Here is a 72,089-nt window from a genome sequence, read left to right as displayed (position 1 = left end):
CCCCCTCCGCCCTGCCCCTGACCCCCGACCCCCAGACTCCAGCCAACCACTGGGTACATGCTCACCACCACGGAAGATGTAGACATGTTCTAGCTAGACAGAAGCTAAATGTTCTCATCCCTTAAAACAGACAATAGATTGTGGTGAGCATATTGTAAAGCATATCATTGTCGAATCACCATGTTGAACTGCTGAAACTAACATCATATTACATGTCAACTATGCCTCAATTAAAGAATAAAACGAAATAGACAATAGATACTTCATTTAAAAAAATTTATTTATTTATTTGAAAGGGGTAGGGAGGGCATAGGGAGAGGAAGAGAGAGTCTCGAGCCCTGACTTGGGGCTCAATCCAACGACCCTGAGATCATGACCTGAGCAGAAGCCAAGAGTTGGACGTTTAACTGACTACGACACCCAGGTGCCCCTAGACACTTTAAATACTGGGAAATGCTAGGCCCACAAAGCATTTAACCAAATGCTCACCATTGCTGTTCTACCACTTTCTTTTTATCACTCATCTCTCTTTGGCTGCCCAGCGTTTCCATCCTCAAAAACAGCTACCGAAAGACTTAGGAATAAAAAAAGAATCATGAGCTGGATTAGCGCATCACTGGAAGGCTTCATTTTCCATAGAAACAGAATCAAAACAATAAGTGAGGCAAGGGGGTGTGGGGAGGTAAGGAAAGAGGATGATAATGTTAATTGTGATGAAAGAAATATTTGTTATATGCTAACTACCATGCTAAGAACTTTTCTTTAAAAAAAAAAATGGGATTTTTTTTTTTTTTTACTTTTGGTATTGTCTCATATAATGTCTCTATTTTTTCCTTTAATGGGAAACAATAACAGATTGCAGGAGGAAATATTCTAATTCTCTTAACACAATCAGCCTTGGTGCTACTCAGTCCAAAGCAGGATTTTCCCCTTGGTCAGGAGGTTCTCATGCATTAGTTCATTGCATCTTCATAATACCAAGTGAGCAAGCACAATGATCATCTCCACTTTAAAGATGAGAGCAGAGAGGATTTTACATGAGACAGAAACGCACTGCTCCTGTTTAAGCCACCCTTATTTTGGGGCTCTGTGTCTCATACCCAAATCTAATACTGTCTGAGACAATAATTGGCTGTCTTGTTTTTCCCATCTAGGCCTGTGTCCTCCTTTATCTCCATTATTCTCATGATGCCATTGTTACTCACTGTATACCCAGTGGGTATGCAGCAGTCATGGAAAGAGTACACTCAGTAGGAATTTCTTTTTAATATTTTATTTATCTATTTGACAGAGAAAGAGAGATCACAAGTAGGCAGAGAGGCAGGCAGAGAGAGAGGAAAGGAAGCAGGCTCCTCGCTGAGCAGAAAGCCCGATGTGGGGCTCGACCCCAGGACCCTGAGATCATGACCTGAGCCGAAGGCAAAGGTTTAACCCACTGAGCCACCCAGGTGCCCTGGAATTTTTTTAATCAGTAGATTTTATTTTTTGAAGCAGTTTTAGGCTCACAGCAAAATGGATTGGAAAGTGGAAAGGGTTCCCATATCCCCCCTGCCCTCACATACCTACAGACTCTCCCGTGATCAATGTCCTAACCCCAGAGTGGTACCTTACTTATAACTGATGCACCTACCTTGACACATCATTATCACCCAAGTCTATAGTTTCCATTAGGGTTCACTCTTGGTGTTGGATGTTCTATGGATTTGGACAAATGTACGATGACATTCCTATAAATTTTTAAAAAGGCTTCATATTCTATGGAAAAACCCTAAAGCCAGACATTGGATTTACCAATTTTAACAGCCACTTGTCATTTTTATAGAGTACTCAGTAACAGAATTGTATCTTTTTAAGATTTTATTTATTTATTCGAGCGCAAGAGAGGGAGAGCATGCAAGAGTGGAGTGGGAAGAGGAGCACAGGGAGAGGGACAAGCAGAGCACAAAGCCTGACGCAGGGCTGGATCTCACGACCCTGAGATCATGACCTGAGCCAAAATCAAGCATCAGACACCTAACTGACTGAGCCACCCAGGTCCCCTCAACAACAGAATTTTCTACCCTGTATTCCAGGGAAGCCTGTCTTAGGTGGTATTATTAGGTGCCTAGAATAAAAAAAATTTTTTTTTAAGTTTTTATACTTACATTTATATGATTTGTAAAAATATACATGGAAGTTTGGGAAACAATCCATACGCTCTCCTCACAGATGTTCTACTCACTTACTCACCTCACGCATGTTGGAGTATCAAGGATACTAAGAAATCATGCGAGAGCAACTGGCATAACTGGACTTAGCAATTCTTTTGGAGAAACCCGTATCGAGCAAATCTACTGCTGTGCAGCCCCAGTTTGTGAATCCTGCCCTCTACCAGGTTTGCTCGGTCCTTCTCAGGGAGTGTCGTGCCCTTACTTTATGGATGAGGAACGTGGATGCTCAAGTCCCACAGCTGCTGGCAGCACCTTTTACAATCATAATTCGGGTCGCCTGGAAACTTTTCCAGAAATCCTTGTGATAAAATTGGCAGAGCTCTGAGAGGTTAGCGCGTGTTCTGGTATTTCACAGCTGATGAAGAGCCAGCCAGCACCACACCTCATTCCTATGGTTGGCTCAGGTCACGAGGTAACTTTGTGGATCAGGGTGAAATGTTCAGTCTCTCCTGAGGACCAGTAACAAACCCAAACAGTCTCTTAACAGGAGAATGGTTATCTTCAGAGGATGACACAGCTCTGCCCTTGGATCCTAAGATCCTCTGCCGTGAATCACCTATGGGGGCCCATGGGGAGCAGTTCCAAACATCTCTCTGCAGCAGACACTTCAAACACCATCCCATGGGCTGCCTCAGCCTCTGCCTCAGGCTTCTGATGTTCTGGGCCCTGCATAAGACTGACACAGATCTGGGGGTTATACAGAAAGGGTGAGGCATGAAGCTTTGGAGTCTGCCATGGGGCTACACCAACATTCTTGCTAAAGGCAAAGGGAATATGGAATGGGTAGAGGCCGGCAGTTAGAAATATCAGCTATGACCATGTGATCATTTGCAAAAACCAAGACTGGGACAGGTATGAGCATTCTACCTTATTTTGATGTGACTATATTTGTTTATATACAAACCAATTTTCCCCTCTTCCATTGCCCTGTCATCTAACATAAGATACATTAATAGTAGTAAAACTTATATTTCAGTATTCAAGTTACAGAATATCAAAGATTCAGTGTGATTTAGAAAATAAATGATGTGATTTAGAAAATAAATGATCACTCAAAAAGTGGATAAAGGCGCTCTGGATACTTTATTGAGGAGAGATTTGGCATGTTTTTGGATCAATGAGGCAAACTGTACTATGTTTCAACCATAGCATTTCTCATTGGTTAAATTTCCAGCTATCAAAAATATAAATATGAGATGGGAATGAGACTCAGCTAGTGCTCATTTAACTTAGAAATAATGCTCATTTAACTTAGAAATAATAACTTAGAAATACTGTCTATGTGACATAATTCAGCATCCTTTGAAAACCAAGTGTACAACAAAGTTCAAGGAAATTGATACCTTTGCACTGGGGGATCCATAACCAAATGCCACTTGGGGGAACTCGCGCTCTCGGCCTTCTTAGAACTTAGAAGCAGAAGAGACTTTGCGTTGATACCAAGAGATGGGGTGGGGGTGGGGGACGTTCTGTGCAGAAATGGTTTTTGGTGCCAGGTGACTCATTTTTAAACAACTTCTACATTTGGCAGATGGTGATAATGCCAGCACTTAACGACAGAGCTGAGTAAATCAGGACGGCATGTTTCCACACTTCTCAGATGCTTATTTCTAAACATTATGTAAAAACCATGTCTTTGAGGCCCTCTCTCCAATGAGTCATGGAGCCCAAGTGAGGCTGCTGCCGCCAGAGTCGTCCATTCTGCCCTCCTGTAACGCAACACATTGCCTGGAGCCTGAGAAGACGATCCAGGTACTCACTTTCCGATGCTGAAAACATTAGGCCACAGAGTGTATTTACCACAGACATTTTCTGTCTTGATCATTTCTAACACAAATACCATCATATTGGTAAGACTTTTAAGTCTTCATCAAATTTCCATGCATCACAGAACAATGAAGTTATGAAACCATAGACCTACGGGATAGAATGAACTTATTATGGTCATCGAGGCTGGGGCAGAAATAGCTAACTTTTTACCAAACACTTTATGCTCCCTCTTCCACGGTGCAGGGTTGCACCTAAGAAGTGGCTACTCAGGGAGTCAATACGTTTCCCAAAGCCCTTTCATCTGTGAAAGACCATCTGACTAGTATTGGCCAATAGAACGTGAGCAGAAGTGATGTGCGTCACTTCCGGGCAAGGCAGTTAAGAAGAAGGTGTGCCATTTCTTCTCTTTCCCCTTCCTTCTGGATGCGGAGGTCTCCAAGTCTCTAAGAAATGTCAGAGCCCTGAGATGAGATAAACCTGGGTCCCTGAAGCACTACATGGAGGAAAGCCACCAGGAACACTTTTATCAGATTGTTAAATGAGTAACACAGACATTTTCACTGATTAAACCACTGAAATTGGGGGTTTGCTCATTATAGCAGCTAGCATTTCCCTAACAAATACAGAGGCCAATGTCCATCTCCCTGTCTAATGCTTTAATTTACTTTACAACTCATAGGGAGATGAGTAGGAATATCCAGAAGGGGTATGTATAATGTCAAGATGATGGACATTGGGATCAGGCAGACTAGGGCTTGAGTTCCATTTTTTTAAAGATTATTTATTTATTTATTTGACACACAGAGAGATCACAAGTAGACAGAGAGGCAGGCAGAGAGAGAGAGAGAGGGAAGCAGGCTCCCCGCTGAGCCGAGGGCCCGATGCGGAGCTCGATCCCAGGACCCCAAGATCATGACCTGAGCCAAAGGCAGAGGCTTAACCCACTGAGCCACCCAGGTGCCCCTTGAATTCCATTTTTAATGCTACATTATGTGCTCTTGGGATGTTCAATTAACTTTCTCAGGGCCCTGGTTACCTAATTTGTAAAATGGGCATAATAATAGTACTTAAGGCATAAAGTTGTTGAGAGAAGTAAAAGAGCTCATTCTTGTAAGACGCTAAGTATTCAAGAAATGAAGACTTCCATTCTTTTTTTATTAATTTTTTATTATTTATTAATGTATAATGTATTATTAGCTCCAGGGGTACAGGTCTGTGAATCACCAGGTTTACACACTTCACAGCACTCACCATAGCACATACCCTCCCCAAATGTCCATAACCCCACCACCCGCTCCCTACCCCCTCCCCCCGGCAAACCTCAGTTTGTTTTGTGACATTAAGAGTCTCTTAGAGTTTGTCTCCCTCCCGATCCCATCTTGTTTCATTTATTCTTTTCCTACCCCCAAACCCCCCACATTGCATCTCCCCTTCCTCATATCAGGGAGATCATATGGTAGTTGATGAAGACTTCTATTCTTATTGGCATCATCTTACAAGTGATCATCTTACCTATGCTGGTGGTAATATTAGAGAGATCAATTTGCAAGTTTTTGTTGTAATCAGTCACTTTCCCGAGGGCCAGTGGAACTTAGGGATACAGGTGGCTTCCCAAATTAGACTAGGACCTTAGAAAACAGGTTGTGGGTTTTGGAGTTGGAATCACTGATCCTAGCAGACTCAGGCACCAGGAACTCAGAGGCAATAAACATCAAGGTCTCTGGGCACTAGTACATCTTAGCAATGCCCAGGGTCCTTCGTGCAGAGGAAACGGGAGCTGCTGTTTCCAAGATGTATAGGTGAGGTCGTGTGGGATGTGAGGACATGGGGGTCTCTAAGCACAGGGCTGTTCTCCAGCAGAGCCTCAGGAAATGGGGCCCTTTCTATGGAAACCCCAGATATTCTCGGATGACATTGAGAAGAGAAAGTGCCAGCACCAATAGGCTTGGGAGGAATTCTGCCAAGTGCACAGGAGTAACATGGAGAAGAACAAAGGACAGGGCAAGTCATCAGAAGAATCAAGAATCAAGTTTCCTGTCTTCGATTTCTGTACCTGCTTCTTCCGCTCTGCTCTGAGCCCTGGGACCCTCTCCCTTCATCCTTCTAGCAGAAGTCTAGAGTGCACATGTCCCCTGTGGCCTCAGGGCCGTCCTCGTTTGGCATCAGGAGTCTGAAAGAAGACTCTCCCTTCCCTTCCTTTGACTAGATGCCAAGGGTTGGAAAAATCAAAAGCAGATATTTGGCCCAAAACTACTGCAAAGAAAGATGAGAACAGCCTGCCTCCTGTTGCCCCCAGGAGTGATGATGGGGAGAGTGATAATTTAGACCGTGTCTCTGTCCAGTTCCAAGATCCCTCGGGCCAGGCTACTGATGCAGACGACAGGAACCTGAACCTGGACCCACCAGCTGCTTCAGACCCAGTCCCTGAAGAAAAAGGAGGAAAGAAAGGAAAAAACAGGAACAGAAGCTCCTATTCAGCACCTCAGGCATCCAGAGCAAGTGACATGGCTGGCTTAGGCTAACTTCTCCATCTGGTTTTCTTTTTCTCCTGTTTTTGTATTGCTGTTGTAATTTATAAGTATTAGAATTTGGACAGATTAGCTCTGATGGGACTGGGGCATGGGGGAAGGGTCTCCATAATGTGAGTGAGAACCAAGAGAATTTCAGAACAATGTATTTTCCAGATTCCTGTCTTGACACCAAAATATTGACCCTCAAAGAAGGAAGGAAGGAAAGAAGGAAGGAAGGAAAAGAGAGAAGGAGGAAGGGAGGGAGGGAGAAAGAAACAGAGGGAAAGAGGAGGAACCCTTCAGAGTAAATAATAATTTATCTTGTGCTTGTCTTATATTCTGGTTTTAGTGCCTGCAAGACTGATGACCTTGAAGAAAATGAGGTCATGAATTAGCACATAAGTGACCCTTCGCCCCAAAAAATACACACCTGAGGCAGCTCATTTCAGCTCTGGACCACTCTGTTGAGCATTTTCCTTTACACTGAGACAAAAATCTATCCACCTCTCTTTTCTACCCCTGGTCCTCTTCCCTGTTTGGATCCACACAGAACAAGTCTAATTTGCTTTCACATGTAAAAATCCACAACGAAGGCCTGTCCATGCAGGGACAGAGGGAGAAGGTGGTCTTTGTGGAGGATTAGTTCTCCATGGGCAGTTTTCTTCTTTGGTGCAGTAACAGGCAACTTTATCCATGCTTTTATTTGGGGACTCTCAGCCCCAAGTCTTCCTTCTAAACTCACAGACTGACCTCTTTTATTGTCTTTGGTGTGTCTCTATGTGGAGCATAGTCTGGAGGGATTGGGACTCAAGATAGCCAGGTTTGGAGGTGAGGGCATGAGAAGTGATTCACTTTGTGTTGGAGTGCAGCAAGAAAGACCCCAAAATACTGGAGATGTATATGTTCAATCAGCATAGAGTGCAACTACTCCATCATCACCAAGGTCACCCAGCTGGGAAAGGACTAGGAAGCCAGGAACACCTCCCTCTACCCATTCTGTTCCAACATGTATCACTGAGCCCAGCTTTCCTTGATCCTCTCACCTCTGTCTATTGTCTTCTTTTTCTAGAATGTTCCTTCCAACAACTGTTGCAGATGTTAGTAGAGATAAAAGATTTGAGGGAGGAGAAAAGAATGGGTATGTATTTATTAAGGATCTTAAACCCCTTAAAGTTTGTTCATTGTTAATTCTCTTCAGATAGAACTTGCTCTTCTGACCACCTCAGCCTTATCCTCATATCTTCCCAAACTGACAAATATTATTTGCTGATCCATTTTTCTTTCTCATGGTAAAAACTTTCCAAGTTTCCTCTGATGAAGTATCTTTCTCAGTCCACATGGTTCATTCAGGACAGACCACACACAGCTCACTCCCCAGGGATGAACTGAAGCCTATGACCAGAGTCATGGTGATTGGCCTTGGTGCGGAAACATGACCGGAGAAGTGATGGTCATTGTCTCCCCCTCAGAGAGGAAACCCTGCTGAGCAGGAAGACAACATGAAGAGGGGAAGGAACAAGGGATGAAGAGAGACAAGTTTTGGCTTATGGGTATTCAAGTTGAGTATCTCTCTTGCATCCAAAAGAATTCTGAGAAATACCTGATCCCAGTTAAGTCTCAAATTTTGGGGTTTCAAGACCCTTTTGTACTTTTCAAAGTTTATTAATGACCCCAAATAACTTTTACTTATGTCAATTATTTATATTGATATTTATCGTGCTAGAAATTAAAATTGGGAAATTTGAAAAATTGCTACTTAGTAAAACTAATAACAAACCCATCATATGTTAATAGAAATAACATTTTTATGAAAAGTAACTATATTTTCCAAAACAATATCTTTTGTGAGAAACGTGGCCTGCTTTACATTTTTTCAGTTCTTGGGCAATGTCCGGCTTACTAGGAGATAGCTGAATTCTCAAACATGCTTCTATATTAATATATTGTCATATGTTGTTTTGGTTCAAGTGTGTAAAGAAAACACACCTCACAGAGCTATGTATCATTGGAAAAGAAAGGGATATTTTAATAAACTTTTCAGGGAGTTATGAATATTCTCTTTTGATATCACACCCAAACTTACCAAGGGTTACTTCCTTTTTTTTTTAAAAAAGTATTTTTAAATTTATTTTTAAAGATTTTATCTATTTATTTAGAGAAAGGGACAGAGAGCATGAGGGAGAGTGAGCACAAGCAGGGGGTGAACGGCAGAGGTAGAGAGAAGCAGGTTCCCCCTTGAGCAGGGAGCCTGATGTGTGCCTCAACCCCAGGACTCTGAGATCATGACCTGAGCTGAAGACACATGTTTAGCCAACTGAGCCACCCAGGTGCACCCTCTCCCAAAATTATTTATTTATTAGAGAGAAGGAGAGAGAGAGAAGGGGCAGAGGGAGAGAGAATATCCAAATATCTGAGAAGCCTTCCTCTGAGCTCAGAGCCTGACATGGACTCTATCTCACAGCCCATGAGATCAGGACCTGAGCCAAAACCAAGAGTCAAATGCTTAACCGACTGAGGCACTCAGGCACCCCAACAAGGGGTACTTCCTTTCTTTTCTTTTTTTTTTTTTTTAAGATTATTTATTTATTTATTTGACAGACAGAGATCACAAGTAGGCAGAGAGGCAGGCAGAGAGAGAGGAGGAAGCAGGCTTCCCGCTGAGCAGAGAGCCCGACACGGGGCTCGATCCCAGGACCCTGGGATCATGACCTGAGCTGAAGGCCAAGGCTTTAACCCACTGAGCCACCCAGGTGCCCCCAAGGGGTATTTTCTTAAAGATAAGTTGACAATGTGGAATCTGAAACTATAAAAATGAACTTTTCATATTCTGAATACTCATGAGAGAATGCGAGTGATAAAAGGCAAAATAATTACCTCAGAATTAGGAGGAAAACAGTTTTTGATTTTGTGAACTTTCTGAAAGGTCCAGGGGTCCCTGGACCATACTTTGAGAATCGCTGCTCCCTTCTAATCCTCACCAACTCTTGACTCTCTGTGTATTTTTCTAATATAAACTTCTAAAGAAGCGGGAACTGAGCTAGCTAATTCAGCCACCATTCAATAAGAAGAGCCTTTTAGTTATTCAGCAAATACTCCTGGGGGCTCCCTGGCACCATGCTCACAGAGGTGAGCAAAACAGAACTAGAGTGCACGCACACGTTACTAATAGCCTAGTGCAGCGCACAGACACCCATCCCGGGGTCTAGGTGTAAGAGCATTTGTTAAACCTGATTTACAGGACTAGCATCATGAAGGAAGCTACCCAGAGTATCAAGTTAGAGAGTGTTAAGGGATTGGTTCCTAAATGAAGGGACTTTTAGGAGATAAAAGGGATGCGTAGTCATCTGCTGGAAAAGCAGGGTAGAGGCATGGGGGCGGGGGGTGCTGGTGTAGGAATGTAGCCTGCTTCAGGGAGAGGAAATAGCACGGGAAATGTCTTAGGGAAGGAGAAGCTGCAGGAAGCCGGCGTGACTGGAAAGGGAAGGTGGAGAAGGTCCCATTGCAGGAAGAGTCTGGAGAGGGAGACAGATGCCATCTATTAGAGCGCTTGCAGAAGACTGTGTTGTCCACTGCTGGCCGACCTATGGAGGCTGCCTTTGAGTCAGGCCCCTGTCGCTGGTCCAGTCACCTGGAGCCACAGATGCAGGGCGGTAGCCCAAGCCTGAGGGACCCCTCAGAAGGGACTGTGCAAGTATGACGAGCACCCCAAGTAGAGTCACGGTCCCCTCCCAAAGTCATTTTCCACCTCTCATCGAGGCTCCGCTGCCCGATGCACATCCATCCTCCACTTTGGCAGCCTTGAAGACCTTCTACACAGGCTAGTTCATCCATGCTTGATTTTCGGTAGGGCCACTGTCACAGGAGGCACTCTCAGGGGGCAGATTTTGAGACAGAGATCAGCAGCAGGGTGTTTGTTAGATAGTGCTTGTGGAGACAACCTTTGTGAAAGGGAGGGACAGATGTAGGAGTGAACAGGAGCACTGACCTGCAAGGTGGTCTCAACAAAGGTCACGGGCAGCTCTTGAAGATGCACTGGTCCTTCTGAATTGTCCCGAGTTGCAGCCACTCCAGAAGGAAGCATGACCTAGGAAGGAAGCATGACAAGGCAAGGCTGTTTTCCTCAGTTAATGCAGTCCCCGATGTGGAGTGATGACAGAAGCCTATCTTCCAGCCTCATTCCCAACTCCTGGGGGAAGAACCCTTCTTTCCTGAAGGAAGCTCTGAGTGGTGCCTCACAGAGCCCACCACGCTTGTGGATCCACTCAGTAAGAATCGTGATGGGGTTATGATGACAACAGTGGCCAGGAAGTCAGAAGGACTGAGTTCTAGGGCTGGCTTTCCATAAATTAGTCACACAAAAACTCGTAGGTGCTGACCTGGATCCACTCTGCTTGTTTCCCCACTTTATGCTATATCCTTTCTATGTCATGAACCCACTTCAGTGCATGTCTCCGTTCTCTTCTCTCAGCCCTGCGAGCTCCGTGCTACTCTGGGGCCTGATGGGAATTCCTGATGGGAATTATCTTATTTGTGCACTACACTACACTAGGATATATGCTCCATGAGTGTAGGGACTTTGTGTCATTCATCTTTGTGTCCTCAGAGCCTGGAACACAATAGGCACACACACAAAAAAATCAATAACTGAGGGGGCGCCTCGGTGGCTCAGTTGGTTATGTGTCCAACTCTTGATTTCAGCTCAGGTCATTCTCAGGGTCAGGGGACCATGTGGGGATTCTTTCCCTACCCCGCTCTCTCTGCCCACCCCACCTAAATAAGTAAAATCTTAAAAAAAAAAAAATCAATAACTGAGGCCCAGGCAGAGTGGGAATATGGGTTTGCTGAGGCTCCTGCAAAGTATCACAGAGTACGGAACCACAGAAGTGTATTTTCTCACAGTTCTGCAGGCTAGGAGTCTGAAATCAAAGTATCAGGAGGGTTAGTTTCTTCTGAGGCCTACCTCCTGAGTTTGCAAATTGCTGTCTTCTTCTGTCTTCTGTCTTCACATGGTCTTTCCTCTATGTCTGTTTATGTGTGTCCAAAGTTCCTCATTTTAGAAGGACACCAAGGGCACCTGGGTGGCTCAGTCAGTTAAGTGTCTGCCTTCGGCTCGGGTCATGATCTCAGGGTCCTGGGAAGGAGCCCCGTATCGGGCTCCCTGCTCAGTGGGGAGCCTGCTTCTCCCTCTGCCTGCCGATCCTCCTGCTCATGCTTTCTCTCTTTCTCTCTCATTTAAATAAGTAAATATATAATAAATAAATAAAATCTTAAAAAAAAGAAGACAGCAGTCATACTGGATTCGGGCCCACCCTCGTGATCTTATTTTCCCTTAATTACCTCTTGAACAACTCCATCTCCAGATGTAGTCACGTGCTGAGGTACTGGGGATTACGACTTCAACACACACATTTGGGAGTAGGGGCGTATGACACAACCCCTAACAGCCGGGAACACAAAAAAGCCACGTCATGGATTTTCTTCTCTAAAAAGCCCCGCTATGTCCCACTGAAGAAGGGAGGAGTTCTGAGTCCTCATGACACCCCAGGTACTGTGCTGGTATTTCACAGGCACAATCTTATTTCCCCTCACAGCCATCGGCTGACGGGGGTAGTACTCTATCTGTTTTACTGGCAAGAAGACAGGGACTCAGAGATCTTGAGTACCTGCTCAAGGTCACACAGTGGGCAAATGGAGGAGCTGGAACTTGAACCTAGATTTCCTGACCCTGTGCCTACACAGTCAACCGTTTCTAGAGAATACCTGTTGTTTGTCCTCACGGCCTCCAAACCCCATGATTTAAATAATTGCTAGCATCTTGCATCCACAGAGCTATAATCAGCTTAATTACATAGTATTTTGTGATGTTCTCTCTAAGTCACCTGTAGCCTTCTCCAAGGAGAAGAGAATCATCTTGGGGGGGAAAAAAAACAAACAAAAAACCAGAAGCCTAGATGTTTCCTGCACTCAGGGGAGAGAAGCATGAACAAACATCTTTTTTGCTCCCAGCCTTGTCAAGGCTAATGCTTTGGTCCCCTCCCTGAAACTTAAGCCAAAATCAGAACTTACTTCATTCTCTGTTTCATTAGCTTGGAATAGGCCCAAGATAAGGTTAAAAATCAAAGAGTCTGTGAAAACTGCAACCAATTACCCTGAAAAATATGCTAAGCTTAACAGATTTATTCAACGTTGCTTAGTGGGTGGCTTCACAGGATGGAGGCCAAGATTTATCATCTGCTTGGCTTTGCCTCTGATTATTCATTGACTGGGATGGCTTTCTTACCATAAGCTGATACAGTCTCCCGTCTCGGAGAAAGGGGGGAAAAATACAAAACACCACATTTACTGATTCATTTCATACAGAATGTTTTTTAAGAGAGACAGACCTGTGGTACTAATGAATATTCCCTGTTTTTCCTTTTGAATTCACAGCAGGAGATTAATGAAAAATTTAGTGAGGGGTGGAGAGGTGCTGGTGGAATGTTCTACTGATTCCACTGGGTGTTTATCCAAACACACATTATAGCTGCCTGTTACAAGCATGCACTGTGTTAGATGTTGTCACGGATTATCTCATTTTGCTTGCATAAACCGCCCCCCGCCCCGGGAGCTATTCCCATCCCCATTGTACAGATGAAGAAACTGAGTCTTTAGAATTGCTTTGTCCAATATGGTAGTCAGTAGCCACGGACAGTTATTGAAACTTACATTTAAAGTAATTAAAGAAACTCAAGCAAACTCCCCTACGCAGCATGGAGCCTGATGTAGAGCTTGATCTCACAACCCTGAGATCATGACTTGGGCCAAAATCAAGAGCGGGACACCTAACCACTCACTGAGCCACCCAGGTGCCCCATATTGTAATTAAGTTTTAAAAGTCGGTTCTTTATTTACAATACCCACATTTCAAGTGCTCAACAGCCATATGTGGCTAGTGGTTACCCCATTGCATAGCACAGATCTAGAACACTTTCATCATCATGAAGACCTGGGTGTGGAGTGACTTGTTCTTTTACTGGACACACTGCTCTAGGATTTAGAGGCAAAGAGACCTGCCCTTTGCTTAATCAAAGGCAAGATTCAAATCCGGCTTTCTCTGCTCCAAGTCCAAGTTCTTCCCACTATCAGAACACACCCTCGGCATCAGTGATCTGCGGCGACATTGACCCCGGTTTCTTTGGTAATTCCTGGAACTAAAAACTTTTTTTTGCCCTAAAGCGTGTGCTAGGAAATTCTAAGAAATGGCCAGCAGGTGGTGTGCATGTCCTATGTCTCATAACTTGGACCATCTCAAGGCACTGCTAGCAAAAGCCCAGAACTTGTTTGTTTCGACAGAGGACTTGTATAGATATTTCCCCCAAAACAGATAAACAAATGGCCAATAAGCATATGAAAAGATGTTCATTGTCATTAGTCTTTGGGGAAATATAAATCAAAACCACAATGAGGTACCCATTCATACTGATTAGGATGGCTATAGAAAGAAGGAGAGAAAGAGAAAAAGAAGAAAAGAAAAACACCAAAGCAGAATAATAACAAGTGTTGGTAAGGAAGTGAAGAAACTGGAACCCTTGTGCCCTGTTCGAGGAAATGTAAAATAGCACAGCCACTGTGGAAAACAGTGTGGCAGTTCCTCAAAAAAATTAAACAAGAATTGCCATAAGATCCAGATTCAACATGGAGGGATATACATGAAGGAATTGAAGGCAGGGACTCGGAGAGATCATTGTACACCAAGGTTAACAGTGATATCACAATAGCCAAAAAGTAGAAACAACCCAAGTGTCAATCAATGGATGAATGGATAAATAAAATATGATACATTCATACAATGAAATATGATTTGGGGGCACTGGGTGGTTCAGTCGGTTGAGCATCCAACTCAATTTCGACTCAGGTCATGATCTCAGGGTCGTGAGATGGAGCCACACATAGGACTCTGAACTGAGAGAGGAGTCTCCTTGAGATTCTCTTTCTCCCTCTCCCTCTGCCCCTCCCCCTGTCATGTGTGGGTATGGGTATGTGTATGCACACGCTCTCCCTCTCTCTCTCTCTCTCTCTCAAAGAAAGAAAGAAAGAAAGAGACATTATTTGGCCTTTAATAGGAATAAAATTCTGATACCTCCTACCATATGGATAAATCTTGAAAACATATTAAATGAAATAAACCAGATACAAGAGGATTAATATTATATGATTCCATTTACAGGCGGTACCTAGAGTAGTCAAATTCATAAAAAGTTATCAGGGGTTGTGGGGAAGGAATAGTGAAGAGTTAATGTTTAATGGGTACGAGAGTTTCAGTTTGGAAAGGTGGAAAAGACTTGTACATGAATAGTACCATGTGAATGTACTTAATGCCACTGAGTTGTATACCTAGAAATGTCCAAAATGGTAAATTTTATATTATGTGTATCTACCCACAATAAAATTAAAAAATAAAATAAAACAAGGGTGGGACTCCTGGGTAGCTCAGTCAGTTAAGCATCTGCCTTCAGCTCAGGTCATGATCTCAGGGTCCTGGAATCGAGCCCTGCATTGGCTCCAGGCTCAGTAGGGAGCCTGCTTTTCCTTCTCCCCCAGACTGTGCTCTCTTTGACTATCTCTCTTTCTTGAGTAAATAAATAAAATCTTATAAAGAAAGAATGAATGAATGAAAGGGCAAAGAACCTTTCTTTTTTAAGATTTTATTTATTTACTCAAGAGAGAGGGCGAGCGAGCATGTGAACAGAGAGAGAAAGTGAGAAGCAGATACCCGCTGAGCAAGGAGCCCAATGCAGGACTTGATTCCAGGAGCCTGGGATCATGACCTGAGCTGAAGACAAACACTTAACTGAATGAGCCACCCAGGCATCCCAAAGAATCTTTCTTTCTTCTTGCAGTTTTCTAGGTGGCATTTGGTTGCTAGGTGGGGAGAAAATCCTCTAGGAGTATAGAAAAAAGGGAAGGGCTACAACCTCAGTGCCATGTCTGGCTCTGCCCACATTAAGCTCTGTTGAACCAGGAAGGCCTCCTACTTTCTAGTGCCTGCATGAGGCAGAAAGAAAGATGGGGTAGACATTAGGCTAGCATCCCTACTTCACACCTTTGATGGCCAAGTCCAACTTTGCTTGCAAAGATACTTTCTTTTCCCAAGATGTGGACTTTCAGGAACTCAGAAGATATGTGGAACCACAGATGTCCATCACACATCTCCAGAAATGCTGATGTGAACAGTGACACATGGCCTTTAAGAATTATTCTGGAGACCCCTGGGTGGCTCAGTTAAGCATCTTCCTTCAGCTCAGGTCATGAGCCCAGGATCCTGGGATCGAGCCTTGCATTGGGCTCCCTTTTCAGTGGGGAGTCTGCTTCTCCCTCTCTTGCTCCTCGCCCCACTTGTGTGCATGATCTCTTTCTCAAAAAAATAAAATCTTAAAAAAAAAAAAGAATTATTCTGTCTACTGCCTCCCATGATTAATAGGCATGAAATTTAATGCTCCTCCCACCCAGGGCTCCCTGTTTGTCAGGTCCACAGTAACAGGGGTCCTCATTATCAATGATCTTTTCCTCTCCATCCCCCTTGCCAAGATCCAGTCTGAGATTCACCTGTCCCAGGTTGTTGTGACAAAGGATCTCCCAGCCCTGGTAATTGCTCTTGCTGTGAGATGTGATCCGGGACAGGCATGAGTTGTGAGGCCCATGGAGGCTCTGGCTGGGATCCCACTTTCAATCTCAGAAACAGGACTATTTCTCAGAAAGTTGCTCTCGTTCATGCTCCTTATCTGAGCTCTTGAAACCTTCCACATAGAGAAGCACCCACAAAGGATTCTGATCACGGTGGTTCTTGTTTTATAGGAATCAGTAGTCCTGCAGCCCATATTGGCAGCCACAAATCCCAGAGCAAGACCACAGGAAGCGCAGAATCTTTCTCTCCAACATCACCATGGTGGCCATACCTGGGTCTTCCAGAGCTTGCCCATTCATGGGCCACCTGCCCGTGTGTGTCATCCTTCATGGCAATAAACAGGTGGAGCATAAGCAGTGCAGTGATGATGGCAAAGACAAAGTAGATGATGCCAAACGTGAAGGGCAAGTTCACTTCATAGTTGGCAGGCCCATTAATGATGGTGAGGAAAAGCTGAAAGGAGCAGCGTTGGAATTGTCCCAGCTTGGCTGGGTCCTGTGTCTGGAAAAGGACATAAATGCTGAGGCAAATCCCAGAATAACAAGGCCACCAGCTGGCAGAAAGGCTTAAGGTCTCCAAATATCATCTTTAAGGAGTGCCTGGCTGGTTCAGTTTGTAAAACATGCAACTCTTGATCTCTGAGTTATGAGTCCAAGCCCCATCTTGGGTGTAGAGATTACTTTAAGAGATAAGAGAAAAGAAAAAGCAAAATAAAACCAAAAATCATCTTTCTGGATCATGATGGTGAACGGACAGAGCGTCTGGAATTCTCCAGCAAAGCAAGTAACACTGCACCAGCCTAGCACCAGGGCAACAGACATGGGCACCATCTCTCCCTTCATGTTAGACAGCCCCATCCTCATTTTCACCAGCACCATGCAGGCATAGGTGATGATAATGACGTGGAACAGCCCCCAGAGGACTGTCCCAAATAGCAAGAGACACCAACACTGAAGATGCCCAGGATCTCTAGCAGCAGGATGACCACAGTTCCAAGGACAGTCACCAAATCCCTCACCAGAGAGATTTTATCCTGGCAAGTCACATAGGCCTCCTGGGTGATTTCTGTTGGAAATTGGTGTTACCTCAGGAACCTGTGCCATTACCAATATGGAACTTGAGGGGGCGGTAGACATAGCAGATCATACAAAGTGGGTACAAGGCACTCGGAACATAGAGGTGCCACTGCCCATATTTCTTCCACTTGAAGCTCACTAGCTGTTTCACTGGGGTCTCTTCCGGGATCTGGTGAGCCTCCTGCTTCTGGGGGAGACAGGAGCTCTCTCCCCAGGAGTCGACCTCTGTGAGGTCACAGAGAGTGGAGGTCAGTGGCCCATAATTCCACCAGATGTGCTTTGTTTTCTGCATCAGGTGCCAGAACCTTGCAGTGTTGCCCTCTACTCCAGCCTGCTTGCAGGGGGTGAGACCCTGGTGATTGGGCATGCATGCGGTCCAGGACTGCGGGTGGTCGCTGCACCATCGGAGCACAGCAGCAGGGTGTACATCTGGCAGGCAAAGGTTTGGTCGGGGTGAGGATGAGGATGAGCAAGATGGTGTTTTCCAGGGAGTCCTGGGCCCACATGCTGGCTCTGTGTTCCATGAGCAGCCTCACAATCTCCTTGCTGCCCACACGGGCCGCCGAGGACAAAGGGTGCTCCCCAAAGTAGATAAGCTTGCAGGGGCTGTGGTGGAAAGCAGTGTCTGTAGCTCTTGCAGAGACGCTGCCCTGTGGGCAACCAGGGCTCATGCCGAGGGCACATTCTGGTTCACGATGGCTGTGTGCCCAGCAGTCCGACCTACAGACGCCTTACCCATGGTGGGCTCCTTGACCAGCTCCCGGGCAGCCTCGGTCAGCACTGTGGCTGCCCTGAGACTGTCCCAGAGGACTGCTGTGTGCAGTGCCATCTCCCCCAGGGCTCCTCCTGTATCAAGTTGCAGGTTCATTCCAGTAGAAGTTTCTTCAGGAAGCACAGGTCATTTTCCTTGGCTGCCTGAAGCAGTGGAGACTCTTGAATCCTCTTCCGTGGCAGCCTATGAGCCTTGCCCAGACGCTGATCCCAGTCCCGCTCTCCGACCAGCCGGGAGACCAGGAGTTTCTGGAGTCGGATCCATCCAAGGCAGAGGAGCCCCCATGTCTTTGCCTTTCAGGCACGGATAAGTGATGGAAATGTGGTGAAAGTTGCCTGTCCAGGACTTAGCAGGAGCTGAGGAGGAGGCAGGGTCTGTTTGGGGTCGGGACTGAGAGTGAGTGTATCTTCCACATGACTTGTGTATGCAGGTTGCAGTTTGCAGCTGTGGTGTGTGTGTGTATGTGTGTGCGCGCACACACGTGTGTGACCATACACTTACTTTGCGGCAAGACATAGTTTATAGACACCATTGGAATTGTGCATGCTTTCTCTTTCTCCCCTCCCTGCCCCCTCTCTTTACATTCTTTTTCTTATCACTTAGAAACTTGGCCATAAAGATGTTTACAAACTGGAAAATACAGAGAGCTACCTTTGAATGTCAACTCCCTTGGCTTTAAATATATCCGCATGTGGATAATTCTGAAATGTACACCTCCAGACAGACCCATCCCAGAACCTCTCTGTATTTATCTGTCAACTTGATACCACACTCAAGCCTCAAAGAGACATTTCAAAATGAATTCGACTGAAAAGAAATTCTCATTTCCTTGACCCTTCTGCCTCCCAAACTTGTTCTTTGCCTGCTTCCCTATTTCTATAAATAGCACCATCACCCACACAGTTATTCAGGCCCAAACCCTAGGCGTTGGCCCTTTCGTGATCCCTTTCTCACAGGCATGCATGCACACACACACACACACACACGCACACACACACACATGCACGCACGCACGCACGCACGCCACATCACTCTGTCAGCAAATCTTGGTGAAAGACATCTCAAGTCCATTTACTTCTCTCCATCTCCACAGCACCTCCCTCATCCAAGCTGTCACCCTCTTTTGCCTGGGTGGTTGCAATGGCTTTTAACTGGTCTCTGTGCTTTGACCTTTGTCCTTTTCTAAAATCAGATTAGAACAAGTCACTCCATTTGTTATTTATTTATTTAAAGGAAATTCCTAGAATTTCTTTTCTTTTTTAAGATTTTATTGATTTATTTGTCAGACAGAGAGAGAAAGCACAAGCAAGGGGGAGCGGCAGGCAGAAGGAGAAGAAGGCTCCCTGTTGAGGAAGGAGCTTGGATGTGGGACTCAATCCTAGGACCCTGGAATTATGACCTGAGCCTACCCAGTGTCCCAAGTCACTCCCTTCAGAATGAAACTCAAACTCCTGGAATTCTTGTAGGCCTACAAGACCTTATAAGGTGTGGTCCCTGCTTGCCTGTCTGATTTCACCTTCTAGAACTCTCCTCTGTGGTCACCGATCTGTTGTTCCTCATGGGGCTCCTCAAGTACCCCCAGCCCATTCCTACTTCATGGCCTTTGCGTGATCTCTGGTCTTGACTCAGGGTTTATCAGCACAGAGAGGCCTTCCCTGATGACTTTATCTAAAGTGGCCTTCTCCTTCCAGTCCCTAAGCCATCACACTATTTCTATCCTTCAGAACATGTACCCCAATTGTAAAATACACGGATGCTGTTTCCTTACTTGTTTCCTAGTTTGGTGTTGGTCTCCCACACTACACCATAAGCTCTTCTTCACCACTGGAATTTGAACTCAAATCAAACCAACTCCTAAAAAAAAAAAAAAAAAAAAAAAAAAAAAAAAAACCAACTCCGAAGTTCCAGTTCCAAAAGAGAAGAAAAAATGCATCCATAAGAACTCAAATATATGAAAGCAAGTTTTCCATTGAAGTTGCCCTCTTGTCTTCCTATCTTCAAAACCCCTTTGGCATTCTTGCTCTGAATTTCCTACAGAACAAAGCTATTCGAACACTTGACCGTGACATGGTTTGAAATGAGCTGTGATACAGAAATGGAAAAGAGCACATTTGGGGCGCCTGGGTGGCTCAGTCGGTTCGGCCACTGCCTTCGGCTCGGGTCATGATCCCAGGGTCCTGGAATTGAGCCCCGCATCGGGCTCCCTGCTCGGTGGGTAGCCTGCTTCTCCCTCTGCCTGCTCTCTGCCCGCTTGTGCTCTCTGTCTCTCTCTCTCTCTCTGACAAATAAATAAATAAATAAAATCTTTTTATTAAATTAAAAAAAAAAGAAAAGAGCACATTTTATAACAGCATTGATAAAATCCAATTTCTTCAAATTAAAAGCATATGTGAAAATATCTCTCACTTTCCATGAACATAGCCCCATCACACACACATATCCCTTCCACGGATATATTTTAAGTCTGGAGGGAGGTTCACTAAATTGTTAGTAGCGTTTGCTGCAAGGAGATGAGAACTTTCAAAACCCGCCATTAGTCCTAATAGTTACCTCTGGGAAGTGGGATTTCCAAGGGCAGGAAGAGGAAGGAGCAGGGCTAATATTCAACTGGAATGCACCAAAGTGGGCTTACCCACTGGTCACAGCCAGTGTTCACTCTTACTGGACTGTGCTCATGCCATACCATCTTTAGAATATTTTCACTGACACCCAGAGGAGGTTTCACTTTGTTATATTACACACTTCTATATCATTTAAAATTCAGTACAATACAGAAGCATTGATTCAATTCTCTTACCCCAAGCTTACATCACATATTTGACAAAATCTGTTTCAACCCCCTACTGAGCATCCGCTGTATACCACGTACCAAGTGCTGTGGAAGTTCAGAGATGGATGAAACACAATTCCTGCCCCCAAACCTCACAGTCTGCGCCCAAGAATATCACCAGTCAGCTTGATCACTGACCTTGGTCTCAACAATTTGTTCTGAAAACTGTTGGCTCTTTTCAAAAAACAAAATCTTTTCAACAAGCAAAACCATAGAAAATTCTCTCAGAGGGGCGGGACAAATAAAATCATGCCTGCCTCTGAAAATTGTTCCAAGAGAATACCGAAAGCCTTTGGAGAAAAAATAGCCAATAAAATAAGTCTTTGGTCGCCAAAAAAGCTTGGATGAGACTCTCATTTATCTGGTATATAAATTCTGGCAGGAAAAAAAAAAGTCATTCTCATTTCCTTAAAACTGGAGTTTTTAGTTCTATCACAACCTCTTTTACTTAAAACATTTTTGTTGGCTTTACATTGTCTTTACTATACTGAACTGAATTTCATAGAGAGTACAATACCTACAAAACATTTCTAAACATCAGTACATGGCTCTAAATGTCATGTGAGGAAGAAACAAAAGATAGGATTTACAGTACAATATGCATTTCAATATGAAAGTGCTCAGATGATTCAAGAATACAGGAGAAGTCAGGTGTTTGCCCCTACTTTTAATGAATACATCAAAATTTGGTAAGAGTGAGACTAATGCACAACAGAAAGTTGTTGACCATTTTGCTTTGTATGTGCTATTTCCAAATAAGGGCTAAAGAAGCATACATAAAATTTCCGCACATGATTCAGCCATAAGTAAAGCCTGATGCGATTGTGTGGCACTAATGATTCAGATCCCAAGCATGGTACTGCCATTAATGACATCATTTTCCAAAATGGCGGACAACTCTTAGTAAAATCGTAGAGGCTTGCGTTCATTTATGCAGTAGTATTCTGGGAAGCTTGGTGGCTATTAAAACGATACCAGTACTTATGTTTATATGGGAGAAAAAGGGTGAGGATCTATGGTAAGGTAATGAAAAAAAGTTCTCACCTGTTGTAAATGTATGGTGGGATATTTCTTTCTTTCTTTCTTTCTTTTAAGAGTTTATTATTCATTTGAGAGAGAGAGAGAGAGCGCACACGTGGGGTGGAGGGGCACAGGGAGAGGGAGAAGCAAACTCCCCACTGAGCGGGAAGCCCGACCCAGGGCTCAGGGCTCATCTCAATCCCAGGACCCTGGGCTCATGACCTGAGTCAAAGACCAATGCTTAACAGACTGAGTTCCCCAGGTGTACCTCAGTGCGACATTTCAGATCCTCAGGGGACACAGGACAACTCTTGCCTAACAGGCCTGCCTCGAAGTGGCGCCCCAAACCAGTAGGACATGAGACCTTCCCCATCTCCACCTCCATACCCCTGCAATACCTACAAAAACCAAAAGTGCCCTCACAAGGAAACATTCCCCGAGGATGGTACTATCCCCTTTGAGGAGCACTTCCTTAAATTTGCAGCTCTTAGGAGAACTTCAGGTCTCTCAGACATTTTGGGGGGTGGTCACTGCAATGCCCATCTGTATTCTACCACCCAACTGGGAATCCAAGGGGTAGCAACAGAAGAAATGGCATTAGCTTCAGAAAAGAACAATCCTGCCCTTTTGAGGCTTAACCTCAGGCAGTTGGTGAAACTCCAGCTCCAAAGAGCACACAGTACTGGGGAAACACATAGTGACAGCAGGAAACTGGGCCAACACATGACACGGACAGAGAGGCCCTATGAGACACAATAGGGCATGCGAGAACAGGAAGGTGAGCTGTAGCCACAGGAAAACATGGGGGTGCATGACAGGATTCTACCCACAAGACAAGGCCCCAGCTATTGAAGAATAACAGCATGAGGACACTTCTAGAAATTCAGAGAGAGGGAGAGAGATGAGTAGAGATGATAGAGGGTATTGGTTAAGAATCTGGGCCTTGGGTTTATGCACGTTCAAATCCCAGCCCCTCCACTGATAAGTGTGACTTTGGGCTATTTGTATTATTTCCCTTTGGATCAGTTTCCTCATCTATAAAATGGGCACTAGTGATAGTCTCTATCACACGGGTTGTTCTGGGCATGAGATGAGATCATAGGTAAGGTGCTTAGCATAGTGCCTAGTGGGGTCCGTGAGCTGCTCAAGAGTAGGACTCTCTAGGTTTTTCCCCTTTCTCCCCAGGAGTGCTTGATGTTAAGCAGGCACAGATCACCCGAGTTGTATGCACTGACAGGGAAGGTCTTGTAAGGATGATACAGAGGAAAGGAACCAGGTACTGGAGCTGGGGTAGGAAGTGGAGACTTGGTTTCTATATGGGACACAAGATCACAGGCAGCAATACTGTTCACAAGAGGAAACCAGATCAGCCTAGTAGCAAGGCTCCTTAAACCACCTTAAACCAATGCAAGGAAGGCATTGGTGTCAGTGCCTGGGGGCCGTTGAACAAATAGGAGAAAGCCACACCAGCCCACCATAGTGGGAAGGGAACCGAGGGGCTGGACAGCCACTGGGCACCATGATGCACGAGGAGGAGGCCTCAGCCTGACCCAGGAGAGGACTCTGCTGGCCTACAGACCTGTGGCCCCACAACAGGAAGGGCGGGCCTGCCTTCTCCCCTCTAGGAACTGGACATAGCAAAACGAAACAGGAGCCATACAAAGTAAGAGGAAAGTAGGCCAGCCCTGGCTCTTTTCCCTTACCAGCTCCATATCACGTCACTCTTCCCTTTGTGTTCTGGGCTCCAGCCGCACTGGCCATTTCCTTGTTTCTCGAAAATCTGAAGCTTCCCCACCCACATCCCCACCACCCACTCCTTGCCTGGCTAATTGCTGCTCACCCTTCAGGTCTCAGTTCAAGCATCACTTCCTCAGAAAGGCTGTCCCTGAACTCCCAGGCTAGGTGCGGGGCTCTCCCACTTCGTCTCACCCTTATCAGTTCTGGCCTTTTGCCTCTTTACAACTCATGCAATTACAGTTAACATTGGTGTAGGATTTGGCTCGGTGTCCATCTCTCCCACTAGACGGGACACTGCTAGGATAGATGCGACATGGATTCCATTACCCCGTATCCCCTGCTAGGTAGCCCGGTGCCTGCTACAGGGTTAGCCCTCAGTAGATGTCAGTTGAAAAGAAACTGGATGGAAAGATGGAAGGAACCCCAAAACTCAGAGTTGGGTTACTGGGATAGTCCTAAAAGATAATCAGATCCATAGACTAACTCCACTCTTAAGAAAAGCAGGCCACCAACATTCCTGACTGAATATTCATTTTGCAGCAACTTCTCACCCTATTTCAAGGCCTAGCTCACAGTGAAGATTTATGTCATCCTCTCTTCTCAGACGCAAATGACTGTGGTCGCAAATACTCAGATTTATTTCCCTCTCCTCCCTGCTGTCCAGCTAGAGGCCGTGAGTGATGTCAGGTGGGCCATCCCTTTGATCTTGTTGGTGAGGAAATATATTTGGTACGAAATTCCGGACAGAAATGAAAGCTAAAAAATAGATTTCTCTCCACTTCCTTACATCCTCCACTATCCTCCCCCCAACACCACACAAACCAGCCCTGCCAAGCTAACACCCACCAAACCAGACACCTGAGCACCAGTTTCTGGTTTGTGGGCAAGACATCAGTTTATTTCCAGAGATTTTTTTCAGTGTTTATTTTTCCTCCTGTATCATCAGTGTTGGGTCCTTGCAGGTGCTCATAGGGTACAGGCCGAGAACACTTGGCCCTGGAAGTCCAGCTCTCATGGAAGGCTTAGAAATGGCACTAATAGCTCATTATCACCTCTGGTCACTGAGACCCCATTTTGAACTAGCAACTAAACTATTGCACGCTTCCCCTACATGATCCTATCCAATCCTCCCAACAGCTCTATGGGAACAGTTACTTTTATTGCCTCCATTTCACAGATGAGGATAACTGAGGCAAGTCGAAGTAACTTCCCAGACTCACAGGACCAGGGAGAGGGGACAGTAGGTGTCAAACTCAGGTCTTTGTCCCTGCAGCCTGATCTCTTAAGTGACACACACACACACATTATTGCAAGAATAATCGCTGCTTATACTCATAAATGTTAGTTATTGAGTACTTCCACGGTTAAATTAGTTCCTTAATGGACAAGCAGTAGCAACAATACCAGTGAGGACAATGGTAGCTAAGCGCTCAATGTATGTTACCTGCTGTTGTTATTGTTGTCGTTATATTATTAGCCCGGATTTAAAAATATCATTCTAAAGGGAGGGAGAGGCCATCCCTCTGAAGAATCTTCTCTACTCTTTGGCCTCTGCCCAGAGCCTGGTCACTGAGGTAGGTGTGTGTGTGACCGGGCCATCTGTCAGTTGAGGTGGCCACGACCCAGTTGCTCAGTTCGTTCCCCCTGGGTCAAGGGTGTACCATCACATGGGCCCCAAAAGCACCCATGTGGGATCTGAGATGCACCCATGAAGGTGACAAACCCCAGCTTCTATTACCAGTTCCTAGAACTAGGCTGTTTTCCCACGTACAGTCCTGTTATGATTCATACAGAGTGAGAGCTGAATGACAAGTTCAGATCTTTCTTTTTTTAAATATGTTGACCTGAAGAGACCTGGGGAACGTGGATGGGGCATGTTTAATAGCAGAAGACTCCTTTAAAAACCTGGAGTGACTTCAAAGAGAGAAAAAATTTATACACACACACACACACACACACACACACACACGCACATATATATGACTCTCAAAACCAGCTTGTAAAGGCAAACAAAATCCTTTCTTTCATGATTTTTTTTAAACTATGGCAATTCTCAATTATAAAGAAGCTTGCTACCCAGGTGGTAGCCCACTCAGGAAGTGGGGATGCTAGGATCAGCAGCTCATGTACAGGAGGAAGCAATTCATGCATGGGGGACTGTAGGTGGGGACAATTCAGACCTGGGTTCAAATCCTGCCTCCCCTCCTTATTAGCTGGAAACTTAAGGCAAGCTTTTTTAATTTCTCTGAGCTGATATAAGATAGTCGTGTCCATATCCACCTGGTAGACTTCTCATGGGGGTTTAAAAAATACTCAAGTATTTCAAGTGAACAGAGAAAGTAGGGTAGACCAGTGAAGGCCATTAAGTCTGCAATCAGACCTGAGATAAAATCCCAGTCAACCACCTCCTTATGACTTTGGGTTGGTGGCTTAGCTTCCTTGAGCTTCACTCATGGGAAAGCCATCTACTTCCAAAGGTTGGAGTAAGAATTATGTGTGAAGGTATCAGCAATGTCTTTAACTCAGTGCTTGACACTTTAAGAAGGTCTCCAAAAAAGGTAGTACCACTTATTATATATAGGCAGGACCAGACCCTAGGCCGTCTTTATGATCTGCCCAGGTTTGAAGTGAATGGCCCAGGCAGGAGCTGGGCAGCCAGCGACTGGAGCAGGCTATGAGGTCCAACATGGCAGAAAGTACTGCATGTCAGTGGACACTTCTCTGCTCTACCCTGAAAGCCCTCCTAAGACCTGCTGCCCCGTATTTCCACCCCACCAACTGGATTCTTAAGTTTGGGCTCTTAGGACATTTATCAGTGTGGCTATCAGCAAAGGCTGAGGGAAGGGCTGAATTTTAAATTGATGCCACTATTTTTTAGGGAGATGAGGCTAAAAAAATTTTTGGTAGTGTAAGAGTCATAAGACATTTTGCCTCGACCCTACAGTAATGGAGAGTTGCTTCAAAGACAGCTTGGCCACACTCCTTTTCTAGGTAAATTTAGTCCTGGATATAGTTGCAGATTAGCACACCTGCTCTTTTCTCCTTGCCACAAAGTGGGCACTCTTCCTAGTTAAAAAGGGATCTTTAGTTGACGTCAGTGAGGAATTCAGTGAGTAGCCAGTTGGATCATGGAAATCCTATTTGTACCAGGGCTGATGGTTGATGAACTTCTTCTGCTTTCCCCAAAGGACTTTTTAAAAAACTTACTCTGACATTCCCCTCTGTAAGTGAACTTGATGGATAAACAGGCAGGCCCAGTTTAGACTTTGGAGTCTGATGTATACCTAATGCCACATTTCTTATCTCTGAAACAGGACAAGAAAACCTGTCTCGTAAGTTTTTTTTTTTTAAGATTATTTATTTATTTGACAGGCAGAGATCACAAGTAGGCAGAGAGGCAGGCAGAGAGAGAGAGGAGGAAGCAGACTCCCCACTGAGCAGAGAGCCCAATGCGGGACTCGATTCCATGGCCCTGAGATCATGACCTGAGCTGAAGGCAGAGGCCCAACCCACTGAGCCACCCAGGCGCCCCCTGTCTTGTAAGTTTAATGTGAAGATTTGGAACAGTTTTCTTTCAACTCCTCACACCCAGGTCTCCTTTCCTGGAGCCTGGGGCAGCAGTCACTGTTAGTTTTCTACTCAGCTGTGATTCTGTACTCCTTTAATCTCAGAAACAAGATCCTAGTTTGGTTCGCTCTAAGTGGCCAATGTTCTTTGTTTGGGGAGACAGGAGGACTGGCCCTCCAGGTAGTGTTAGGGAATGAATCTTGTTTCATTTAAGCCGGTCCTGACAGTCCTGATCCTTCTGGCAGGCAGGTAGTTTATACAAGAGTGCATGATATAGTTCTGGCCAAGGAAATGGGGAATAGATATTGCTCAGGAGCCTCTGGGAAGGTTTTCGTTGTTTTTTAAAAAGGGATATAAGACAGGTATGCGTCCCTTTCTACCTCTGAGCATTGTCATCTGTATGCAGTAACTGAAAGAAGGTAGCCATCTTTATTTTTTTAAAGATTTTTTTCATCTATCGGTCAGAGAAAGTGCAAGCACAAGCAAGGGGAGCAGCAACAGGCAGGTGGAGAAGCAGGCTCCCCACCAAGCAAGGACCCCAATGCAGGACTCGATCGCAGAACCCTGGGATCATGACCTGAGTGGAGGGCAGATGCTTAATCGACTGAGCCATCCAGGCGTCCAAAGACAGTCATCTTTAGACCATGAGGAGAGTCATCTTACAAGGTTAAGTCAACAAACTGAGAACAGCAGAGCAGAAAACAAAAGGAACATGAGTGTTGGATGATGATGGCTGCCCAGTGAGTTGCCCAGGGAGTTGCCAGCAACTCCCTGACATTTGGGTTCCTTGTTACATAAAGTAACAAATCTCCTCATTGTTTTAGCCACCTGTGGACAGTTATTGGCGGTCAAATGTATCCTCCATCGTGGTTATCACGGCTGTTTGCAATTATTTGCATTTTCGCTTTCTAGGCACATGACAGGCTTGCATTTCCCTACCTATCCCCTTTGACATAAGGGATACATATTTGGTATGCTTTGGTCAATGCAAAGTTAGAGGAAGTGTTATGTCTCATTTCCAGACAAAGACTTGTATGTGCCAGTATGATTTTCCACACTCTTGCCCTGCCTGGGCCATCGGTGAAATATAGATGGAGCCTCCATCAATTTGGGTTCCCCAGTGACTATGAGGAACAGAGGCTCCTGCAGCAAACATTACACACATAACATGAGCAAGAAATAGACTTGATTGTGTTAAACAATGAGATTTGGGGGTTATTTGTTGCTGCCACCCAATCTAGGCTTTCCTAATAGATACAAACTGATACATTCAAACAAAAGAGTAGAGATTCTGACAGAGAAGGTGATAGGAGGTATACAGATTTACCAACGAAAGGTTAACCTTTGTGCTGTGAAAAGTCTGATTCGTTTCTAAATAATTCAGTCTAAGACCAGACTATTGTACAGAATTCTTATCCCCTGCTCACACTGCCTTCAAGAATCATGCCTCGTCCCTCAGTGGAACTAGATAGAGAAGCCACACTAGAGATTAAATGAAACAAAGGGCTAGACCCTGTAGGGAGAAGCATGGGAGCCATGACCTGAATGGAAGTAGGGAGCCTGGAAGATGGAGATAAGAAAAGGAAAGTTTCAGAGAGGTCCCTTTGGGCTTCTGGAGAGTTGAGTCCCAAGACCTACTTAAGTGGCTGGACATGGATTGACTAGAGTAGACAGCTTGCCCCTAAATTCCTCTGTCCTCACTTAGAACTATCCATCCGAGGGCGCCTGGGTGGCTCAATTGGTTAAGTGTCTGCCTTCGGCTCAGGTCACGATCCCAGGGTCCTGGGACTGAGTCCCACATCAGGCTCCCTGTTCAGCAGGGAACCTGCTTCGATCCCTGCCCCTCCCCTCTGCTTGTGCTCTCTCTCACTAGCTGTATTTCACACAAAAATAAATAAATAAGTAAATCTAAAAAAAAAAAAAAAAAAAAAAAAAAAGAATTAGCCCCTTAAACACAAAGTGGACAAATCTTCTCAGTCACAATGTATAAAGTTTGGCTAAGAGTAAGTCCCTTCATTTACAAACAATGTATCAGTTTGCTAGGGCTGCCATAACAAAATGTTACCGTCTGGGTGGCTTAAACAATGGATCTTTATTTTCTCAGAGTCCTGAAGGCTGAAAGTTCAAGATCAATGTGCTAGCAGGGTTGGCTTATTGGGAGACCTCTTATTTAGGCTTGTAGTTGGTCACTTTCTTTCTGTGGGTGACATGGTCTCCCCTCTGAGTTTGTCTGTACTGTAACCCCCTCTCCTTATAAGACCATCAGTCATTTTGGGTGACAGCCCACCCATACAATCTCATTTTACCTTAATCGCCTCTTTAAAGGCTCTGTCTCCGTATACAGTAATATTCTGAGTTACTAGGGGTTGGGACTTCACCCTACGAATTCAGGGGCTGGGGGTGGGCGGACACAAGTCAGCCCAGAAGAGATGGTAAACGTCTTTCCTTTCCACAATAACGGTAATAATTCAAAGATTATATATGTCAGGTGCCTGGTGCTCAGTCATTCCAGTAAAAGGTAATTATTAGTACTGCTGGATTGTGTGAGCCTCTATAGGTTCATAAATTCCCCGAGGCCAGGCACTATGTTCTTGTGCTTCTTTGTGACCTCTGCAGTCCAACATTGTATCATATACGTGGCACTCAAAAAATACAGTGCAGTGGGTAAGAGCATGGGCTTTTTAAAAATTAAATTAAATTTATTTATTAGAGAGAGAGATAGAGAGCATGAGTGTGGGGAGGGGCAGAAGGAGAAGACTCTCTGAGCAGGGAACCCAACACAGGACTCGACCCCAGCATTCCAGATTCATGACCTGAGCCAAAGGGAGATGCTTGACTGAGACACCCAAGCGCCCCTAGAGCACCAGCTTTTTTTTTTTTTTTTTAAGATTTTATTTATTTATTTGACAGACAGAGATCACAAGTAGACAGAGAGGCAGGCAGAGAGAGAGGGGGGGAAGCAGGCTCTCCACTGAGCAGAGAGCCCGATGTGGGGCTCGATCCCAAGACCCTGAGATCATGACCTGAGCCTAAGGCAGAGGCTTTAACCCACTGAGCCACCCAGGCGCCCCTAGAGCACCAGCTTTAAAGCCAAGTACCCTCAAGCTCAAATTGTGACTTTGTCATGTAGTGGCTGGGTAACTTCAGGCAAGGCACTGAAATTGTCTATGACTGTGTCCTCCTCGGTATAGTAGGTTCATGGTGTCTATCTGCATTAGTTTTCTCTGGCTGCTGCAACCAGTTACTCCACGTTTAGTGGCTTAAACAACACAAATGCATTACCTTCCAGTTGTGGAGGTTGGAAGTCCAAAATTAGTCTCCCAAATCAAGGTGTCTGCAGGGCTCTGTTCCTTCTGGGGGCTCTAAGGGAGAATCTGTTTTCTCACCTCGAGAGGACACCTGCGTGCCTTGATGCATGACACCTTTTCATCTTTAAACCCAGTACCTTCATCATCCCGGGCCTCTGCTCTTGTCATTACCTCTCCTTCTCTGACTCTCCCATCTCACTCTGTCACATATAAGGACACTTGCAATTATAGTGGGATTACCCAGGATAAACTCCCATTTCAATGCCAGATGATTAGCAACCTTAATTCCATCTGCAACCTTACCAACTCTTTGCCATATAACTTAACATATTCAGAGGTTCTAAGGAGTAGGATGTGGAAAAAGTTGGGGGGATCATTGTTTTGCCTACTGTATTACCCCTCAGAATTGTGAAGGCCAAATGAAATAATATATAAAGTGATTAGGACTGTGTTTGGCACTGTGAGTAATCAATAAATGATGTTCTTTGCTTTTGAAGACCTCATTGAAGGTCGTTACCATTTGGGAAAACATGGCATGGTGCAAATGAGTTACTTTGAAATTTAGGCAGAATTTGTTTTGATGTAGTGGTGTCTGGGATCATAGTACCCTCAAAAAAAAAAAAAAGCTATAAATCATCAAAGCCAACTATCTAATTTTACCAAAGAACTCTCTGAGGCCTGAAGATGTCTCTGCCCCTCCTCTCACTGGTGCTCTCTCTCTCTCTCTCTCTCTCTCTCTCTCTCAAATTAAAAAAAAAAAATTCTTAAAAAAAAAGAAAGAGAGAGAGAGAGAAGCATAATGAGATCATCTGGACCCCCTCAAAAAGCCAAACACCTAGAGACACTTATTCATAAGAGCCAAAATAAATCTTTTTCTATTTTGCTTAAACCAGTTTCATCTGAATATCTACAACTTGTATCTAAAGAGTCTTTTTTTCTTAATTTTTTTTTTTTTTTTTTTTTTTTAAGAAAGATAGAGAGTGAGGTGCAGAGGGGCAGAGGGAGAGGAAGAGAAAATCTTAAACAGGCTCCATGCTAGCACAGAGCTTGCTGGGGCAGGTGGGGCCAGGAAGGTGTTGGGAGTGGGGGAGGGGGGGCGGTGGGGCTTCATCTCACAACCCTGAGATCATGACCTGAGCTAAAATCAAGACTTGGACACTTAACTAATTGAACCACCCAGGTGTCCTTTTAAATTTTTAATAGAGTATAGGTGATATGTAATATTATATTAGTTTCAGGTATACAACATAGTGATTTGACAATTACATATATTACAAAATGCTCACTATAAGAAGTGTATTTACCACCTGTCACCATACAATTATTACTTTATTATTGACAATATTACCTAAACTGTACTTATTTATCTTATAACTTTAAGTTTGTATTTCTTAACCCCCTTCACCTATTTTGCCTATCCCTCACCCCCTCCCTAATATGGCCGTTATCAGTGTAAAGCCTTATTTTTTTAAAATATTTTATTTATTTATTTGACAGACAGAGATAAAATATTTTATTTATTTATTTGACAGACAGAGATCACAAGTAGGCAGAGAGGCAGGCAGAGAGAAAGGGCAGAGAGCCCAATCTGGGCCTCGATCCCAGAACCCTGGGATCATGACCCAGGCTGAAGGCAGAGGCTTTGACCCACTAAGCCACCCAGGTGCCCCATAAAGCCTTATTTTTTAATTTAATCTTTAATGGAAAAAGACTTAAAAATTGGAAAGTTTCAGTTCTTTGTAAGTGATTTATGAAACAATACTGAAAGAATTTAGGGAACCATTTATTTTTAAAACTTTAAGTGAGGTAATCCTTGGCAAATTAAAGAACTATGCTTTGATGTGACTAAAGTCTCCTAAACTATGTAACCTGGGAATAGGAGTGTGCGTTCAGTTATTCTAGAAGTATTTACTGTGCACTTCCCAGGGAAGCCATCAAGATTCATTCTCTTTTTTACACGAGTAATTTATGTTCCCTGTAGCAACTTAGAAAATACAGACACAAAGAAAATAAACAAAAATTATGCATCATTCAAGCATACAAAGAGTTACTATTACTATTGTGGGGTACACTGACCCGGACTTTTTTCTCTGCACAGCTAATAGTGACTATTATTGATTGAGTGTCTCAGCCAAGCTTAACATTAGGCTCAGCACTGTCTGTGGACCATTAGTTCCTATATCCTCATATTAATTCGGTGGAGCAGTGACTTTCATTACCATGATTTTATAGTTTGAGGAACTGAGACACTACGAAGTTGAGGAACTTGTCCTGGATCACACAGCTAGTACACGGCAGTGCTTGGTTGAATGAAATAGTCTTTTATTATTTGAATACAAAAAATAGGATCGAAGTCTTCCGTATCTTGCTTTCTTTGCTCAAAAACATATCTCGGAGATATTGCCATATAATAAACCTATCACTTCATTTTTAAACACTACAGTGTTTTAGAACAGATGAACTTCAAGTCACTCAACCAAATGCTACCGTGGACTTCAGGCTGGTTCTAATTTTCCCCCAACTGCGGTGCCCATAGTCCAGGATAGGCCTGGTGGTTTCCACGAAGTGACCTTTACCAACTAGAAATACACAGCACCTCATAATCTGCCGCTCACTGTCCCTAAACCATGAGCTCCATCCTCTAGCCACCCTGATGGGCTGGCCCTTTCCTGATAAAGCATGACCTTTCACATGGCTACATCTTTAAACAAAGTGCTTCTTCTGTTCTTGCCAGGGATTCCCAGTCCTCAGATATCGCCTGTCCGATTTCTTGATTCCCAGCCTGGTGCTTTATCACCTGGGCTGGCCTCTCGGGACACCTACAAGATAAATAGAGAAAGACCATACCACTGTTGTGCCTAGCGCATTATACCCTCATGGTTCTCAGATGTGTTTCTAGAGTGCGTGGCATTTCTTATCCATCTTGGAAACCCCAATGCCTACCAGTGTGCCTGGCACATAGTTCAGCAATTGCTTGCTGAATTAAAGGAAACTGAATTAGGATAGAACCAGAGGGCATAATGCTAAGTGAAGTAAGTCAATCGGGGAAAAAAAATTATCATGATCTCACTCATATGTGGAATTTAAGAAACTGTAAAACAGAGGATCGTAGGGGAAGAAAGGAAAAAATAAAACAAAAGGAAATCAGAGAGGGAGATAAACCATTAGAGACTCTTAATCACAGGAAACAAACTGAGGGTTGCTGGAGGGGAGGAGGTAGGAGGAATAGGGTAACTGGGTGTTGGGCATTCAGGAGGACACATGATGTAATGAGCACTGGGTATTGTGTGAGACTGCTGAATCACTGACCTCTACCTCTGAAACCAATAATACATTATGTTAATTAATTGAATTTAAATTTTTTAAAAAAGGAAACTGAATTATTAACAATAGCAACCACAGCAGTGGCAATAGCTATTTTCTATCGAGCATTTACTCTGCTCTAAGCACTATGGCTAATTGCCTTAGGTATGTTACTTTAGTTAACACACATCTATATAAAACAGTACTCTTTTTTTTTAATATCTTATTTATTTATTTGACAGACAGAGATCACAAGTAGGCAGAGAGGCAGGCAGAGAGAGAGGAAAGGAAGCAGGTTCCCCGCTGGGCAGAAAGCCTGATGTGGGGCTCGATCCCAGGACCCTGGGATCATGACCTGAGCCGAAGGCAGAGGCTTTAACCCACTAAGCCACCCAGGTGCCCCTAAAGCAGTACTCTTATTGTCTCTTTTCCTGGATGAGGAAAACTGAATCTTTGAGAGGTCAATTAACTCCCCCAAGATCACCCAACTAATAAATAAAAGAACTAGGATTTGAGTACAGTCCAGGCACGGAGCCCATGCCCTTAATCATCATAGTCAAAGCCTCCGTGACACTACGACCTGTATCCATCCTTTGAACAAATATTGACTGAGCACCTGCCCTTAGCTGGCCCTGGACACCCAGCAAGACACACACAGTCCTCATCTTCCAGAAAGTGACAATCTAAAGAATCAAATCAGATCTGAGAAAGGTTCAGAATTGCCTGCAGTGCATGTTGAAAGGACAGATTTCCTAGCTCTGGCGATTCTGATTCTGGGGGTAAAGCCCCGAAATCTGTATTTACATAAGGTCCCAGGCAGGACTGACTTTCAGTCAGTAGGCACTGGCATGGCCCCACTGGATGTTAAAATATTGACGTTATTTCCGAACCGGTCGGTAAACATACATTGCTCCCAGATGCCCTGAGTGTAGGTGACCAACTGTCCCGGGTTTGCCTGGGAATGTTCCAGTTTCAGCAGTGAAAGTCTGACATCTGGGGAAAGCACAACAGTTGTTTACCACATCTGAGTATCCCCTATCCCTCCAGTTAACCCTGATCTTTCCCAGATCTGCCATGGTTCAGAGATTACGGGGTTAAAGCCTGGCACAGATGGGCCTCTCTGATAATAAGAGCCTCAGTTCTGAAGTCCTTGCCTTTTCTGGTGTTAAAGGTTTTGAATACCATCTCTGACCCAAGTGATTCTGATGCAGATGACCTGCAAACTCCTCTGTGAGAAATATTAGTCCAGTTGCCTGATGCCAGAGCATTGAGAAGATTTTTTTAAAAAACGTAATGCTAGAAGGTGCCTGGGTGGCTCAGTGGGTTGAGCCTCTGCCTTCAGCTCAGGTCATGATCCCAGGGTCCTGGGATCGAGCCCTGCATCTGGGCTCTCTGCTCAGCGGGGAGCCTGCTTCTCCCTCTTTCTCTCTGCGTGCTTCTCTGCCTACTTGTGATCTCTGTCTGTCAAATAAATAAATAAATAAAAATGTAATGCTAGAAACATTTCTGTGATGCTTAATATGGGCCAGGAACCCTAAGAACTCCACACAAAGTAACTCATTTAATCCTCACTACAATACTAAGGAGATACAGTTACTATGCCCATTTTATAGATGCAGTAACTGAAGCCCAAGATCACTTAGCTACTGAGGGGGCAGAACAGGATTCAAATCCAGCTTGGCTCCAGAGTCTGTCCGGCACACAAGCCAAGACACGACCTCCTGTTCGGCAGACCCAGACTCTTGGTTACAGCCAAAGCCTCAGATGACTCTGTACCTCAGCGACACAGCTGGAGATCTGGCTATCTTGCTCGGAGCCGCGAGGGTCTAGATCTGAGCCAGTGAGACACTGTGCAAAGGCTCGGGGCCGGAAGGCAACACTGAGCTCTCCCTTCTGATAACTGGCTCCCGGAGGAGCTGTTTTCCGTCCTCACAGAGGCTCTCCTCACATGGCAGCAAACTCTGAATATCAACCATATTTAGGAGCGAGGGATTGAAGCATATGTCTGAGCCGGAGAGAAGAACCAAGTGACAGCCTTCTCTTGGGAAGGAGTGTGAGTTTTTTACAGGCAAGGCTGCTTTTTTCAGTGAACTTCTCCTCTTCATTTTGGAGTCCACCTGTTACCAGACCAGATGGCCCCCCGCTAGCCTTTTCTTTTACAGGCTTCAAATAAAATGCAACACTCTCTGGGCTGTAACCAGATTCCACCCACTGACACTAGCTCCCTCTTTACCCAGGTGCTCTTAAAGTCACAAAATTTGACACCTACACAAGATGACATTCACGACTGGGAAGAGGGGGCCCGAGTGGGTGCTCAGACTTTCATTGAGCCCTTCCGTAGACACTTGCTGGGCTCTCCTGGTGCACCGAGCCGCAGGCTGGGTTTACAGGCATGGAGGAGAGGGGCAGCAATGGCCTCTGCCCCTCACGGAGCTTACAGTCCTGTGGCCACTGAAATGGGATCGTTCCATTCATGGTGTCTGCTAGAGGAGTGTGACTTACTGGCAATTGGGGAGGGCTTCACCTAAAGGGGACGCATGAAAGCTTCGACCACAAAGAAAAAGGCTCAGAACGGGTGGCGGAAACAGATTAATTCTGAACACAAGGGTCTGTGTTGGCAAAAAAGCCTGAAAGCTGGGACAAGGATACAGAGCAGCTGCGGAGGAAGGCAGGCGTGCTGGAACTCGCTGGCCTTCATGAGACACGTGGCCATCCTCCTGAGAGTACAGCAGCATTCCAAACAGCACAATGACCCGGAGAGAGATCTGCATTTTTAGAAGATTCTTTTGACCTATGGCTAATCAGTAGCACAGGCAGAGCTGGGCCTTGAATTCAAGTCTCTCAGCTCCCTGTCCGGCATTCTTTCTCACCAGCCCAGATGGTGAGCCCCAGTCTTAGCATGTGTGTTGGAGGAACCTCATTCTGAGTATGTCCAAACCCTTGACAAAAGTCTGCATCTTCTGTGTTGTCAGAGTGAAGGAGAGCTTGAAGGGCAGGCCCACAGGGACGGCCTGAGCAACCCCCCAGCTCCCTTACTTCTAAGCTGTGTGGTCCTGAGAAAGTTAATTAACTCCCTGGGCCTCCATTTCTCATTTGTAAAATGAAAAATAAAAATCTAGTTTGCATCACCCATGTGACCCTTTAAGACAGTAATGCGTGTAATGTGTTTGACCTAAAAATCAATACTCAGTACACAGGAACTCTTCTGATTGGAGCTCCCTTCTCTGAGGGAGACTCAGCAGTTTTCCCCAAAGTTTTCTGTACATGTTCTCTTACTGTCTGCCAAGAGGAAAGGCCCCACTGTGTTGTTTTCTCGGAGGGCCTTCCTTAATCCGTTAAGGCTCATCCCTGCCCTGGCTATGGGGAGTAACCCAGACCTGGCCAACCATAGTGCTCCAACCCCATCAAGGGCTGGTTTATAGATTCCCAGATGGTCAATGATAATCATGGCCTGGGAAACACATATAGATGCTGTGAGCACAATGCTGTCCCTTTCTCACAGTTGAGGACGCCGGCAGCCATGTTCACCAGAGGCCAACGCCCTGGGAGCAATTAGAAAAGCAGATCTGAGAGTCAGATGAACAGAGAGGGCGTTCGGGCAGCACGGCATTGTTGGGTCTAGCCCCTGAGGTCACGGTTGTCACAGCTCTTTTTCTTTTTGTTTTTTTTTTTTAAATCAATTCTTTGAACTACCTCAACAGCGCTGCAAGTTTCTCAAGTCACTAAATCCCCATCTCGTTTTAGCAAAGTTGAGAGGAGTTTTGACACTTGCAACCAAAAGAGTTCTGACAAGTTGTCTCTTTGCCAGGGTCACAGGCAATTATGAATCATCAACTTAGATGTCTTTAAAGAGACCTCAAAAGGTCATCCAGGACAGCAGACAAACAAACAAGCAAAAAAAAAAAAAAAAAAAAAAAAAAGCTCTGGTTTTCAGTAGCAAAATCTTCTTTTCAATCTTCAGGAACCCAGATATATAAAACCAATGAAAGAGGAAGTGCTAGTGTAGCTGTAAGAATATGGGGGCCCCTCAGCCCTGCCTGCCATCTCTGATTCTGTCCACCTCCCTTGCATCCAGTTGAAAACAACCATCTGGTCCAACTTCCCACATCAGGAATCACCTTGACCGCATCTTTGACACCTGGTCCTCAAGCCGCCACTGAACACGTACACAGCCGGCAGCTGAGGACGACTCAAGGCGGTCCACTTCCTTTTGCAGACTTTTCTGAAAGCAACATGGTTCCTCATCACCTCCTGGTAATACTCACCCATGGGTCTGAGTCCTTTGGGCTGAAACAGGTTAATTAAATACACCTTTCCTGTGGCAGCCCTTCCTGAAAGACAATTTTCATGTCCCACTTAGTTCCTGGCTTATGCAGCCTTAGTTCCTTCCGACAGTTCCTCGTGGGACCTCATGTCCAGCTGGTGAGATGCCTAAAATAGGCAGACTGCTGTACAAGGTGTGATTTAAGGAGGGACAGAGAGACAGAAGGCTTAGAGTGTTTATTGAAACACACACACACACACACACAGGTTTATGGCACCCCCATTACTTGCCATGTGGGCATTCTCCCTGTGCCAGGCACTGCACAGGGCTGTACACACCTTCTCTTTCTCCTTCAGCCCTCCCAACACATCCATGAATTGGGGAAGGATGAGGCCCAGAGGAGTTAAAGTACCTGGCTCAAGTTTAAGAATCAATATTTGGTAAGACTGGGATTTGAACTCCACTCTCACCTACTCCAAAGCTCGGGGTTTTAGGTATATTTCTATTAGAAGACATGGCTGTCCTTGCTGTTGGCCATGCAGGCCTGGGAGATGATAGAATGGGGCATTGAAAGGATAGCAAAGTGTAGATAAATTTTTGCGGGCTTTATTTATAACGCTGTGGTCAGGACACAAGGCAGACACCTCCTTTGCAGGTAAGCCTTGGAGAAAATTCTCTTTTTTAATTTGTGTGTGTGTGTGTGTGTGTGTGTGTGTGTGTGTGTTTTAAAAGATTTTATTTATTTACTTATATACAGAGGGAGAGACAGTGAAAGAGGGAACAAAACCCAGGGGAGAGGGAGAAGGAGGAGGCTCCCAGCCAAGCAGGGAGCCCGATGCGGGGCTCCATCCCAGACCTTGGGATCATGACCTGAGCCAAAGGCAGACACTTAACAAAAGCAGACTGAGCCACCCAGGCGCCCCATTGATTTGTGTTTTTAACTGAAGCATAACTAACACACAATATCCTAGTAGTTTGGGGTGTGCATCAAAATGATTTGATATTTTTATACATAATGAAATGATCCCATGGTAAGTCTAGCCACCATCTGTCACCATATAAAGTCATTACAAAATTAAGGACTCTACTCCTCATGCTATACCTTACATCCCAGTGACTTGTTTATTTTATAACTAGAAGTTTATATCTCTTCATCCCCTTCACTATTTCTTCTGTTCTGCAACCCCCCCTCCCCTCTGGTAACCAACACTTTGTTCTCTTGTATATATGAGTCTGTTTCTGGTGTGTTGTGTTTGCTCATTTGTTTTGTTTTTTAGATTCCACATATGAATGAAATCATACAGTATTTGTCTTTTGGAGACACTTCTGTTTAAACATAACATAGTTATTGCATGTTAGAGATGATTTAATGTACTGTTTGAGCAAGCAATCAAAGAAGACGTGGGGCTCTGGGGTTAGAACGATAGGCATGACTGTCTGCGTGACTAAACGGGTTGTAGTTAACCCAGCTTCCCTTTTTTGCTCGCCCGTAGAGAACCTTTAAGTTCTCTCACATCACGAACCCCACTTTGGATGCCAGCGGGCTTGAGGAAGAGAATCTGGGGAGCAGAGAGGTGAAGGCACTGGCTTTGTCCACCCTGGAGCTCATGCTTTCACCAGGAAGGGAACTCGGTCTCTGCTCCCTGCTTTCTAGCTTCAGGGGCACATCAGCATTCCATGGCTGTGTGTGATGTTCTCTTAAAATGTACTTTAGGGACGCCTGACTAGGTCAGTGCCTGGTAGAGCACAGGACTCTTGATCTCAGGGTAATGAGTTCAAGCCCCACATTGGGTATAGAGATTCCTTAAGGAAACTAAAAATAAATAAGTAAATAAATAAATTTTAAAAATTGAAGCTCAAAAGTTAAAAACAAACAACCCCAAAATACAAAAAAAGTACCAGGTGTGAACCCTAACAGAAATAGTAGCAATACTACGCCTGATGACTTTATTGAACAATTGCCAGGCACAGGGACACACATCCTCTCACTTACCATTCAACATGCCTACCGAGGTAGTACTGCTAAGATCCATTTGTAACAGACATGGTCATTGAGGTTCGGGGAAACTGGGTAACGTAGTGAGGTCTCTGCCCAAGCTTGTCCATTTGCTGAAGGCACGGCTGATATTCGAATTCTGATATTTGACCTAGAGCCAGCTATCTTGATATATTAGGTGAAAAAAGTAGGTTTTAAAACAGGAGAGGACTTTATTCAGGAATGAAAAGGAACAAAGCATGTTACCCACAACAGCAGGGATGAGTCTCATAATAACTATGTGAGTGAAAGAAGAGAGATAAAAATGTACACAGTGGGGGCGCGTGGGTGGCTTGGTGGGTTGAAACCTCTGCCTTTGGCTCGGGTCATGGTCCCAGGGTTCTGGGATCGAGCCCTGCGTCGGGCTCCCTGCTCCGCGGGAAGCCTGCTTCCTCCTCTCTCTCTGTCTGCCTCTCTGCCTACTTGTGATCTCTGTCTGTCAAATAAATAAATAAATAAAATCTTAAAAAAAAAAAAATGTACCCAGTGTTTGAGTCCATCGACTTGAGACATTCAACTGATAAAATTCTAGAAAACACAGACGGATAGTAACAGAAAGCGAAACAGCAGTTGTCAGTGGCTGGAAGGGGCAGGAGGGAGATTATTGGGGCCTAAGTAACCATTCTCTTGATTCTCTGGATTGTGTACAGAAATGTCAAAACTATGGGGTGCCTGGCTAGCTCAGTCGGTGGAGTGTGTGACTCTTACTCTCAGTGTTATAAGTTTGAGTCCCACATTGGGTGTAGAGATCACTTAAAAACAAAATCTTAGGGGCACCTGTGTGGCTCAGTCCATTAAACATCTGCCTTTGGCTCAGATCATGATCTCAGGGTCCTGGGATTGAGTCCCACCCTGGGCTCCCTGTTCAGCAAGGAGTCAGCTTCCCTCCCTCTGCCCCTCACTCTGCTCATGTGCACACAACTCTCTCTCTCTCAAATAATAAATAAAATCTTAAAAAAAAATACTGTATTAGGCATGATTCTGGTTTGGTTTTTAAGGGAAAAAATGAAAACATACACAAAATATATGTATGTAGATACCTCCACATGACTCACAAGGCCCTATGTGATCTGAGGGTCCCTGACCGCCTCCCATCATCATCACTCACCACTGGCCCTTGAACCCTCCATGCTGGGCACAGAGTCTGACCTTCCTTCCCTCCATGGCTCCAAGCACTTGCTCACCTCCTGGCTTTCTTGTTTGATTCTCTCTGTCTGGGACACTGTCTCTGCTCCACACCTTTCCTTGGTTTACTCCTCTTGATTCTTTAGGCCTTATCTAGGATGTCCTCTCCTCCCTCAGACCAAAGCACTTGCCTTTCTCACCTGGTATCTGTAATCATTGAATTCTGTTCTCTTTAGTTACTTTGTAAGTTTTGGGAAGGCAAGAGACTGTCTTTGGTTTGTGGAGGTATTCTTACTAGTAACACTACACCCAGCTTACAGGAGGCACTCACTAGATCCGTGATTGAATGAATGACCAAAATGATATTTTAAAGTCCTAGTGAATAAGAACGTGTATATACCAAAAAAAAAAAGAAGAAGAAGAAGAAGAAGAAGAAGAACCTGTATACCTGTATATACCAACATAGTAGTGTTGAAAAGCACATAGGATTGATATTCTCCAATATGCAGGCCAACATAAAATTAGGAGTACACGTCAAGGCAGCCTGTCACGGAGCAGTTACAAATGTCATATTCAGAGTCACTCAGATCTGGTTCTACCAGTCGTCAGCTAAATAACCTTGGGCAAGTTAGTTTATCTCTCTGTACCTCTGTTTTCTTCTCTGTATAGTGGAGATATAGAGATATTCTGCCAGTGCTAGGAAGTTTCAATCAGACCATGCACGGGAAGTGCTTAGTGTGGCAGAGCCCCACACTGTAGGTGCTCAGTGACTGTCCGTAATCTCCAGTATCGTCACTCAGACCAACAGAGTATCATCTGTCAGCCAACACTTCACATTTATTCTAATTCTTTTTCTTTTCTAAGATTTTATTTATTTGATAGAGAGAGACACAGCGAGAGAGGGAACACTCGCAGGGGGAGTGGGAGAGGGAGAAGCAGACTTCCCACCGAGCAAGGAGTCGGATGCGGGACTCGATCCTAGGACCCTGGGATCATGACCTGAGCCTAAGGGAGATGCTTACCGACTGAGCCACCCACGTGTACCTAGTTCTCTTTTTCTACCAAACATTTCTTGTATAGTATCTTAGCTGCTCCTACAGGAACCTTATTGGGAGGTGACACGGATGTTATTATTACTCATTTTAAAGGGAAGCCGAGGGACGCCTGGGTGGCTCAGTTGGTTAAGCGGTTGCCTTCGGCTCGGGTCATGATCCCAGTGTCCTGGGATCGAGTCCCACATCGGGCTCCCTGCTCAGCAGGGAGCCTGCTTCTCCCTCTGCCTCTGCCTGCCACTCTGTCTGCCTGTGCTCACTCTCTCTGACAAATAAATAATAAATAAAATCTTTAAAAAAAAATAAATTAATTAAAAAAAAATAAAAATAAAGGGAAGCCGAAACCCAGAGAAGTTAAATGACTTTACCCAAATTACAGATGAGACAAACAGTGGCTTGAAGGGTCCATCCCTTAGTTCACCACCCTACAGAGGCTACCTGCTGGGTCTTGCCTGCTCCTTAGACATAAAAGTGACTGAAGGCCCCTATCCATCCCCGGAGGCAAGCCCAACTTTTTCTGGTAGTTCCTGGAACGCCGTGTTCTCTCAGCCGTCAGGCTGAATCCTGTTCCTACTATTTTATCTCAGTTGCATCTCACCTCAGGCGGCTCATAACCTCTATCTGCTCAGCTCCAACAGCAGGTGGAACACAGCTTCCTTTCCTTCGTCCTCATACCAACCCCCTCAAAAACTCCCTCACCTAACAGAGGTACATACGTCCCCACCACCACACCCGCCCCTGTCTCTGCATGCTCACCATCTCCCCCACCCCCTTCTTCCTCACACTTGCTGCTCCTCTGTTCCCCAAGACTGCCCTCCCTCTGAGCTGCTCCTTTCCCACAGAAATACTGAAATCTCCCCATCTGATTAGGCAAGACACTTTACCATCACACACACACACACACACACACACACACACACACACACACACATACTCCCCTCAGATATCATCTGCCTTGAACGTCAACGCTCAGCCGAAGAAAGACCCACCAAACCTGGCTCCCCACTTCATTTGCCTCAGAGTTTGGAGGATTTGCTCTGTTTGGCTCAGCACAAAAACCTGTTCAATGGTGTATTCAATTTTATTTCTTTCCCCGATATTAAAAAAATGGACGCATTTCGCCTAAAACCCTGGTTTCCAGCTTCTTTCAAAAACCTAGGGAGGACATGACAACATGGCAGGGGGGGTGCTCCCTGATCAAACGTGGCAGCAGCAAGCTGCCCCTTCTGCCAGGCAAGACGGTTACTCTTCACCAGAATCCACCAAAACGCTGGGTTTGTGTGACTCAAAAGTCTGGCCTCTGGAAGCATCTGAGTTGTAATCCCTTCTCTGGCGATATAACCCAACTGGCACAAGTTTTACGTCAGTCCTCTTCCTTCCCTTCTGTAAGTGGAAAGACCCAGTATAGAGATATTCATTTTTCCACTGATGTAAATTATACTACCACCCCAAATTAGATAGCAGAAACAGTTACATGCAGTTTGGTTTTAAAGACATTTTCCACCCCAATGCAAAAATGTTATACAGCATATTTAGATTCTTTCCCCCTCTCACAGTAAAGGTTTTTTTTTTCCTCATGACAACTAAAATTCCCATTATTCAACTGTCTACCACACGCTTTGAGATTTGGGGACGATTCTAGCTGATTCTAGAACCGTAGCTGAAGAAGCACCGTTTCTGTCTTATGAGTGGCTTGCTGCAACGCAGCCCCTAGCATCTTTGATTTAATGCTCATTAATCGAATGCCCTTCAGTTTACTGTTAAAGCTCCACGCCTGTTTTCAACGGTAGCTCCAACTCCTTTGAGGCCTGACTTCACTGTTGCTCCCTCTCCCAATTTGCAGATTAGCTGACCCTCAATTTTTTCCAACAGTCCTTACCCTGGAGCAGACACAAACTGGTCCCACCTGCATAAACAGTCTCACTGATGACACTGAATAGCCATCTGATTTGTTTTGTCTTGAGGCGGGCATCGCACCATCCGAAAGGGCAGAGCAAGACTGAAGCAGAAGTTCTCAAAGTGTGGTCCCTGGGAACCCGTTGGAATATGAGAACCCCCTCAGCCTCAGCCCAGACCTACTGAATCCAAATTTGAATTAACAAGACCCCCCAGCATGAGTCATAAATAAATAAATAAATAAGAAATGAGGTCATTTCTTCAGTGAAGAGGACAGTGAAGGAAATAAAAGAGGGAGATATGACAGTGACTAGGAAGAGGCCACCTTCCAGACAGCAACTGTTCTCTGAAAGTTTACGGTCTCAGGAGCTATTTACACTCTTCATGATCCCAAAGGACCCTAATGAGCTTTTTTTCATGGAAGCTCTACCTATGTGTACTTGCCATTCTAGAAGTTAGGACAAAGAAATGTTTTAAATATTGTAAACTCCTTGAAACATAGTAAGTATTAGATATTAACATACTTTTTTAAAAGAATTTATTTATTTGACAGAGAGTGAGACAAGGAGAGAGAGCACAAGCAGGGGGAGTATCAGAGGGAGAGGGGGAAGCAGACTCCCTGCTCAGCACCCTGAGATCATGACCTGAGCAGAAGGCAGAGGTTTAACCCACTGAGCCACCCACGTGCCCCAAGATACTTTTTGTGAGAGTAGCTATGCTTTCTAAAACAAAACCAAACAAAAATTAATGAGCAGAATGGCGCTTGTTTGCATCTCTCTTTAAATGTTGCCTTCATAGAAGACAGCGGGATTCTCCTACCTGCTTCTGCAGTCTGTGGCTGCACCGCCTGTCTTACCGTCTTTGGAAAACTCTACTGCACACTGCGGAGAGAAACAGGGACAATGGCAAATAGCCGCTTAACGCTGTCGTGAAACTGGTTTTGGTTTTGCATACCTTGGAAGGGTCGGAGTCCCCAGGCCGCTAGGACCGGTGCTGTGAGGCCGTGGTGAAGAAATGCCTCACAGGGAAGTCGGACGTGAAACACGCTCTCTATGATGAGTCCTCTGTGGGAAGACTTCTCACTCACTTGAAACAACATAGAATTTTGGCAGAGAGGATGTCAGTGTGACTCCCGGTCCCAAACTGGTCCTAGCTGCGGGACGATGGATAGGTCCCGTGCCCCCTCTCAGCCTCAGTTTCCTGGTCTGTTTCATAAGGAGCGTGATCTCTAATATTCCAGCCCCATCCCCGTTCCCCACCCCCACCGGACCCTCACCCCCACCCCAAGTGCGCGGGAGGTCCCCCCGGGAACTTTAGAGTAACTCTCTCATTTGCCCAGCAGAGGGCGATGGAGACCAGCCCTGGGTGGACACCTTGCACTTCACCGGCCCTTCACCACCTCCCCACTCAGACATAAGATCCCCTCGTGATCCGGGCGGTTGCCTTGGCACCAGTTGGCACCAGGTGTCTCAAGCAACCCGGGCCATGTCCCGGGAGCGGCTGGGAGCCAGAGAGCCCTTCATATTGACCCACACGTGGTCAGGCTGGGATGCTCTGACTCTCCAAGGAAGTCTGGGAAGAAGAGAGGAGGAAGAACTGGTTTAGGCAAAGACACCTTCCCACCCCCACCCGCACTGGACCTTTCGGTGAGGAACCACCCAGGAGCTGTTGACTCCTCGCAGGGAAAACCGGGCGGGGTGGCCGGAAGAGAACAAGACGGAGCGCTGCGCCAGCTCTCCCAGGGGGCTGCCTGCAGGGCCGTGCTTGCATCAGCGCTGCCAGGGCTGGGGCAGCGGCCGCCAGCGACGTCAGCCGCCTTCCCAGAAGAATTCCACTGCCTGCGGTCGGCGGCTGGGGCGGTGTGGGGGCGGGGGCTTTTGGTTTCGGAGGATGACACCACTGGCAAGCTGCGTCTCCGGTTCGCACTCTGTAGTCATGGAGACGACAGCATCCTGGCAGTCTTGGTGAGGCCAACCTGCCTCAGAAGTGACCCGGACCTCCTGCGGGAAACCGCGAGCTCTTCGGGCTCTTCGGTGCCGGCCCAGTGAGATGGGGGCTGCAGGTCCCGCCTGCTCCCCTGGGGACGCCCTGCTGGGCCACCTTTCTTTTTATGCAGGATTATCAGGACTCAAAGCACTCTCACCCAACCGTTGGCTAAGAAACATTTCCCCCCACCCCGCAAATCGAAACACAAAGAACAACCCCAAGACAGGACGTGCCTGGCAAAACAGACTTTTCAATACTCTGAATTCTTGGATTTTTTTGTTTTGTTTTGTTTTTGTTTTTTTAATCTTTTTGGAGCAGTTTCTTACGATTCTCTTTAGAATATTCCCTGGCTTCATCCACCTTCGGTACAGTGTTTGTTTTAAGTCACTCTGGGCAAGCTTAATATGGAGCATCTAGCCTGTGCCTTGAATTGACGCATTTTTTTTTACTGTACAGAGACCAGGCATTTAGTCTTTAATTATGTGTTAGTAATGATTGAGAAGATCAGGGCAGCAATAATCCTAAAGAAGGAATAAGAAATCTACAATAATAACCTAAATAAATGCAGCTAAGGGTGACTGAATGCCCACCCATTGTCAAACACTGGGCTAAATCCTCTATAGTCATTTTACCACATTCAATATCCACGACTCTCTGAGGTGGGTTTCATTGTTTTGATTCATACTTTGCAGACTAAGAAACTGAGGCACAAAGAGGTAAAGTAACTTGTCTATGTCCTACAGCTAGTAGTTTAATACTTAGTAACTAATAAAATCATATCCTGGTCCATAATAAGCATTCAGTACAACTGCACTCTGCTTTAGAAAGGACAGGAAGAGGGCAGTGCACATAGGCATCCCCAAAACCTCATTCATTTGTGCCTCTTCCACCTAAGATTTCTTATAATATGAAGATGGGCTAGGGTAGGGTTCCTTTTTTTCTCCATGGGGGGGGGGGGGTGGTTGCTAAGCAAATATTAGAAACAAAGTGAGAATATTTTTATAGGACATTTTGGAGTTTAAAAAGTACTTTGCTCCCCAGAACCTAATTTCATCTCCACAACACTCCTGAGTAGTAAGAACTGGTCATCCTAGCCCCAATTTACACGCAAATTTTTCTTTTCAGAAAACCTTTTAACCACTTTTTAAAAAGTGAACTTCAAGGACACAAAGCTAAACCACACAGGATAGCCAAAAAGTAGACACAATCCAAATGTCCATCAATTCATGAATGAATAAATAAAATATGGTACACGCACACAATGGAATATTAGTCAGCCTTAAAAAAAAAAAACAAACAAATTCTGACACATGCTACAACATGGATAACTTGAAGGCATTATGCTAAGTGAAATAAACCAGTCACAAAAGGACACATTTTGTAGGATTCCACTTTTATGACGTACCTAGCACAGACAGATTTATAGAGAGAGAAAGTTAAATAAATGGAAGTTATCAGGGGCTGGCATTGGGAGTGGGGGGGGGCAGAGGAAACGGGATTATTGTTTAATGCCTCTACGGTTTCTGTTCAGGAGGGGGAACTAGTTCTAGAAATGGATGGTGGTGATAGTTGCCCAACATGGTGAATGTACTGAAGGTCACTCACATGTATACTTGTATATGTGTATATAAGATGGTTACAATGATCAATTTTGTTATGTATTATTTTGCCACAATGAAAAAACATGTACAGAAAACCAACCACCCCAGTGCTCTCCGTTCCTTTCTACTCCATCTTTTAAAAGGAGAGTCTCCTGCATTTATTAAAACGGCTTTAACCTAAGACCCATTTCTTGACTTTGCAGGGGTTGCTGCCTCCACTTGAAAGTAAGAAAACGTCACACCTTTAAAAGTAGTTCACAGTTGTGCCTTTTCGATAACTACAGCAGCCTGGTATTCCCCTCAGGTATTCCACATGAGCAAGATCTGGCAGGGAGGGGGGAGGACTGGGGGTGAGTCACTGGTTTGGCAGGTGAGGTCATCATGGGGTGACCGTCTGCATCGAGCAGGCTCCCCACCTCCCACGTCTCCCATCTTCTCCTCTCCGGGGCAGCTAAGTCAACAGCCAGCTTAGTTCCAAGTCTAGCTACTCTGGTGTGAGGTTCAGTGGGAAACATTCCTCTTTATGACTCTGTGACTCAACACCCCAGCAGATGGGTTCACGAAGGCTGTGGTAACCAAAGCCAGCTCTGAGGTCGAGACCCTGGACTGCCAAGTCATGGTCTATAAGCAAAAGAAGGGAGACATGCATCCTTGGGAAGGGAGAGGAGAGAGCTTGTTCGCTGCTGGAATGCTAAATATCTAAGAAATGATGGAATTGTTTTACTTATCTTGATTATCCTGATTAAGACACCCTGAGACAGTGGCACATGGAAGAGAACAGTAAATATTTGGTAAATGATTCTTCCTTTGGAGGAGTTCAGCCACAAGGACAATCCCAAACTCATAGTAAAACATACGTATTTTTAGGTTTTACCAACTCCAGTTTTCTCAAAGAGGCATCGGAATTAGAGCTTGATAGATTTTTGTCGAACAGACACAGGCTTCATGTGGACAGTTTTGGTATCAATACAAAGAACCATGATGTTTATTATGCAGGTAATTAGGTTATTAATAAGTGGTAATGTGAAGGGACTTTCTTGGACATGTTTGTACACTCATCTAGCAACCATTAGCAGAGGTACCATGCATATAAAATGAAAGAGAGTGAGAAAGAGAAAGTTTTTGATTTATTTCTTTTGTCTTTTTCCTTTTTGGTCTCTATATTATTGAGTCAACCTGGTATGGTTTAAGGTACATGAACCTTATCATAAGACAAGCCTTGTATTAGTCAGGCAGAGACACTAGGTTGCAAGGGACATAAAAATGCATTCAGATTACCTAGGGGGGAAAAATCCAAATGATAGCTTCAGGCACAGTTGTATCTAGGTGCCCAAATGATAATGTTAGGGATCTGTTGATCTAGAACTCTGAACTCTGCCTTCATAAGCCCACAAAGTTAGCCAAAAATCTTCCAATAGCTCTGGGCTTACATCTACAGGTCTAAGACCTCATTAGAAATCTTCCTTCCCAATAAAATTATCTTGCAGACTAAGAACCTCTCAGACTGAGAAAAAGGTAGATGCTGTTTCCATAATAAAAGGTAATGGTTGCTGGGCAGGCAAAAATAATAGGTGTATACTCCCCTGGCATAAATGTACACCTGTGGGAGAGAGGGTTTACAATTGAGGTGCCACTTTCCTAGTTTGTCAGTGAGTCAGTCTGGTGGGGTGAAATGTTTGTGCTCTGGACTCAGCAGCCCCAAGTCAAAACTCTGGCTTTCCACTATCTCTCTGGCCTCTGACAACTTACTTAAAAGTAATCAGGCTAATAATAACTACCATGTTTTGAACATGAGACAGTTGCTAGGCATTATGTGTGTTATCTTGTTTACTCAATAAATCTGCAAGGTAGTTATTAATGTCCCATTTTACAGATGAGGAAGCTGAGGTCCAGAGGGATTAAGTGACCCACCCAAGGTCATTAAGCTAGTAAGGGTCACTCCAGCCCAAGGCAGTCTGGTCAAAGTGGGCTCTCTGGGTCCCCCTCTCCTTGCCTGCAAAAGGGTATGAGATGGAGAAGAAAGGGGTAGAAGGAAGATGAAGAAGAAAAGGAGAAACAATAGTAAAATGCCCATAACAATATGAAGTATGCAGTAGATCTAGTTCTCTTTGTCCGTTTCTTCCACTCTTGTTTTCCCTTGCTTCCTTTCTCTTTCTTTCTTTTCCTTTTAAAGATTTTATTTATTTATTTGACAGACAGAGATCACAAGTAGGCAGAGAGGCAGGCAGAGAGAGAGGAAGGGAAGCAGGCTCCCCGCTGAGCACAGAGCCCTCGATCCCAGGACACTGGGATCATGACCTGAGCTGAAGGCAGAGGCTTCAACCCACTGAGCCACCCAGGCGCCCCCTTTCTCTTTCTTTTTTTGGTTACTTCATATGGTCCTGATTTTTTCCTTCTTTCCTCCCTCCCTTCTCTCCTTCCTTCCTTCCTTCCTTCTCCCTCTTCCCTTCGCTCCCTCCTGCTCTCCAGCTCTCCATTCTCCCTTCCTTCTCCCCCACCCCAACATTTTTTTCTTCTCTATTTTTTTTTTTTTTTAGATTTTTATTTATTTATTTGTCAGAGAGAGAGCGAGAAAGCACAAGCATGGGAAGCAACAAGCAGAGGGAGAAGCAGTCTCCCCACTGAGCAAGAAGCTGGATATGGGATCATGACCTGAGCGGAAGACAGATGCTTAACCCACTGAGCCACCCAGGTGTCCCTCTCTAGCCTCTTTTTAAAGTCCTGGCCCGGTGCAGGGCACTATTTATGAATCACAATGGAGGCAGGGTAAACACTGGGGCTTTATTGGTTCTTTACAGCACTCATCCTCACAAATATGGCACCCCAAAGGAACCCACAGCCATGAACCCCAGTGCAGCACTCTGACTTGCCCAAGATTAAGTTGTAGTTTACTGGGAAGGGGAAAATCAAGGCAGAGAGCACTCCTTCAGTGCCCACCTCACGCCTCTGTGCTGGTTGATCTCCACCCTGACTGAGGTCTGGCACTTGCAGGAACACCCTCTCTCTCACTGGTTTTGGCTCCGGCCTTTGCCTGACCTCTCAGAGTCCGCCCAGAGGCTCCTGAAAGAGAAAGGAAGTGAGCACCAAGCGAAGACTGCCTTGGGGGTTTGAGATAAGCACCTTTCACTTGGACATGTTGTAACTAGAAATCCAGAGCAGTTGACATTCAGCAGAGAGAACAGATCCTGGGCTGCTGGGGGTGGGGGACTGAGTCTCCCAGGTAGATGCCAGGTTGACCCCTAGAATATGGCCCTCCTGAGGAAGGACAAGGACTTGGAAAACAGTAAACCGCTAGCTCCTTAATAATCATTTTATAGAGTTCTGGCCTTGGGGACAGGAAGTCCACATCGGTGGGCAGAGTCTCCCCCCAACATGCTCAAAATCTCCACCACTCCCAGGCTCCCCCATGACAGCTCACGGAGTGTGTGTGAGAGGTGTGAGAGTGTGTAAGTCTTCCTGCACGTGCCATAAACCTTGTTTGGAGTGAGGGCCTGCCCCATGATCAAGCCCCTTAGGTCCCTCCACATGGGTTCCCTACCTACGCAAGCCCTGCAGTGGGGTTCAGGGTCTCCCCTCTTGGGGAACCACCACTAGCAGCAGCAATCACTTTCTGTTCACTCCTCTCCAACCTACAGGGAAGGCCCTTGGGCAGGGGAGCTGTGGGCTGAGGAAAGGCGGTCTGGCACAGCTCCCACTTAGGGCCACCTCAACCCAAAGCATTTGTAATCCCCATTTCATAGATGAGGAAACTGAGACCCCCAGGTCAGCTAATAGGAATATGTAGTGTCTGCTCACCAAACTATTTCATGGACTTCAGTCCCCTCCAAGATAGATGCCCGACACCAGGCACTTCAATTTCCTCACCAGTGCTTCTCATGCCTTAATGTATATACACATGACCCAGGGAGCTCATTAAAACGCAGGTTCTGATTCAGCAGGTTCTGGGAGGGGCCTGAGATTCTGCATTTCTGACAGGACAGGTGACACCACAGCTGCTGGTCTGGGACTACACTCTGAGCAGCCAGGCTCTGTCTGCGGCTGCCTTTCCCATGAGCCTGGGATAGAGAGAGAGTACATTTAAGCTCAGTACCCAAGCGGTAGTGATGGGAGGTCTAGCATTGTGCTCTCAGAACTGAGATGTGCCGTGAAAGGGCGCCTGGGTGGCTCAGTAGGTTAAGCATCAGACTGTTGGTTTCAGCTTAGGTCACAGGCTCAAGGTCCTGAGATTGAGCCCCTCCCCACCCCAATCAGGCTCCCTCAGCCGGGAGTCTGCTTGAGATTCTCTCCCCCTGTCCCTCTGCTCCTCCCCCACCAGGCACCCTCTCTCTTTCTCTCTCAAATAAATAAATACGTCTTAAAAAAAAAAAAAAAAAAGGGAACTGAGATGTGCTGTGAGTATAAAATATACACCAGATTTTGAAGATTTAGTAAAACTAAAGTGATGTAAAATCTCTCTCTAAAAACTTCTTGTATGAATTACGTTAAAATCATAGTATTTTAGATATACCAGGTAAAATAAAATATATTCTAAAATCTATTTCACCTGCATCTTCTTACTTTTTTTCATGTGAGGCCTAGAAAATTTTATTTTTTTATTTATTTTTTAAAAGATTTTATTTATTTATTTGAGAGAGAGAGAGAGGTCACAGGTAGGCAGAGAGGCAGGCAGAGAGAGAGGGGGAAACAGGCTCCTCACTGAGCAGAGAGCCTGATGCGGGCCTTGATCCCAGACCCTGAGATCATGACCTGAGCTGAAGGCAGAGGCTTAACCCACTGAGCCACCCAGGCGCCCGCGTCCTAGAAAATTTTAAACTGTGTGTGTGGCCTGCAGTGTATTTTCATTGAAGAGCTCTGGTCTAGAGTAGGGGTTGCCAATCAAGCAGGGGCGATGTTGCCCCCCAGGGGATATGTGGCAATGTCTGGAGACATTTTTGGTTGTTGTATCTGAGGGTGTTGCTGCTCGCATCTAATAGGCGGAGGCCAAAGATATTAAATATTCTGCAATACATAGGACAGCCCCTCACAACCAAGAATTATCAAGACTAAAATGCCAGTAGTGCCACCGTTGCAGAAGTCTGGTCTAGAGTCATCTCCACTGTCTCTGACTTTGTTTATTACTTGTCCATTCATTGTTTTTGTTCCCTCTCCTAGAATGTGAGTCCCATGAGACCAGGGGTGCCGCCCACCTGTGGGCCCTAGGACCGTGCCTGCTGTGCACTCTAGGACACCTAGGACAGCTCTAGCATGCACGGCCCTCTGCAATATCCCCCGAGGATCTCCCCGACCCCCTGAGCCAGGCAGGCGGTTTGAATCCATCCATGCAAATTAGCCCATGCTCAGCGGCCCGAGAGGACAGCAGAGTGCAGTGAGACTGCTCCGCCCTGCAATCAAGCTGGGACGGGACAGACTCGTCTAGGCTGGGTCACCCTCCCCGTCGCCCTCCCAGTTGCACACCAGTCGATCTATCAGCGACAGCCATTAGGCCCAGGAGCAGAGATAGGAATTGTCTCTGAAGGGCTGTCTGTCTTCTGCCCGCCTGGCCAGCCACAGCCTGGCAGGCCTCTCACAGATCAGGCTGCTTCGGTTTCCAAGGACTTTATTTACCACCCAGGAGTGGTTTCAAAGGGCTGGTTGCAGCGCATCTGATCCACCGCCTTTCCTTAGTGGCGGGGCCCTGAGAAAGCCCAGACCCAGGATTTCTAAGGAAGAGCCCTGTTTTCGAGAAGGCTCTCGCTCCGCAAGAGGCCGGTGGGTGGGGAGGGTGAGGCCTAAAGAACAACCCGGGTCCACCCAGGGCGTGCGAGGGAACAGAACCCAAGCAGATTAACTTCTCCTGTTCAGATAACTCTTTAATCTTCGGTATAAAGTCTTGAAAGCCACGGTTCTGGGCCTTCTCCTTTCCCACTCGACACTCCCTAAGGCGGGGCCCTGTCCGGGTTCGAGTCTGGAGCCCAGGTTTGGCCCCTGAGCTGGCCTGTGTGGCCTCGGGGAAGTGAGGGAAGTGCTCTAGGCCTCGGTTTTCTCTTCTGTAAAATGGAGGGAGGGAAGTGGGGGTGTGTGTCATGCCGATCTTTAAATCTTCTAGCATTTTGCTCTAGTCTTCAAGAAAGAATCCAGGCTCCCAAGCAGGGGCAAGCTTCAGTCCCGGCAGCGTCCTGTGTCCCAGCCCGCCGTCCACTTCCTTGCCTTGTGTTATAAACACATCTCAAGCTTCAGCTGCAATGGCCCACCTTCAGGTTCATTAGCGTGCCTGACAGTTCTTAGGGCATGTCCTTCTGCTCCTCCACGGAATCTTCTAGAGTACGGCTTCACAGCCTGCATGGTGGATCACATGGCACGTGTTGACCCTGTGCCCTGAAGCAAGTTACTTAACTCTTTCTGTGCCTCATTCTCTTCTGGGAAATGAGAATAATAGAGGTACCTGATTTATAGGGTGATATGTGCTGGTTAAGTGGGATGATTCCTGTATGGTTGTTAGCAACAGTGCCAAACACCTAGAAAGCAGCAAGGCAAAAGGCTCCCGTCATCATTATCATCAATTCTGGGAACTGTTCCACTCATCTCTCAGGAATCAGCTCCGTTGTCACCTCTTTCAGGAAGCCTTCCCTGACTCCCACCTGCCAGCTGAGGTTGCTGCCCCTCCTCTGGGTTCTGACTCACCCTGAACTCACCTCAGTCACCACCCTTACCGACTGTGTGGTAACGGTCTGTTTACTAGTCTCAATAGACTGTCACTTCCTTTAGCAGAGGTTGGAAATGGACCGCTTGCTAGCCCAAACCACAGGTGTGCTTTAAGTGGACTGCAAGGGAATTTAGAAACATTTTGATGGGAGGCAATTCTTTAAAAAAGCTATGAAAAAAATATTAAAAAAATAAAGTCTGTGAAAAAAGATAGGATGATTTCACATAAAAACCTAGATCTCCAGCTTTTCTTGGAAAATTAGGAACTGTGCTAACCCAAGCCACCATCATCACTGGCACCTGGTACCCGCACAGTGTCATCTTCCGCAGGCTCCAGCTGTTGTCTGAGGCAGGCCCAACCCAGTCCAATTAGCTCACACCCTCTGCCCCAGAAATCCAGTGAGATAAGTTATCCTCTTAATCTGGGCACTTTTGAGAGTGAAAGGGGGATGTTATTTATAACCACAGATCAACTAGACAGCCCAGGAAAAAACCAGAGCATGTATGCCCCCACCCCCGACCCCACTCCCATCCGCTCCCAACGATAGGGCAGGGGTCTGGGGCATCTTTGGGTCCCACACTACACACTTCCTGCCACATCAATGCTCCATAAATGGTAACCGCCAGAACTGGCCTTCTTGACCATTTGTTAAGTGTGTTAACTCCTGCAGTCCCCCCAAGCACCCTTAGGTAGAGACTACTATCTGCATTTTGCAGTTGAGGACACCGAGGCATGACACATTAGTAACCCCTCTCCACTGCACAGCTAGGAAGTGGGCAACCAAGGCAGTCTGGGTCTAGAAGACTCTGTGTTGGCCAAATCAAGAAGCAACTCTCAAGGCCCCTCTCAGCTCTAAAAATCTATGGTTCTTTGTGGTTTTTTTTCCTGTTAGCTTCTCCTTTCTCCCCCCGGGGCTCTCCTTCCTTTTGTCCTGTCCCTTCTCTGACTCTTTGGCCGGCTCCCTTGGCTCTCCCACTCTCTCCCTCTGCGTCTTTTCTCCTTCTTGTTTTTGCCTCTGTCACTGCTGTCTCCTGTGCCTGTTCCCGAATGGCGTTTCTGTCCGTTTTTCTCACGCTCCTTCTCTGGCTGGACTTTCTCACCGTCTCTGCTCTCCTCCCATGTCTCTGCTCTCCCTTTCTCTCGCCCTCCTGCTCCTCCTGCTCTTCCGCTCCCTCTGGCTCTCATGTGTGCCTACCAACCAGGACTAAACAAACACTTTGTGGTGGAGGACTATGTTTTCAGTAACTCCGCTTTGCGCTTTGCTCGTGGCTTGTAGGAACCCGACAAGCCAGGCACCGTGCCTTCTGTGCACTCTGCTGAGGACGGACCACAGGCCTGCGGACAGAGGTCCGAGGGCCTGGAGCAGGGAGACTCAGGCTCCAGTGGACATGCCACTCCCTCCCCACTCCCGGCCTATGCCTCAGTCCTAGTCAGAAAAGCCGCTGCGGGGCTGAAGCCTCTCACCAGACAGCCTGCAGAAGGGGAAGCTGATCTGGGTTCAGGCCTTCCTTTCCAACAGCCTGAGAGGCAAGTGTGTCTTTCTGTTCGGCAAGAGCAGGATGACCAAAGGACATGTGTCACAAAAGCAATCCCGCCAGTGACTGGGATCAAAGTGTATGAAACAAATGTCTTTTGAAGGGAGAAGGCAGTCTTGGAATATTTGAAGATGGGGTGGGGGGGAGGCAACTTTTTTTTTTTTTAAGATTTTATTTATTCATTTGACAGAGAGAGATCACAAGTAGGTAGAGAGGCGGGCGGGGTGGGGGGGAAGCAGGCTCCCTGCTGAGCAGAGAGCCCGATGCGGGACTCGATCCCAGGACCCGGAGATCATGACCCGAGCGGAAGGCAGCAGCTTAACCCACTGAGCCACCCAGGTGCCCAGAAATAACTTTTTCTTAACAAACAAACAAGGAGAAAATGCATGGGGTTGGAGAAAATAGTCCTCATCGCCCACAACGTGTGCCAAAAATGAAGGGCAAGGCATGGCAGAGGGGAAAGAGAGAAGGGAACTTAAACGGGAGTCAGTCGGTGGCCAGAGGAGGGGAGGTTGAGACAGGGAAGGAAAGAAGAGGGGGTGACAGAGAATTTTAAAAAATGCAAGGTGACCTGCAGCAGCTTCAGGCTGGGACAGCAGCCTGGGCATGGTTGGATTTGCTCGAATGAATGTGTATTTACTAAGGAAGGAAGGAGGAGGAGACGGGACAGAGAAAGACCACACAGATGTAAATGCCTAGGCTCAAATCCCGGACTGGGCTCCACCCTCTTTTCACCTTGGTTTCCAAATGGGTGTTCTGGAGAGGGGGAAGGGGGCTGTTCCTATGGAGCACAGCTGGTGGCAGAGAGTCAAGGCCCCACCCAGCGGGCTGCCAGCCCCAGGGGGCCTCTTCCCTGCAGCCTGGCAGCTGCTGGATGCTATCAGGAGAGAGCAAGGCAGCAGGGGCACAGCAGGACGTTCGAGTTCAGGCAGATGACCTGGGGCCACAGGGTCTAGCTCCAGCGCTCTGTGGCTTGGGGGGATCCGTCCATTCTGGCAATGAATGGTGAGCTGACTGCTGAGTGTTCGTGATTTCAATGTGGACAGTGCAAGGGAAACAGCCTTGCAGAGTGGTATCAGCCTAGCTGCCAAGATCTGTCACCAAATTATTACCCACCCACCTCTTCAAGTGTAAGCCCTGAGAGGGCAGGAACCCCATTGAGGACCCCATTTTGGAACCGCACTGGACACGCGGGCTGGTATACAGTCGGAGCTCAATAATGGAATGAATGAATCAGGATGCCTTCACATCTCCCTGCTGCTCCCCGCCCCCCCAACTAACTATATGACCTTGCTCAGTCCCTTAACCACTCTGAGCTGCCGCTTCCCTCATCAGTACAATGGGATAGAGCCAGTAAAAGTAGAGGCTTTCTACTTAGTGAGAGAAGGTGGTGGGGGATCCCGTCTACAGTTGTCACTCAAATACAGTGGGCATGCAAATGGAGGAGATATTTTATGCTTTGTAAAAACTGCAGCTTCTGCTTATAGTAGTTCCAGGTGGATCATACAGATCTTACTTTTTAGGAAGACGATGCAGTGATGAGGTAAAGAGCTCATGCCCTGGAGACCCAAAGCTGGCTCCAAATCCTGCTTCCACCCCTCACTCCCTACATGATGCTGGGCAAGTCTATCTGTACAAGAGAGCTGCCCCAAGGTTTCCATGAGGTCCGTCCCATGCTGTCCCTGGCACATAGTAGGTGCTCAGTTTGTGTTAGTCATTAGCACCAGTTTCTACCACCAAACCCTACAAGGCAGACAAGACCATCCCCAGGGTGCAAAAGAGGAAACCAGAGCTGGCCAGGTGGAGAGGCGTGTCTGCCAGCAGAACCAGAACTAGACATCTTCTGCCCCCGAGGCCCACCACAGCTGCCAGAAATAAGGCGGCGTATCACCATGCCGGCCTCCACCCCTTGCCCCCGTGGAGAAGTGAAACACAAACCCACCAGTGTCAGAAAGAAGAGAAGGAAGCAGCTGAGGTGAAGAGAGTCGAGTGGCCCCCAAATCCTGCCAAAAGGACGGTCTAGGACAAGGTCAAGTGGAGGGTGGCGAGAGGGTGGGGGCAGTGGGAGGATAGTGTGACATGAAGGGGACTGGTGGCTGAGTCGGCCAAAGCAAGGGGTGAAAAGCCAATCCTGAGAATGCGGAAGGAAGCCTTTTTATCAGCGTTCACAAGAACAGAGAGGGAAGTTGTTTGCATCTGGCCAGATACCTCGGCTATGACCTCCTGTCTCGAAGAGAAGGGTCCCTGCAAGCTTTGCTTTTACAAAAGTCTCTTGGGAAAAAACACAGGGCCCTGATTCTTAGAAGCTGCCCTCACCCCAACTGCATAAACGTCTCAGCTGCTTTCTCGCTGGCTCCGAGGGGTGGACCCTCTGCCTGCTGTGCCTTCAGGATCCCATGAGAGTTGACATTTCTCAGGCTTTCACCCTATCCGTTTTATAGGTGCAAGACTGAGGCTGGGGCCTGGCCTCTCTGGTCCTCGCTCTGCCATTAGCCGCTCTGGGATCCTGGTTGCTCCCCTTGGCGGGCCTCAGTTTTCCCATCTGCAAAGTGGACGTGTTTAGACCACACCTCCGTTCAGCCCTTCCTCTTCCTTTCCCTCCAGAGGGTATAGAATTTGAAGGCAAATGTCACCTTGACCAGATGGTGTGTGGATTAGTGAATAACCCAGCCGGGAGGTCAGCCTCTGGAAGCAATTGAAGATGGCCCAGGGATCTGAGATTCCAGACCCTGCAGGCAAGCAGAACTGTTCCCTCCCACACTGGGCCGCCTCCCTTCCTGAGCGATCCTGCTCCCATTCTGTGGGAGAAGCAGCTGTGCCTTCTGCAGAGTTCTGATGCCAAGCACGTCGCAGGTCTTAGACCAGACAGGGTGCTCCATCTGGACTCAGCACTGATTGAGCACGAGCCGATGGTAAGCACGTCTTTCCTCCTCACAACAAGCCCAGGTGAGACACACATGCTTCCTCTGTGCATTTTCTACCCACAGAAGCGGAGGCCTGCAGGGGCACCTGGTCCGGGTCGCATTACTGCAGGCAGCAAAGCAGAGGTTCAAACCCAATGCTGAGTGACTCCTGCCAGAGCCACCCCATTTAAATAAACACCAGGTGATGGGCTGTGTGTCATTTTCTTCCTCTCTTAATTGAAAACATTTCCCCCCTTGTCAACAACGCAGATTACTTGCATTTTTAAAAAGATTTTATTTATTTATTTGGCAGACAGAGATCACAAGTAGACAGGCAGGCAGAGAGAGAGGAGGAAGCAGGCTCCCCGCGGAGCAGGGAGCCCGATGTGGGGCTCCATCCCAGAACTCTGGGATCATGACCTGAGGCAGAGGCTTAGCCCACTGAGCCACCCAGGCGTCCCGGATTACTTGCATTTTCAAAGGGAGTGATCACTCGAAGCATTTCCAGATAACATGATACATTCTCTGAAATTCGATTTAAACGAATCCAATTGCAGGGGGGATATAAATAGAGCAAAATGGTGCAAGAATGGGCATTTCTTGATGCTGGGTCTTGGGTGGGAGGTTCCTTACACGGTTCTCTCCCATTGCAAATGTGTTTAAAATGGCCCTGGTCATTTCAAAACGTAATTTACATTTAGTGTGTAAAGCGTAATTAACTTGGGAGAAGCGAAGGGGCCCCCAGAAAGGCCCTGTCCCAGAGTGGAGGCAGCAGGGGGCTGTGGGGCGGGGAGTGCGTCACCCCGCCCCACACCTAAAAGCACTTTAAGGGCGCCTCAAGCAGGCATCATTATGGCCTCCGGGTTCTCTCCTTGGACCACAAAAGTCCTCCCTGCATCCAAGAAAGTACTCTGCCCCGAACCTGTCAGCCAAGCGGCGATTCGAGGGAGGGTTCCTGAAGCCGGGCTGCGGTTTTGTGCCGGGGCTTGGAACCATGCAGGGTTCACATTCACCCAGTGGGGACATCTGGGGAGTCTCCTATCAATGTGCCAGCAAAGGGACAGGGGCTGTACATGTCCGGGGCACCCAGAAAACTAGGGAAGACGAGATCTCTGACCTCCACACAATAGCCAAATTATCTGGAGCGGCCCCTCTCCACAGGCCCCCAGAGGCCGAGTGCCCTCTGCCCTTGCCTTCACCCAAGGTGCCCTGGGAGCTCCATGTGTCCCTCCAGACTCCCCCCAAAACAAGGATTCCTCCTGTTTACAATCTTCCTTGTTTGTAACAGCTTCTTCCTCAGGCAAGAAGAACTCACCTCTCTATTGGCCTTCATTCTGTTAAGCTGTGGTTGGGCATTTACTCAGTGATTGAGCACCAACTATATACACTGGGGGTATAGCACATAGCAAGCGGATAGACAGAGGATAGAGGGCATAGAAAACATACACAGCATGGAACGGACTTGGTACCCACGCTCTAAGGGCTTCTAACTTCCTAGGGGAGAAAGGCAATCATAAACTATTGACACTATTAATGGTTGAATTATGAGTCTGACAAGTGCTTTAGAGAAGTGTGGCAGCTGTGAGGGCACATAAGGAAGAATGAGGTCTGATGGGGTGGGGGCATGCAGAGGATTCAAAGTAGGCTTCTTGGAGAAAATAGTGTCTAAACTGGGAGCTGGAGATTTGAGGCATTCACTGGTCAAACAGGGAAAAGAGGTTATTCCTGACAGAGCAAACAGCACAAGCAAAGGCCTTCTGGCTTAGTAGAAGGAAGTGAAGGAATACAGTGTGGATTCTGTAGTCTTAAGGAGTATGAGCAGGGAGGAGATCGTAGAGCTGGATGAGAAGGAGCTATGGCAGACAGAAAAGGAGCTTGAAGGCCAAGTTAAGGATGATGAGGTACTCATGAGGTAGTGTGGTGGGGGGGAGGTAACATTGTTCTTTTAAACCTGAAATGATCTCTCTGGTTATGGGGGCTTGAATGGCTCCCAGCAGGGCAATGTGGATGCTGCTAGGCGTAGGTTAGCTAGCTCATATGGCACATTTGTGAGAAGTAGGAGAAAGCACCCTTCAAGGAAGACACAGCTCTCCAGACCTATGCTTAGGAAATGGAACCTGGCTTGAATTTCAGCACCCATTAACTCTGAGCCTGTACCCTTGTGCAATGGACAACGTGTACAACTGCACACAATGGACTTGGATTCTGGGAAATAGAGAAATCAGAGTGCTATAGAACATCTGTTGACAAATCTGCCTCCTCTACTTTCAGTACCTTGAATTCTGAGTTCTTGAGTTCCATATTCATTTCTGTAACCCCAGTGTACATAGGACATGCTCCAAATGTTTGTTGACTGGATTATTCTTTGGCCGTGTTTTTTCCCTTTAGACTTTCTGTCCTCTTGTTCTTTTCTACTCAATTCATAATGGCTTCCTTTTAATGCACACCTGCTAGGTGTTAGGAAGCACTGTGTTAGACATTTTGCCTTTTTAGTCTTCCAAATATCTTGTCGTCTGTCCATTCGACAGGGACTGCAGCCATGATCGCATTGCCAAGAAGGTGGGCAGGGAGCGGGTCATACTGTGTGTGAATCTTTCAAATCCTAAGGGTATGGAGACAGGGTAGGGAGCAGCATATCTTCCAGTAAATATTCTGGTGATTGAATCTCTAAACTTCAAACCCTAGAAGGTCAGAGCTGAAATGGACCACGTAGGGCCTCATTTTACAGATGGGTCACGGAGGCCCAGAGAAAGGCTGGAAATTGCTCAAAGTCACTGAGTGAGTCAGAGCCAGAACGGGACTGGAAACCAGGTCCCTTGACAGGTTTGGAAGAAGTAGATAGATATCAGGAGTGGAGATTAGAAGAGAAAGACCAAGGGGGGAAATAGCTCTCTCAAGATGGTATCTGAGGGTGATGGTTATCCTTGAGGCTGCTAGGGGTTAGCGCAGGACACCGGACAGTCCTTGGAAACTATCTGAAGGGGAAGAGAAGGTAGAGAAAACAGGACTTCCTCAAGGAATGGGTGGGTCTCTAAATGGGAATCCATCTGGATCCAGCCTGGCCATGAATTTTTCAGACACGAAGCGCAATTTCTGGTTCTGGGCCTGGTCAGTCTAGAGACCCTTGGCCATAAGCCAGGAGAGCCTTCACTGCCAGCAAGCCTCTGACGGCCTGCTGTGAGGCAGAGGGTGAAGGCCCAGAGAAGGCTTGGTTCCCCTTCCCAGGGTGGGAGGCGGGGAGGCTGCCGCCTCAGGTGCCCTCTGAGGGGCCCCACTCCGGTTCTCTGTCGGTGCCTGCTGGGGGTTTTCCTGGTTCTGGGTCTGTATCAGAGCTCCTCTTATGTCACATTGCCCTGGGTCCCACTAGCGTTGCCCTGAGCTGGAAAATCCCTCAGAGCCCGAGCAGCCCGTGACCATAAAGGCAGGAAACTGTGACACAAAGGCACCCAGGGTGTGAGGTTTATTCTTGGTGTGTGGTTGGGAAGGGCGGGGCTGAACAGGGGTGGAGTGGGATGGGATAGTCAGGAGAGAAAAGAGAAATCCAAAAAGAAGGAACCCCAGAGAATTTCAGACTAGTTTTCCTTCCCAGAGTGTCATCTTCGCCTCTGGCTGCGGGACTCTCTCCCTACCTTGAGACTCCATGAAACCTCCTGGAGGACGTCTCAGGATCCTGGGTTCAGCTTGTTGGTTCAGGGAGCCCGACCTATGGGGTCTGGTAGTAGTAACAATGGTAGTAATGCAAGTAATAGTTGTCATTAGTCAAACACTTTCTAGATGCCAGGCTTTGTGTATCTAGTACAGTGCCTGACACACAGGGAGCCTTGTTTTAATCCACATGTCCGCCCAAGAAATAGGTATTAATCCCATTTTATAGATGGGATAACTAAGTCTCAAAGAGCATAAGTCATTTTCCACCTCATACAGCTATTCATTTGTCTGTGGACTCAACAAATATGTATTGATCCCTCCCATGTGACAGCCACTGTCGTAGATGAGAGGAATAGAGCTCTGAGTACAGTTCCTGTTATCAAGTTTGTTTGTGTATACAGTTCTAGTGAAGGGTGAACAAGTAAGCAAATCACCAAGGAGAGCAATTATAGATGGCGATAGGAAGAATGCAAAGCAAGGAAATAGAGATTATGAGCATGGTGGTGTTTTAGCAAAAACAGTAAGGGAAGGCTTTTGTTTTCGGAGGTACCATAAGAGCTCTGGTGGGATGGGGGGGAAGGAACTTGGGAAAGGCTGCTCTCAGCAGGACTAACAGTGAGAGCCAAGGCCCTGGGGTGGGAAAGAACCTGGTGGGTTTCTAGGAGGTCCAAGGAGGGACCGAGGTGAGCAAGGAGAAGCATGGGAGGCGGGAGGGTGGGGCAGTGGGGCCTGGTCACAGCAGCCTTCCAGACCGCAGGAAAGGGGTGGTTTTGTGAGGGGCTGTCAGTAGCAGAGGCTAGATTTTCATCCATAAATTCAGGCCTCCATGGCCAGCCCAGACTCTGCCCCTTTGGCCCCAGGCCTCAGTCCTGTCTCCCTTGGGTCCCTGCCGGCCATGACCCCTCCACTCGTAGATCCGTAGGCCTGTGGGTTCCCCAGTGAACAACAGGAACAAACTTTTGTGATCAGACAGTCAGGCCTAAGGAAGCCATTCCAACCTGGCCTCCTGTAACTTCTGTGTCTTCTCCTGCCTCCACTCACCATGCCCTCGTGGTAGAGTCAGCATTGGCCTGACGTGGGTTCAAGACCTACCCTCCTCACCAGTGAGACAGTGGGCAAGGGCCCTCATCACCTCTCCAAGCCCCGCTTCCCTGTCCTGTGAAGTGGGCAAACACCTGTGTGCTCTCATAGGGATGTGGGTGAACACAAATCAGGATAGGAGAATATCAGCATGTCCCGAGACTCTGATCTGGGTTAGGCACATGCTCACTGCTTCACGGGCATTAGCTCACTTTATCCTTGTGTCAACAGCATGGGAAAGCTAGTGTCAGAGCCAGCTTCATGGGCGTGTGGCCCACACAGTCACACAGGACCACCCCGCACTTCAAAGGGCCCCATGCTTGGTTTTATACTCAGTCATCGCCATCTTGAATCAATCTTGAATCAAGTCTTAAGGGAGCCCCACCTTTTCATTTTACCCTGGGCCCTCCAAATGATGGAGCTGGACCTGACTATGAGCTATTCATCCAAATATTCAAGAGGTATTTATTAAGCCAGGCATGGTTTAAGGCCCTGAGGAGATAGCAGTGAACAAACAGAATTCTCCATCCTCCTGGAGTTTACTTTGCATCACCTGCCAGGTGAGAGAAGGGAGGTTCAGGGAAGGTAAGGACGTGCGCAAGGTCACACAGTGAGAAAGGGGGTGCCCAGCTTCCAACTCAGAGCTCATGACTGCAGTACCAGCCCTCCGCACTCCCCTGCTGGCCTCTCCTCCCACGACCACACTGGCTACCCCAGCATATGCCTGGAAAGTGTCTAACAGGATGCCAGGCAAAGAAATGCCAGATATTGTTCGAAGAATGTATAAACTCATTCCGTTACAACAACCCCATTTTAGAGACAAGGAGATGGAGTCTTGGAGAGGTTAGGTAGCTTGCCCAGGGTCACAGGGCTGGTAAGATGCAGGGCTGAAATTAGGAACCCAGTAGACCGGCTTAGAGCCACGCTCTTGGCCACGCCAGCACATTGCCTTTTGAAGTAATCATTTAGAAAATATGACTTTTATAATTATTTTCATCACCACCATTTTCATTTTTGTCTCTGGAGCCCCCATGCACACATGAGGCATGACCCAAATCCCTTTGTGCGGAATGAACGGATTAACACATGAATGAGCAGACTCGTTCAACATATGCACCACCCCCCACAGCACCCCAACCATCCCAGATCTAACACGATTTGTCACCTTGACACCCAGCTTCTCTGTCTTGCCTTGAGCCAGTGATGAAACCTCTCAGAGCTCAGGATGTAGAGCACAGGGTCGTGTCTTCCAGTAAACAGGCGGGGGCTTGCAGGGAGGGGGAGCTGTGGGGAGGAGTTCACAGCAATGGTTATCACTGAGTAAAAGCTTTCCTTTTCCTCCGGACATGAGGACAGGGCTCCTGGGGCAGAGGTTCCCTCCCCCAAAGGCTGTCACTGTTCAGAGGGTCTCATCTCCCACACGTGGGCTGATTTGAGGACTGGGTCAGTCGGGCAGGCTGTAAGCAGCGGGTAGTTTCTCGGACTCTGGAGGAGACCCCTGCCCAGACTGATGCCCGTCATCCCCTGTCATTCATTCATTATTCCGCCAGGACTTATTGCAGGCTTGTGATGAAAAGTGCAGACACTTTTCTGGGACCCGGGGAATAAAACAGACAAAAATCCCTGCCCTCAGGGGGCTTATATTCTTGTCCAAGATATTTCCACCGGAAATTCTTCTGAATGGATGGCAGATGGGAATTTTGCCTTGCTGGGTGCTAGATATTTTTTCACTCTTATAAATACTATCGAGTTTTGTCAGGACACAGTGAAAGCACTTTTTAACTGTTTCAGATGGGAGCGTGGATCTGGGCTCTGTTACTCTATTTTGTCCAGAATCAGTTTTTCTTTAAGGGGAAAGGCTCAAGGCCTGGGAAAGGAAGACTTGAAAGCTCATTAGTTACTTATACCTTCAGGTGCATGACTTCCTAAAATCCTTTCTGAAGCATTGTGGTAACAGGAAGTGAAAACTGGAAGGCACTAGTGCAGAATGTAGGACCCAAAAGAAGAATCCAAAATGCTCATGGAGGGGTGCCTGGGTGTCTTGGCTGGTGAAGTGGCTGCCTTCAGTTCAGGTTGTGATCCTAGGGTCCTGAAATCGAGCCCCAAGTCAGGCTCTCTACTCCCTCTCCCTCTACCTCACACCGCCCCCACCCCCCACCCCCAGCTTGTGCTCTCTCTCAAATAAATAAAATCTCTTTTTAAGGATTTTATTTAAAAGATTTTATTTACTTATGTGACAGAGAGAAAGGGAGAGCACAAAGGGAGAGTGAGAGGGAGAAAGAGATTCCCAGCTGAGCAGAGAGCTCAAGGTGGGGCTCGATCCCAGGACCCCAGGATCATGACCTGAGCCGAAGGCAGACGCTTAACTGACTAAGCCACCCAGGTGACCCTCAAATAAATCAAACCTAAAAAACAAACAAACAAACAAACAAAAAACAAAACAAAACAACAACAACAACAACAAAACGCTCATGAAGCCATTATTTCATTTGAATTAATCACCATCTTGCAAATCTACTGATAGGTCAAAGGCTTCTTTCCACTTTATAAATGAGGGATGAGCCTTGGAGAGCTTAGATGCCTGGCTCATAGCCAGGAAGCTGGTTAAGACCTAGGGCTATGACTTCTGCCCTAGAGTTGCTTCCAAGGAACCTTGGGTCAGGGGTCGCCACCAAGAGAGGGAGAACAAAGGGGCATCTACAGTCCCAGCACTTACACTCACTTGGTTATTGACACAGGGCCGGCCTTGCCCCTTCTGCTTCAGGTTTTTCTGAGAAACAGCCTTGGGGCAGAAACCAGTACAGCTCCGGTCCTGGAGCAGCAGCTACAGGTTAGGAAGACAGTGAGCAATCTGACAAGAATGTAGATGCCATAACAGCAGGACCACATCCGTTTCGGTGCCCCCGGGGGCTCCAGTGCCTAGCACAGCGCCTGACCCCGAGTATCCTGTCAAAGAATATTTGTTGGACAGCAAAGCACGAAGGAATGGATGTGAAGGTTACATAGACCATGTTGAACACCTGTCTCAGTTACTTCATCTACCAAGTGGAGACAATGATCCCTGACTTTTTTTTTTTAATACAGATTTTTATTTATTTATTTGATAGAGAGAGATCAGAAGTAGGCAGAGAGGCAGGCACAGAGAGAGAGAGGAAGCAGGCTCCCTGCCAAGCAGAGAGCTCAATGTGGGCTCGATCCCAGGACCCTGAGATCATGACCTGAGCTGAAGGCAGAGGCTTAACCCACTGAGCCACCCAGGCGCCCCCGATCCCTGACTTTTAATGCTGCTTTCCAATTTTGTTGATGTATTTTATGCTCCATGACAGCAGGGGTTTGTGTCTGTTTTATTTAAGTACTGTGTACTCCTCACACAGTAGGTCCTTAGGAACTACACGTTGTGTGAAGGGACAAGAAGGAAACATCTAGGTTTCAACGAATGTATGCATAATAGGTCCCAACACAGTACTATGGTTAAGAGCAAGGAATTTGAAGTCAGACCTGAGTTTGACCCCGGCTCTGTCACTTATTAGCCATATGACCTCCAAAAAAATCTGACCATTAGTTTTCCCCAGGACATGTGATAAGGGGAGTCATCTTCTCTGCATGAGGGGTCCTAAGGAGTAAGAGAGGTCCCGTGTATATAGAGTGCTTAGCATAGTACCAGGAACAAAGAAATGCTCTAAAGTTATTTAAGAGTTCATGTGTCTAAGAGTGAAGGTGCATTTTTTTAAGGGCCATTTTTCTCCAAAAGGACTTTTATCCCTGGGACGTCCCAAAAAGACCTCAGAGGTTGTTCTCCTGAAAGATGAGGCTGCCTGGAAAATGAATTTCCATCAGATCTGTTGGCAACTTAGAAAGCCCTCCAGCCCGCAGAGCAGCACCCGGTCCTGCCTAGTGCTGGCTGGATCCTGGTGCAGCCGGATTCCGTTGCAGGTCGGGGGTGGGTGGTGGGGGGAGGTGACACCAGCCTCTGCCCAGCTCTGCAGCAGCCCTTTGAAACTGGGATGTGCCTTTTCTTGTCTGGTTGGCCTGGCCTCAACTAATAAGCAGCGGGTTCCCACACCAGGGTGAAGTGAGTGCTCGAGAGATCACCAGCGGAGATAGCGAGTGAAATCTAGTCCCCCTGCGAAGGCAGCCAGCAGATGAAGCGATGGTCCTGGGCTCTGCCTTTCGCACTGCGACTCATCCACCCTCCTGGATGGAGCTAGTCCAACTCACAGGTCGGAGTTCTGGGCTTCCTCAGCTCGTGAAGCCCGCGTGTGTCGTAAATATTTGTCAATTTTTGCCTTAAAAATGTTGGTCATTATCAAGGAAGATTGCATGGCTTTGAAAAGAACAGCCACGGAGGCTGACCTTGCTCTAGACTGCCAACTGCCAGGCGGGGGGGTGGGGGGGGTGGGGAAGGAGTCCCAAAGGGTGGTTAGACAAGCCTCTGACACCTGAGGATGAGACGATTCTGGAGATAAGGTAGGAAGGGTGCAGGCCACAGAGAATGTGCTCAATTCATGAAAGCAGGTGTTCTATTGATTTAAGAAGAAAGGGATTCTGGGGGCATCTGGGTAACTCAGTGGTTGAGCACTTGACTCTTGCTTTCTGCTCAGGTCACCATCTCGGGGTCCTGAGATGAGCCCTGCATTGGGCACCGCGCTCAGTGCAGAGTTTGCTTGTCCCTCTCCGTCCCCCGACTTGCGCTCTCTCTGACTTTGCCTGTCAGCTTCATTCCCTCAAACTGGCCCCTTCTATGTGGCAGGAAACGTGGCCACCAAAGGATCTGATTTCCTTAGAAAGAAACTGAATTTTCTTCCCTAGATCCAAAATCCCGGGGAAAGACTCTGATTGGTCCAGTTTAGGTCATGAGTTTATTCCCTGGATGGATAGACTATGGAGGGGTGGGAGAGATGGAGTTGCACAGTACAGGTGTAACCACCAGGGGGCCTTTACCCAGGTATCAGGACCACCCCTCCACACCAATGCGGGAAACCCCCACTTCAGCCCCTGAGAATAGCTGATGCTGTCTTCTTACCACACTTCACACTTTTATTGTATACTGGCCTGAATGAATGTCACTTCCTCAAGTAGACTATAAGCTCCCTAAGAACAAAAATGAGGTTGGATACTATTTTTCATTCTTCTCTCATCCCTCTCACCCTGCCCGTCACACACAGGGTGTCAGCATCAAGCACGCTGCTAGTCACATGGTCATGGAATGTCCCAGATAAGGAAAGAGCTTGAAGAGCTAAGACACAGAGAAAGCAAGTTGCCCAATGTCACGCAGCTCCAAGACTCCAGGTCTCCTGCCCTTTGAGTCTGATAGATTTCTCTCTCTCCTAGGGTTACGGCTCCAGTCCTCATCCCCACAAGGAAACCTCCACCCAGCCCAGTCACTTCCTGCCTCCCTGGCCTTATCTCATACATTCTACCCATCTTCAAGGTGGTTATTATTTTTATTATTTTTTTATAGTTGCCCGAGGCGCCCTCACTGACCCACTTTCCTCTCATTAGAGATAAAGGGATTTGTGACTCTGCATTCCAACCAGGGTGGCTTGCTTTCTGAAATTGGCCTCACCCCCCTCACCTTCAAGGCTTTCACAACAGAGGTAGCAGAGGACCACAGATTAGGTGGCTTCAACAGCAGAAATTTATGTTCTCAGGTTGCGAGGGACCAGAAAGTATAGAATCAAGGTGTTGTCGCCAGTGGTGTTTCCTTCTGAGGGCGTCGAGGGAGAATCGGCTCCTAAGAGATGCTGAGAGATGCATCACTCTGATCTTTGCCTTCGTCCTCACATGGCCTCCTCCCTGTATCATGTCTGTTTCGGGGTCCACACTGTCCTTTGTGTAAGGGCACCTTATTGGATGAAGGCCCACCTTAATGACCTCAAGCAAGGTTAACTTGCTTACCTCTGTAAAGACCCTATTTCCAAGTAAGTTCACACTCTGAGATATCAGGGTGTTAGAACTCCAACATCTTTTTTTTTGCAGGGGGTAGGGTGGGGTGGGGGACACAGTTCAACCCATAAGAAGCACCAGTCTCACCCTCTTCCCCACTCCAACCAGACTACTCCTCCTTATCTGTTCTATCTCTGGCAAGCCTTCTCTGGCACCAGGCCCTGATGGCTTCTCTTGCATACTCTTTTTCTGTTGCGGATTGTTGGTATCTGCTTGTGTAGATAATTTTCTGGCGAGTACCTGTGTCCCCCCTCAGACTCTCCACTTCACAAAGACGGGAGCACGATTGTTCTCTACACTGCTACACCCCAAAGCCCAGAATCTGGGCTAACAGTAAAGGATACTGGTAAATATCTGTGCCCGAATGAACGGTCTGGTGAGAGAGGTTAGTCTTTGTGAATCACAAAAACGATGAGGTGGTGTAAGCCAGAGCCTCCGAGGCAGAGAGGCAGATAGCATAGTCTTTCCTTCAGAGAGAAAGAATTTGCTCCCCGAGCCACGAAAGGCCAAACCCCACCCGCACACACCCTTCCCACCTTTGACTAATGGTCATCGCCTCTCCCTCCCCCAGTTACACTGGGAGAATCTGTGTCAGCTGAGCTGTGCAAACCTCAGGGAAGCTGGAGGGGAGTCAGAAGGGATGGTAAAGTGAACAGCTCTGAAACCCAACCCCTGGCATTGAGCTGGGGCAGGGGCAGGTTCACCAAAGGTAACGGTGCGGGCTTTAAGATTCCAGGGGCCCTAGGCAGCAGCATCTTCGGAAAGCATTCTAGTTGGTAAGGGGCCAAGTATACCCCAAGCCCTGGGTCCCTGGGGGTGCTGGGCCACCATGGCATGCAAAGGGTGCAGGGTGGACGTCTTTGCGTACACCCCTTCCCTAGCGGCCATTCTGAGCTCACCTGTGTAGGAGATGCAGATACAATCTTTGTGGCCTCCATGTTCTCTGTGTAGGGGAGGGACACCTTCATCCTGCTGGATTAAAGCAACTTGACCTACCCTCAGCATAAGAATTCCAGCCCCCATGCTTCCCAGGACCCCCCAGGAGCATGCCCTAGGCAGTAGAATCCCAAAGGGAAAAAAGAAGCCCTCCCAAAACCCAGCCCAGGACCAGGGCCAAACTGGAAAAAGTGACTTGTCGGCCAGTCACCACGTTTTTCCCCAGTGAAAGGCTGACTCATTGCAACAGGCCTGCGCTGGCTCAGACTCGAGCCGGTGGCTTGGAACATGCCTGGACAGTGAGCGCCTTGTCTGAAGGGCTGGTCCGTGAGAAGCCATGGGTCAGGGGAGCCCAGGCCACTGCCCTGGGAAACACCCGAACGCGGCCTCAGGAGCCCCTAGGGAAGCAGGGTGGGGAGGCCCTCTTCACCGCCACCCCCATACTCCTGCAGTGTGGCCTAGCACGCACTGGGGAAGGTCTAGAGAGGTCCTAAGACTCCAGGGGGGAATTAAGCCCTAATATCCTGAGGCATAAATGTCACAGTGCTCCCTCCCCAGAGGAAATTCAAACAGAAAACAACACTAAACAAAATAAATGTAGAAAAAAACCAGTAAGGTCTTGATTTGCTTCATGAGATTATCTCAATAGTTTCTTTGGAAATATCAAAAAGAAATGGTTTTCCAGTGTCTGGGGCCGCGGAGGGAGCCAGGCTGCTTTCCCAGGGCCCTTCGTGCACCTGCCTTTTGGGTAATTAGGCGCCATGCACAGAATGCCGCTTGTCTCTGGTGGGTGCTCCAGAACCTCTTCCCTCCTCAGGACACCGTTCACGTTGTCATCCAAGGCTCTTTGGCAAGGACTTTTGAGTCATATGTTGGCTTAAATCCTGGCTGTGCCATCTGCCTGCCATGTGACCTTGGGTAAATCATTTGATCTCACAGAGTCTCAATTTCTGTACATGCAAAATGGAAATTATACAAGGTAGTGCATGCGTTGTGCCTAGTACAGTACTTAGCAGAGAGTCTGGGGTACAGGCTAGATGTCCCCCAGCTTCTCCCTATATCCCCTCCAAAGCTTCTCTCAGGGAAGAATGTCATCATCAGTCATTTGTGCTTTAATGTGAATAAGCCCCTGTCAGTGCCCTTCGTTCTTTTCATTCATTTATTCCTCAAATGCTTAGGCACCTGCCATGTGCCCAATTTGAGCCAGGTGCTACTTAGTCTACATACAGACTTTTCTTTTCATCTTCCCAATGGTTTCTACAAGATCGCTAATACCCTCATTGGGTGGGGGAGGAGACTGAAGGTTCCCAAAGTCACACAGAGGAGCCTGGGTTCACTTGTTCATGCTGGAAACATCGGCTGAATTTATGCTCTCTTTCAGGAGAGGTGCTAGGGACACAGCAGTGAAGGAGTTGGACCCCTGTCTTAAGACTTTGACAGGCCACTGTGTGTATTTGTACCTTTTGTCATTGCTCTAATTGTTAAAGTTCCCTTCAAAGCTGGTGCATGTGGACAGGGAGAACCTTCCCCTTTCTTCCAGCTGACTGTCAGAGGGAGTTGCCTTCTTCCTATTGTGCGGAGCTGGCCCTGCCCAAGGCTGAGCTGACAAACCAAAAAAAGTCCTGCCTTTTCT

At 46.8% G+C, this 72,089-nt stretch overlaps 1 long non-coding RNA gene and 1 pseudogene across 1 annotated transcript; both read right to left on the bottom strand.

Moving 5' to 3' along the window:
- Window positions 1–16,327: 16,327 nt before the first annotated feature.
- On the bottom strand, window positions 16,328–30,632 carry LOC111144304 (annotated as a pseudogene).
- Window positions 30,633–43,305: 12,673 nt separating this feature from the next.
- On the bottom strand, window positions 43,306–45,407 carry LOC111144165. The gene is made up of 2 exons (XR_002640365.1): window positions 44,959–45,407; window positions 43,306–43,626 (listed from the first exon to the last, which is right to left on the bottom strand). It is a non-coding gene; the product is annotated as an uncharacterized LOC111144165 (long non-coding RNA).
- Between the last annotated feature and the right edge of the window lie 26,682 nt (window positions 45,408–72,089).

The sequence above is a fragment of the Enhydra lutris genome, unplaced genomic scaffold, assembly GCF_002288905.1.
Source record: "Enhydra lutris kenyoni isolate GAN:26980312 unplaced genomic scaffold, ASM228890v2 scaffoldscaffold10, whole genome shotgun sequence".
In the NCBI taxonomy this organism is placed as follows: Eukaryota; Metazoa; Chordata; class Mammalia; order Carnivora; family Mustelidae; genus Enhydra; species Enhydra lutris.
Note: the sequence above shows the minus strand (reverse complement) of the source record. Positions and strands in the feature narration are given on the sequence as shown.